The 72,089-nt window shown below is 41.8% G+C and overlaps 5 protein-coding genes across 5 annotated transcripts; all 5 read right to left on the bottom strand.

Annotated features, from left to right (window-relative positions):
• Positions 1–3,060: 3,060 nt before the first annotated feature.
• LOC141647083 (putative glutathione S-transferase) lies at positions 3,061–4,261 on the bottom strand. The gene is made up of 2 exons (XM_074455123.1): positions 3,862–4,261; positions 3,061–3,673 (listed from the first exon to the last, which is right to left on the bottom strand). The coding sequence occupies exons 1-2, from the start codon at positions 4,177–4,179 to the stop codon at positions 3,329–3,331; spliced, it is 663 nt and encodes a 220-aa protein (XP_074311224.1). The 5' UTR covers positions 4,180–4,261; the 3' UTR covers positions 3,061–3,328.
• A 32,997-nt stretch (positions 4,262–37,258) lies between these two features.
• LOC141648618 (uncharacterized) lies at positions 37,259–37,684 on the bottom strand. The gene has a single exon (XM_074457346.1). It carries the CDS (start codon positions 37,682–37,684, stop codon positions 37,259–37,261), a length of 426 nt encoding a protein of 141 aa, XP_074313447.1.
• A 5,389-nt stretch (positions 37,685–43,073) lies between these two features.
• LOC141645887 (glutathione S-transferase U19-like) lies at positions 43,074–44,094 on the bottom strand. The gene is made up of 2 exons (XM_074454053.1): positions 43,694–44,094; positions 43,074–43,520 (listed from the first exon to the last, which is right to left on the bottom strand). The coding sequence occupies exons 1-2, from the start codon at positions 44,006–44,008 to the stop codon at positions 43,191–43,193; spliced, it is 645 nt and encodes a 214-aa protein (XP_074310154.1). The 5' UTR covers positions 44,009–44,094; the 3' UTR covers positions 43,074–43,190.
• Positions 44,095–47,722: 3,628 nt separating this feature from the next.
• On the bottom strand, positions 47,723–48,781 carry LOC141645886 (glutathione S-transferase U19-like). The gene is made up of 2 exons (XM_074454052.1): positions 48,432–48,781; positions 47,723–48,091 (listed from the first exon to the last, which is right to left on the bottom strand). The coding sequence occupies exons 1-2, from the start codon at positions 48,744–48,746 to the stop codon at positions 47,747–47,749; spliced, it is 660 nt and encodes a 219-aa protein (XP_074310153.1). The 5' UTR covers positions 48,747–48,781; the 3' UTR covers positions 47,723–47,746.
• A 2,112-nt stretch (positions 48,782–50,893) lies between these two features.
• LOC141647082 (glutathione S-transferase U19-like) lies at positions 50,894–53,928 on the bottom strand. The gene is made up of 2 exons (XM_074455122.1): positions 53,402–53,928; positions 50,894–51,497 (listed from the first exon to the last, which is right to left on the bottom strand). The coding sequence occupies exons 1-2, from the start codon at positions 53,711–53,713 to the stop codon at positions 51,153–51,155; spliced, it is 657 nt and encodes a 218-aa protein (XP_074311223.1). The 5' UTR covers positions 53,714–53,928; the 3' UTR covers positions 50,894–51,152.
• Positions 53,929–72,089: the final 18,161 nt, after the last annotated feature.

The raw sequence follows: 72,089 nt of genomic DNA, 5'->3' as shown, positions 1-72,089 counted from the left end.
AGGTTTAAAATTTGCAAAGTTTTGACACTTAAAAACATTTGGTCGAAATTCCTCCTCCGTATGATAGTACCAGAAACCACAGTACAGCGTACTGTTGCATGGCTTTGTCATTACTTTACTTAAATGAGAATGTTACACTTACTCTTACATATGTCGACTAAGGTTTGGAAAATATCATTGTCTTGACTTCCTTGATTAGCTTGATCATCTTGAATCATTGTTGAAAGTCCATTTGATTGCTTCAATCACTAATTATTTCAACTAAGAACAAACAATCAAATAACAAAGGGACTTGGCATCATCAATCCAATGTGTTCTAACAGGGGTCAGTTACTGAATAATCAAAGTAAGACAAGTACAAAAGGCAACCAGCTGATCATCATCCTCCCCGGTCTCCCGATCTTACACAGTAACCGACTACACACCAAAGTGTGTAGCCCTGCCAGATTACCCATTGCAACAGGTAATCCTCGCCGCTAGAGGGGGACCGCAGCCAATCCCCACCTAAGCCCCGCTCATCAACGAGCAATATTCCTGTCCCTTTATGTGCACATCCCCTCCCATGACGGGTTTCACGGAGGGCGAACTAGGGTGTGAAGTCACTCCCGCAAGTGACTCCACCACAATCATCACAACACCAACACCACACCAACATCAACACCAACGCTCCCACAAAGATCAGCAGACAATCAATCGTACACAATACAACATAATCTCAAATCAATTAAGTGGGAATTGAGAAGGGAAACCCTACCTTTTCGCAATCCGCTACGCTACAATCAATCATACAAATGCATAACAAATACCACATCATCACCTACAACAATGATAATCAACAATCAACACACATATGATGATCAAACCCTAATAAACCCCCATATTAACCCAAAACAATCATTAGGGCCAAACCCTAAAAGACAATCTATTAGCCGATTACAAAGAACTAGAGACTTACCAAAGAAATCGACGCAAGAGAGAAAATGATAAGGACTCACGGACCATCAACGCTCTTGGGAGAGATTAGAGAGGATTAGAGTTACGTAGAATGTTTTAGGTTTTGTCAAACGTAACAAGTGAAACAGTGAATCTTAATTTATAACTCTACCCGTCTCTAATCAAACCGCGGAAATAATCTCCGTCAGACCGGATACTCGGTCGAGTATAAAGTATACTCGACCGAGTATCCTCTACTCGGTCGAGTATTCCCATACTCGGCCGAGTATTCCTAGACAGTAGTCTGTCCAGAAACCTTCATGATTGACGTTTGTGGAAATCTCTCAAAGGAGGATGATCTCAATTTTGTTAGCTCATTGGATAATTTTTCAGATTCAGATTCAGATTTCCTGTAACTGAAACTAAGGTTGATGGGCGCAGTTACTTTCGACAGTGAGCCTTGCTCGCTTTAGCACATTACAAGGAGGAGAAGGTTTTCTCCTCTCAATTTCTCTTCATTTCAATTATTTTGTTTGGAATAATCATTATTTGTTTCTAATCTTTTTTTGCTTTATCAATATGGTATTAGGTAGGGCAGAGTATGGATCAGGTATTTGATCCAAAGTGCTAGTTCGGATCGGATATCCATATTAAAAATCCTGAAGTTAGATATCCAATATCCAAACCAAATGTTTCGGATATCCAATGTTCGGGTATCCAAAATAATCGGATCGGATGCGGATATCCATACTTTAGAATTTACTTTAAAATTAAGTTTGAAACACGATTTTATTCATTAGTCTTACATGATGATTTTTTTTAGTATTCTTATTCCAATGTTCTCGACATAAAATTTAAGTACCACCTAGATATTTCTCTAATATTTTAAACATTAATTAAGTTGTTGTATCAATAAAATTTTATTTTCTCGAAATTATACTAGAAAACTATAGTTTCGGATCGGATCGGATATCCAAATGTTTTAATTCTAATATCCATATCCAAACCAAAACCAAAGATTTCGGATTAGATATCCAAACCAAACTTAACTTTCGGATCAGATATCCAAACATTCGGATCAGATTCAGATCGGATATCGGATCAGTTTGGATAATCGGATTTTTTTGCTCTGCCCTAGTATTAGGGTTCTGATTATGAATAGGGCAGTGCGCCCGTTTCGGTTTCCAAGTGGATATCTCGATACTCATTTGAACTTTTTTGCTCGCCCAACAGGCTCTGGATCTAAAGTAATGGTTCTTTTTTATGCTGAAATGAACCACACAGAGAATAAAGTTTACAATTGTTGCATCTTACCTAAGGAACATGGTACGTTCATAAGACCGTCTTTATTAATGATTTTTATATTTTATATAATAGTTAACGGATTTACCCACTCAAGTCCTTTACAGAAAAAAATGTGAAAATTCGGGCCCTTATTTATGGTTAACTCGGTATACAAGCCACATTTACACTCGGGAACGGGGTTTTGTTCAATTTGGGTATGCATGCATTCAGGTTACGCTAATTCGGATTATATCAGCTATGTGTTGTAATTGAGTTATTTAGAAATAATAGTAAGTACAGGGCAATAAACATTAAGGTCAGATCATATTTTGTTTGGTCAATTTAGTTTTCGATTCAAATTCAGGCCCTCTATTCTGATGTTCTGCTCAGCTCAGCTCTGATGAGTACGAATTTTTGCCATGTCTAAATTTGTGCCTGGTTTTACAGCTTCTAAGAAATACATGATGATACATCCTTAACATGTGGAGTGCAAGGATTGCGCGAGGGGTTTTCGTGTCTGTGGAGAGAACACTGCTAGTGAATCTTTGCACTCTAAAGATAAACCATCGCACTACCTGTAGAAGTTATTTCATTTATGCTTAGGCTATGTTCTTTTGGACTTAATTTCAACTCATTTCAGTTCAGTTTAGCTCTATTCAGTTCAGCTTTATTCAGTTTGCTGGTTAGGTTCAGTTCAGCTCTTCTCTTCACAAATTAACTAAAGATAATCACGTTACAAAACGTATCTCGACAAGTGTGATAAATCAAGTGTTACCTTTGGTGTGGATTAAAGAGGGTAATAAGATGGAGGACTACCTGACGTCCATACCTCATAAACACTACTTACAAAAGCACAAAAGCCTCTTTATTGGACGAAACAAAAATAATACTCCGTATACACAAAAACATAACACAATGGCTCAAGACAAACACAACCCAAGTCCCAATAAGAGTGATATAACCTCATGCCAACATAAGCAAAAACCTAAATTATTTCGATATGAGATAAAGCCACCCAGTGATAGCAGGAAAGGATATTTCAAAAACTATGTAAAGGTGGTATCAAAACTCGATACTATCCAGTGACATATATACTGCCATTGTTCAATTTTCACTCAACGCCAAGCTTCTTCTTATACTCTTGGACAAAGTCGTTAAGTTTTTTCTGATCTGGGAGAGTTTTAGCGACGCTTTCCCTCTGCATACACCTCTTAGCCCAATCTATGATCTTTGGGTTCGATTCTTCAATCTTGAAGTTTCCCTCGGTTTCCAAAATGTAAAACCAACTGTAAAACGGGATCAATGACACATCAACGTACCCAAATGTGTCGCCACCAAAGTATGGCTTGTCTCCGAGTTGTTCCTCCAATACCTTCAAATGTTCTATGAATTCTTTCTTTGCGACCTCTTGTTCCTCGCCTTTTGACGTCCATATCTTCTTTGTCCCGTCGTATGTCTGTTACATGTCACATTTTCTTAATGTTAGTACCAATTTTATCATTTACCACAATTTTCTTGTTACGTATTCTCTGTACTATTTATTATGAAGTCGTTTTATAAATATAAATTTTAACTTTCATTTTGCATTAACTTATTGTAAAACCGTATTATTTGTACTTTAAAATTTAGAAACAAGCATGATACCTTCTTGTCGATAAAATCAGCCCAAAACCGAGCCTGAGCTCTCTGATACGGGTCAGAAGGCAACAAAGGGCTCTTGTCGGTCCAAACCTCATCAATGTATTGAACAATGATGCTCGATTCACAAACCGGCTTGTTGTTATGAACAAGAACCGGGATTTTCTTGTGAATCGGGTTCATCTTAAGGAGCAACTCACTCTTGTTCCTCAAATCTTCATCTTTGTACTCATATTCCACCCCTTTTTCGGCCAAAGCGATTCTGACCCGCATCCCGAACGAACTAGGCCAAAAATCCAGCAAAATTACTTCATTCTTAGCCATTTTTTAATTTGATATTATAATTACGTAAATTATTTTGGAGTTGTTGTTATACACTAATATGCACAGGGGAGTAGTATTTATTCTTATAATAATATATTTAATTAACTAATTAAATAAAGGATGAGTACGTAGTTAGTGTAGTGTTTGAATACTACTACGAAGTACACAGTCTACATACGACTACTTTGGTCAAAAGAAAAGTGTAGAAAATTGTTGACGACACTAAATTCTAAGAGAGATCGATCTAGAAATGTGGAAACTTCATTTGTAAATGTCATCCATGACGTTTGAGCTAATAAGAAAGGCAAATTCTTGTTTCACGAACATTTTTCGTTTGAAATAAGACTGATAAAAAGGCGATAATTTTACAATAATACTCCGTATGTAAATATTTCTTAATAAAATATTATCATTAATTTTATATTAAAAAATGACAAATTTTATTAATGTTAGAATATACGTACCTTAATAGCGGAATGGTACGAAGATCGACGTGCCGATTTCTGACCACGAAAAACCCGATATCGATGGTTACTAGAGTCACCGGAGGTAGTTCACACCCCAAGTTCCAAAGGCTCAAATGATGGTGGCTTTGTTGCATTGTGATTATGTGTTAGATTAATGTGTTGTTGAATGGATTATGCTTAGATCAATCCACTATTTATACTCTCACAATATGTGAGTTATACAACAAGGAGATTTATGGAGATTTATGAGCATTGAAACATATTCAATTTCTCATTTGTTTTAGTCACAATCTCAGCCATAACGAAGATTACATGACTCTTAGAATTTGTAACATTCACCACATTGATGGCCGTTCAAAATTCAATACTCCCACTCGGCCACACAACCGAGTCAATGCTCCTACTTGGTCACACAACCAAGCTTATCACAATACATCTTAACAAAATTAACAATCACATCTCATACAGGAAAATGGGGCGTGCGACCAATATGTAACAAGTAGTGTTATGTTAAGTCACCATCAAACTAACATAGCACTTTCACAATAACGATTCCCCAGATCATTCAAACAACACCGCAGCATACACTGTCCCTTTATGCTATAACATGTTACGTAGTTATATACACAATATAACCGCCAACCGGGCTTAATATGGTGTAGTTGAATTGAGCATTCCTTAGACACTAATGAAAATCCATCTCAACTCGACTGCTTTTCTAACATGACCCGTTGAACCAACGACTTTATGATTCTCCGAAATCACACTAAAGTAGCTACATCAAATCTCAATTTCATCTCATACCTCCAAGTCAAAGGGCTTCGTACCAAAATAGGACACACAGTCCAAAAGGGCTCACACAGCAACATATTAGGGAATCATCTGACACTCCTAACGGTCGACAAAACACACATAGTATGATATATGTGTCACAACATAGCTCCCACTACGGTGGGCATGCCACTCTTTTATGTCATGCGAATCAAAGTCTAGATACTACACAAGTATCTAACCCGAGTCGCCTGATTGGCATACACAATGCTCAATCCTACACTCAAGATTCGGTTTCAGAAGCTTTATTATGAAAGACATGTATTCCATACTCAACTCTTTTGGAGTCTCATCTTAGACATACTAAGGCGACTATGTAACGAGTCAATAGACCATTTATACTACAGAAGTATAAATTTCGTCATCCATACACACAAAGTGCTAACACAACTCAGTCTCATCTTGATGCTCCACTAGCATCGAGGCGATTACCTGTGTGACTAGGCATCATTTAGCTTGGTGACATCTCTAACGTGCCTTAACCTGCAACATATGCTCATGAACATTTCATAGAAGAAAAACAAATTTTATTCCATAATGCTCAATAGAAGTCCATTATCCAATACATGCCAAAAACATTAAACAAGATTATAAGCGTAAAACTAAAACCTCCGCAAACCTAAGCTCCTGACATGAGCTCGGAACACATCTCTAGGAATAGGCTTAGTTAACGGATCAGCTATCATCTTGTTAGTCGATATATACTTAATGGCTATCTCTTTATTCTTTATGGCGTCTCGAACAAAATGATAACGCCTCTTAATATGTTTGGTCTTTCTATGGAATTTCGGATCTTGGGCAAACTGGATAGCAGCAGTATTGTCACAAAACATTTCAACAGGTTCATCAACTTTAGGAGTAAGTTTCAGATCCTGGAGAAAACACCTTAGCCACATTGCCTCCTGAACGGCAAGGCTAGTAGCGACATACTCTACTTCCATAGTTGACAAAGCAATGCAATCTTGCTTATTACTGCACTAAGATATTGCACCTCTACCAAGGATAAAAGCATATCCCGAGGTCGATTTAGACTCATCTAAATCACCACCTCAATCGACATCTGAATAACCCTTTAGCCTCAAGTCTCCACTTTGAAAGCATAGGACTAGATCACTTGTACCACGAAGATAACGCATGATTATCTTGACTAGCTCCTTGCCAATGCGCAGGTCCTGGGTTGCTTTGGAAACGACTCACCAAGCCAACCGCATAGCAGATGTCTGGCCGTGTACATAACATGACATACATCAAACTACCAATCGCTCTAGCATATGGAACATTGCTCATTTGCTTTTTTTCTGAATCTGTTTTAGGGCATTGAACAATGTTTAGAGTTTTACCCTTTTCAACTGGAGTATCAATGGGTTTGGAATTATGCATCCTAAATCGTTCCAACACTTTTTTTAATATATGACTCTTGAGACAAACTAAGAAGTTTCTTAGAACGATCTCTCACAATTTCCACGCCTAGGACATACCTAGCTTCACCCATATCCTTCATCTCAGAGACAGAGGATAGCCACTGCTTAGCGGCATTAATCATCTCCAAGTTGTCCAGCTTGGACTATATCATCAACATACAACGAGATAAACATAATCCCCTTTGCAGTTTTATTGACATACGCACAATGGTCTTCATCTAATACCATATAGAAGCCAAACTCAGTCATGGCCTCATGGAATCTGAAGTACCATCGCCTAGAAGATTGCTTTAGACCATATATGGATCTTTTAAGACGACACACTTTGCCATCTTCACCTTTTGAGACAAACCCAATAGGTTGATCCATATAGATCTCTTCCTCAAGCGTCCCATTGAGGAAAGCAGTCTTTACGTCCATTTGGATCAACTCCAAGTCCAAATGGGCAAATAGGGCTAGCATGAGGCGAATAGAGGCAAGTCTCACCACAGGAGAAAATGTCTCATCATAGTCTATACCCTCAATTTCGGTAAAGCCTTTCGCCACCAATCGGGCCTTGAACTTATAATCGACCCATCCGCTTTATGTTTAACTTTGAAAACCCATTTGTTCCAAATTGACTTACGTTTAGGCGGAAGGTCAACAAGTTCCCAAACTCCATTCCTTGTCATAGAGTCCAACTCATCCTTCATAGCATTCATCCACTCTTGACTATTTGGTGAATCCATATCTTCCCTAAAAGAAGTAGGCTCATCGATCTCTGTAATAGCGCAAAGGAATACTCGCTCTTCGATATCAAAATATCGTTGAGGAACTCTCCCTATTTCACTCTTACGTTCAATGCCATTAAGTGAAGTATCTCTCCCACTATCTTCTAAAGAAATGGGATCTTGAAATTGAGAACTAATCTCATGTTCTTCACTTGAGGGTTGATAACTTACCTCAATTTCAAGTGGATTTTCACTAATAGGCAAATTTCCATCTTCTTGAATTACGGGACTATTCCCATCATTCACACAATTCGATGGGACTTCACCATCTCTGGTGACTTCGAGAGTTCTAAATTCCCCCTCTTCACCTAGAGATAGTTGTTGTAACTCATACAACTCGAGATCTTTATTAATTTCACCAATACGCGGGAACTCATCCTCAAGAAAAGTGACATTACGAGAATCAATCTCAGTCATGCCACCATTTGGGTGCTCACCATACATCACATATCCCTTGGAATGCTCAGGATATCTAATGAACATCATTTTAGTGGCTCTTGGACCAAGCTTACCATGTTTATGGGTCGGGTTATGCACATAGCCCGCCGAACCCCACAGACGTAAATGATCCAAAGAGGGCTTTCTCTCATGCCACAACTTATATGGCGTGAGGGGTACACTCTTACTTGGTACACGGTTGAGAATGTACGCTGACGTAAGCAACGCATCTCCCCAATAACTAATTGGTAGGTTAGCTTGAGCCATTATCGACCTAACCATGTCAAGTAAGGTATGATTCCTTCTCTCCGCAACACCATTTTGTTGTGGAGTATGAGGGATCGTAAGTTGTCTACGTATACCCTTTTCCTCACAAAACCCTTTGAACATATCAGAAAGGTATTCACGACCACGATCGGTTCGAAGAGTCTTTACTTTCAATCCAATTGATTCTCAACTTCCGCTACAAAACGCTTGAACGTATCAAGTGCTTCGTAACGACGAGACAACAAATACACAAAACCAAAACGTGTATAGTCATCAATAAAAGTGAGAAAATATATAGCACGATGACGAGCCCTTACATTTAAAAGCCCACAAATGTCAGAATGGATTAGCTCTAAAGGACATAGAGCTCTTAAAGCCTTACTAAAAGGATTCTTACTTGCTTTACCAGCTAGACAAGGCTCACATATGGGCAACTTAACCCTACTAAGCCGATCCAAAAGACCATCTTTAGCTAGTCGGTTCATTCTTTCTTGACCAATGTGACCAAGTCTAGCATGCCACTTAACAGATTCTGAATCAACATCAAAATGAGAAACAAAAGCATAAGATGAATTATCATAAATATCATCCAAGTCTAGTACAAAGAAACCATTTTTCAAAATACCATAGCCAAACACATCGCCATGATACAAAATATCCAAATTACTGTCTTTAAAATTTAGAACAAATCCGAATTTCAATAAACTAATTACTGAAACTAAGCAACATCGCACCCCAGGTGCGTAGAGGGCATCATGTAGAAGCATCGTATTGCCTCCGCGAAGCTTTATTTGTTAGGTACAAGTTCCAAGGACATCTTCCTCACTACCGTTCCCAAGCATGACGGTTTGTGAACCCACCGAAAAAAGATGATAGTCCATAAAACCATCGCGATCACGAACTATGTGCTTGCTCGCCCCCGTATCTACAATCCAATTAGGAAGAGAATTAGCAACTAATGCATGGGAACATACAAGCAAATCATGATCATTAGAGGAGATAGGTACCTTCTTTGGCTCAGGACACTCTCGAGTAAAGTGACCTCTCTTCTCACAATTGAAGCACTTCACACGCGCTAAATTGACCTCTTTAGGCTCTTTTGCCTTTTGTTGCTTTTGGATTCCATCTTGTTGTCCAAAAGGCTTTATAGGGCGCTTCCCTTTCTTTCCCCTCTTACCCTTGTTGTTCTTAAACTTATTATGAACAACAAGTGCAGCAGCAGAAGTAGGTGGTTTGAGCGCCCTTTGGCGCTCTACCTCCATTCCACATGTTTGGCAAGTTCAGTGAATGTCTTTATATTTTCACTATGAGACATGAGGAGCTTAAAATTCTTTCATTCCTCAGTATCGGAGGGAAGAGAGTGAAGCACATTCACTACTTGCACCTCATCGAGCACATCTCGCCCGACAGCTTTCAGATCACGTATCATGGCACTCATGACACGTAAGTGTTCAGTCACATTGTGTTTAGGATCAATTGAATAATCCATCCACTTCAGGTTCAAGGCACGGAGCCTCGTTGCCAATGTTTGATCAAACGAGATCTTAAGCTTGTCCCACATGTCCTTAGCAGTAGGGCACATTTCAAACTCACCAATTAAATCATTGTGCATGCATAATAACATAGTAAAGCGTGCAGAACGATCCTTTTTTAACCACTCTTCATGGACTTTCAAGTTTTCATTATACTTAACCATATCCTCAGGTTTAACCTGAGGCTTGGCCACGGTAATTGTCAAGGTTTCAAGTACATCGCGTTCATTAAGAAGATACTGAATCTTCCTACGCCAGATGTCATAGTTCGTAACATCAAGCTTTTCAGTCGTGGACAAATCACCAATCATATTTTTAGCCATCTACAAGTATATATTAACATAATGGACATTAGGCACGCTCAGAAAAAATAAATTACCCCAAGATTTTTATTATTCATATCACATGTTCGAAAATTTCGCTATGCTCATAATCATCACAAAATGACATAAATAATAAAACTCTATAAACTTAATTTTTCCTCATAAAATTATTACGAAACAAATTCGTACAAACGATTTAAGCTAAACACATTAGCATTATAATAATGTCACTTAGACATTTAACTGATATGTAAAACAAATTTACATTTGAACGACTTGAATTACAAAAACTTATTAGGTAAAATTAGTCTTGTTCACAGTTATACAAGTTCAATAGATCTCACTTATGACGGATATATCCGTCACAAGCTTGTGATGGGTCAAGATGGGTCAAGTATCACTCACATGGTAGATAAGACAAAAAGTAAAATGTATAGGGAATCACAAATGACTTGTCTTTATCTTCCTATGTGGGGTTTATTTGACTCGTCATAAACTTGTGACGGATATTAGCCGTCACAAATAAGAATTTGTGTTCAAAGAAAAGGTCGGGAAAGAGTTTGAGTAAAGGGGTAATTTTTTCGGAAAATTCACGTGGTACCTTCGAATTTTGGCGTTTTTCATGTGGTACCCAACTTTTTATGTTTGTGCACATGATATCCTTGAAATTTGATTTTCAAGCACAACATGTCCTTTTTATCGTTTTTAAAATTTTCAAGTGAGCATAAATTATAGACCATAAATCTGAATCGACTAATTTTTTTTCCAAATTGATTAACTCTTCGAGATCTATAAATTGATAAAACGAAATTGGTCATTCAGAAATTTATGATCGAATATATGTTTGATTTGAGATTTTCGTTAAAAAAAACACTATAAAATGTCAGTCGGCAATTTTTTTTTTCTCAAATCGTAGATTATGACGAGATTTCATTTAACGAAAAAAATTGGCCGATTCTAAATTCCGATTTAGGAGTTATGCGCAATTGAGTTTTTTTAGAGCGACAAAAAGGATATGTTGTGCATGAAAATCAAATATGGAGGGTACAATGTACACAAACTTAAAAAGTTGGGTACCATGTGCAAAATGGGAATGTTCGAGGGTACCACGTGAATTTTCCATATTTTTTTTTATTTTATAATAAAAGAGAGATTTGGAATATTTAGAGTTTTAAAACCATGTCAGTGGGCCTTTACCTGGAACATTGTGAAATCAACATGTCAGTGGGTCTTTTTTCTTTCACAAATTCTTGTTTGTGATACAAATATGTTTGTGGGTTTGTGGCCTATTGATTCGAAGTAACTTGTATCACAAATTCTTATTTGTGACGGTCGATATCCGTCACAAGTTTGTGACGGGTTAAATAAAACCCACCTGAAAAGATAAAGCTTTGAAATGGAATAGATAAAGAACCCATCTTTTCTACCACTTATCATCCATTTCTCTGATTTCATACCCAATTAAAAAAAAATGGGTTTATCAGATTCGTTGCCGCCACCACATAGATCGGCGCCGGTCGAGAGTCGACACATCTGAGGCGACTTACACACTCAACGCGTCAAAACCAGTGCCGGTGCGTGACACACACGCCCCTCTTTTCGTTATCAAATAGTGGTTCGTGACACACACGAAGCTTGATCGTCACTTAAGGATATATGCGATAATCTCGAGACCGAAGGCGGAATACGGGTAAGAGTCCAATTTACGAAATAGAGTCAACAACAAAGCGAGGGCTGTAATTATTATTGTAAATTAAAGGGTTTTTGTTAAAAACTACCTTATATTTAGGGGTATTTGTAAAAAAACTACCTTATATTATTTTTCTTGTTTTAGACTACCTTTGTTTTCTCATTTTTTGGTAAAAAACTACCTACACTGAAAATATGGCGAGATTTGGTCGATTTAGCATCATTAACCTATCTCACATGACTTTCTTAACATCAAATAACAATGATCAACTGCGTCCAAACCAAAATTTAACTTCAGATAAGCAAAATTAATGATTTTCACATTTCATTAATAACTACAAACATCTACTAAAGTTTAGCGTAAGTACTTTATGACTTCCCAAAATCGGGCCTTAGTAAGACTAAACATAAAAGAGTCATGTGAGATATGTTAAAGTCGGAAAATAGGGACCAAATATGTCAAGATTCCTAGCTTAGGTAGTTATTGACCAAAAATAAAGAAAACAAAGGTAGTTGAAAACAAAAAAAATAATATAAGGTAGTATTTTCACAAATACACCTAAATATAAGGTAGTTTTTGACAAAAAACCCTAAATTAAACATATAAATTTGTTCCGGGTGTAATTCCAGAGCAAGTATAGTTACCACCCGTGGCTTGTTGAATGATGTCTTGAGTTGGATTCTCCCTTGGTCTTAATCGTTCCTCTCGGCCTCTCCCCGCAACAATGAACGAGGCGAGGGCTTGGCTTTGAGCCAAGCGTACCCACTCCGACGCCCAAGTCAGTAAACTTAGATGTATAAGTTGTATGCTAATTGGCTAGGAATATATTGTAGAGGGATAAGGAAGATTATACCAGATGAATAGTGTACTTAGGTCAAGTTGTGTATTTCTGGATTGGATCCTTTCCTCAATGAAGGTTGAGGAGTATTTATAGACTTCACCTTTTGTCACGTAGTGGCCAAGTGGCCAAGTGGCTAGCGGTGGAAAGATCGATCTACCCCTCGGCCGAGGGACTGTGGGCTGGCCGGCGGGCCCCGGTGACCCGCCGCCGGGGGTCTTGGATATGAGTACGCGGATATGTATCCCGGTGGCGGGTTGTGTCATGCGGGACCCGGTTGGCGAGCCGATGGGCCGCATCGGCTAGGGCTTGTCTAAGTCGTTGACTTCTTTGTGGACATCTTTGACCTTGCTCAATATGTTGACTTGGTCAGCGGTGCAGAATATGCCCCATCAATTTGCCCCCAGCGTAGTCTATGCCGTGGTATGGGCTTCGATGTACGTCTGAGCGTATATTCTGCGCAAGTAGTTTGTAGAAAATTTCCTGCATCGGCTTCTTCTGCGGCGGCTTCTTCTGCTCTGCCTAGTCTTTCTTAGGCCGTACCATATCCCCCCTCCACATGGATGTGTATTGGGCATCCGATGTGGAAAAGAAAGGGACGCTGGCCGAGACCGGGTTGAGACTATGGTTATTTTTGATTGCCCCGGCCGGCGGTGTCTAGCTTGGTTGATCATGTGGCCGGCGGAGAGCAGATACTTGGGAGTTTGTTGAGGAAGGTGAATAGGCGGAGAGATTTGAATAGGCGTGTTGAAGACGTTTGGTCACTGTTGCATTGATTGACACAACTGTTGCAACGATTGACATCCCGTTGTTGCATGTCCGACACGTGTCTGCACGCTGATTGGTTGACGCTTCATGGGCTGTTTGCTGATTGGTCCTGCTTCATGGGCTTTTCCCTATAAATAGGGTAATTGCTCCGAAAAATTGGCCACCAATTTCATTCTCCAAAATTTCCTTCTCTCTAAACTTCCAAGGGTTTCTTTGTCTTCTAATTTCCGAGTTGTTACTCCGTGAGCGTTTTCTTCAAGGTAAACAAACAAACTTTCCAATTTTTAATTTTGTAAGTTCATTGTAAACATGTCTTCTGCCGACGCCGGGCCTAGTAAGCCGGGCCCTAGGTCTCCTTCTCCCGAAGTCGATCCACGGATTCTGGAGGAATGGGAGGATGATTCTGATGTTGATGATGACGCGGACGATTTTGGTGATGATGCTGAGGAGGCTCGTCCTAATACCGTGAGGCGGTACGTTATGGATCACGGCCTCGCCTGTAAGGCACGCGTTGACCGAGTTTGGACCCATAAGTTGGCCAGCTCTTCCGGTGAGAAATTTTTCGAGGGCCACTTCTTCTTCGGCAGGGGATACAAGATTGTTATCCCTGAGGAGGGCCAAGCCGTCTGTTGCCCTCCACCGGGCCACACTGGCGTATATATGCGACATTTGGAGTACGGGCTCCGGTTTCCGCTGAATGGGTATGTTGTGGCCATCCTTAAGGCCATGAACGTTGTCGTTGCCCAATTGCACCCGTTGGCTATGAGGACCATAATCGGGTTTGTCTGGCTTTGTCTCTTCAAGGGGGAGGCCCCAACGGTGAACTTGTTTCGCCGACTTCATTACCTCCAGTAGTCGTCTCTCTACGGCCGCGCCGGTGGTTCAAAGTGTGCACACGGAGAAGGGTTATGTCTCTGCGACAAACTTTCCTCTTGCAAGGGCTGGCGGGGGTCGGTGGGTGTACGTTAAGGTGCTTGGATGACTATCCGCGCCCTGCTCCTTTCGAAGATCAAGTTAACTTGCGGTGTGAGACTAAGGCGGAGCATGACGGATGGGTCTCCGGAAGAAACTCAAAATGGATGCTTTGGCGGGGTTCTTCTCTCGGAGGACGAGAGGTTGGCAATGCGGCTTTTTGAGGTAGACAAGGGTGGGCTGCCGAAAAGATGGATTCCTCCAACGCGATCATTCTTCGGGATGAGCCGCTTTGCCATGTCGGCCTCATACCGGCCCTAGCGCAGGGTGAGTGGGGTCGGTGTGAGGCCCATCACCGTTCTCGTTGTGTCTTTGAATTTTGATTTATTTCTTCTACTTAACTCTTGCTTCGTTTCCTTCGCAGCCATTTTGGACCGGACTGTCGAGGATATTCTCCGGAGAATGGGATCGAACAACAAAGATAAAACCGTTGCTAACTTACATCCCAAAGCTCTCCCCAATGACCGCAGGAGGTCGCCGACGATCTCATAGAGCGGCGGGCTGAAAAGCTTGAGTGCGGTGGAGACCCAGGCGAAGGTTGTTAGTAACGTGCCGCGCCACACGCGAAAAACGAAGTCCTCGGCGGTGGTGGCGTCGACACCGGCTCCGCCTTCCATCCCCCCTGTTCAGAAGGAGACGGTGGAGATCATTTGTATCTCCAACGGGGATGACTCCGACGAAGAGGAGGGCTCGCCCTTGTCCGTAAAAGGAAGCGGACGGCCTATACCGCGACCGTTGATTCTGCTGGCCGACGAGGAGACGCGTTTCGGCCAAGAAGGCCAAGCACGGTATTTTTCTTTTTGTGGCTTCAGATTTAGCTTGGTTCCTTAGGCGCCGCTCTGTGACAGCTCTTCGGCATGTCTGCGTATGTCGATACTTATGCTTGCTTTAAATTTTGTAGATCGGCCGCGATCGTCGCCGCTCTCCCGTTGGGCGACAAGTGGAGGGGAGTTCTGTGCGGGCTGGTGATCAACACGTCACCGTGAACTCTCCATCCCAGAAGGTTCTCCTCCCCCATCTGCAGGCCGGTGATCAAAATGTCACCACTGTCCCTTCATCCCAGAAGGTTTCCCTCTCCCAGCTACAGGCCGGTGATCAAAATGTCACCACTGTTTCCTCATCCCAGAAGGTTTCCTTCTCCCAGCTCATAGATGAAGGCACGGAGCTTATCAAGGAGTCAAGCGAGGTGGAACGGTCTTACCGGTGCTCGTATCGTAGAGCAGGAGAAGGCCTTGGCTCAATCCGCTTTTGAGCTTAATGCCACTAAGAAGGTGGCCGCGAAGGCAAAGCAGGATCTTCTCAATGAGCAGAGGCTTAGGGGGGATGCTGAGAGGGCGCTCTTGGCTGAAAGAAAACTTAGGCAGGACGTTGAAAAGGAGGTCCTTGCTGAGAGAGCCAAGGCCGAGGCTGCGGCAGCCGAAGCTGCTAAGCTGCTGGGGAAGTGTACACTTGTTCAGAGGCACGCCGACCTCTACCTCCAGCAGAGGAATGAATCCAGGGACCTGTTTAAGGCCCAGGCGGAGGTGGTTCGGATCAGAGATGCCGTCATTAGGCAAAAGGAGAAGGACATTGAGATGCTCCAAACCGTCATGCTCCCTAACATGTGTGCTGAATTCCGAGATTTAGCCGAAGGAGCTGCTAGGGAAGTGATTGAGGAGCTCTTCCCTCTTGATGGTTCCTTTCCGTGGGACAGATATGACAAGCTGCTTGATGACAAGCTCGAAGCCAAGGAGAAGGCCGTGGCGGAGAAGGCTAAAGAGGCGGTGAGGGCGAAGGCAGAGAAGGAGGCGGCCGGCGAGAAAGGCGACTCGGCTGAAAAGGCTAAAGAGGCCCAGGAGGAAGCCAAGCGGGCAAAGGCGGTTGAGGCTGCCGAGGCTAAAGCTGAGGCTGCTGAAGCTGAGGCTGCTAAGGGAGCTGCTGGGGTACCCATCGAAGAAAGTGCCGTTGCCGCTGCTGATGGCGAGCAACAACGGACATAGGGAGATAGCATCTGTAACTTTTTGTCTTTTGGCTCATCCTTGTAATTTCTTGTGATTCGTTGAATATATTTAATAAGAGTTTGTTTTTACTTCACTTCTTTTCCTTGCGCTAGTATTCGAGCTTCGACTGTCCTTTTAGCGTCTCCGTCTTTGTCCGGGTTGTCTCCTTCCGTTATTAATTGAGTATCTCTTATGTTCCCGCCTCGGCTTGGCCGAGGCAGTCTAGAGTGCGTGTCTCAATTGTGTTAACGCTTCCAAGGCATCTTGATCGTTTCAGCGAGTATCAACCGCGCTGGTTATAACCGTCGCAGTGTCTGCTTCCTTAGGGTGCATGCCGCTCTTGTCGGTATGACAGTGTGAGCCGTCGTCTGCCGTGGCGTCTACTACTTGGAGTGATGCGACGGTGCACTTTCTTGAAGGAGACTGCCGTGGCGTCTACTACTTGGAGTGACTGCGACGGTGGCTGTTTCTTGAAGGAGACTCCCGTGGCGTCTACTACTTGGAGTGATCGCTATGACAGCGCCACACCTCTTGGGGTGACTCCCGTGGCGTCTACTACTTGGAGTGACTGCGACGGTGGCTGTTTCTTGAAGGAGACTCCCGTGGCGTCTACTACTTGGAGTGATCTGCGACGGCGTCACACCTCTTGGGGTGATCGCCGTGGCGTCTACTACTTGGAGTGATGCGACGGTGCACATTTCTTGAAGGAGACTCCCGTGGCGTCTACTACTTGGAGTGACTGCGACGGCGTCACACCTCTTGGGGTGACTGCCGTGGCGTCTACTACTTGGAGTGACTGCGACGGTGCCTGTTTCTTGAAGGAGACTCCCGTGGCGTCTACTACTTGGAGTGACTGCGACGGCGTCACACCTCTTGGGGTGATCGCCGTGGCGTCTACTACTTGGAGTGACTGCGACGGTGGCTGTTTCTTGAAGGAGACTCCCGTGGCGTCTACTACTTGGAGTGACTGCGACGGCGCCACACCTCTTGGGGTGACTCCCGTGGCGTCTACTACTTGGAGTGACTGCGACGGTGCCTGTTTCTTGAAGGAGACTCCCGTGGCGTCTACTACTTGGAGTGACTGCGACGGTGCCTGTTTCTTGAAGGAGACTGCCGCTCTTGTCGATATGACAGTGTGAGTCGGCGTCTGTTTTTTGATGGAGACTGCCGCTCTTGTCGATATGACAGTGTGAGTCGGCGTCTGTTTGTCCTCTAGCGACCGTGGGGAAAGCGATTTCTTCGACGAAAGACTTGGGCAATTTTTATTCAGATGAAAACATGCGTCGGGGTGCCCACAAATGTTTGGACACCTCCGCCGCTACAAGAATTACATCCGAGATTCCCGGTGTTTTAATGGCTCATCAAGGGCTCACCTTCCCGATCGGCCGCTAGTTGCATCCATGGGGTCGCCCTCCTGTTGTAAGGATGGACTTTTCCCCTTCTCTGATTTCTTTGCCACTTTGAGGGATTGCATGTTGCATCCTCTGGCAGCTATCTGGACGTTGACCACCTCGTCATTCTCGTCTTTGGAGACGAGCTTATGCGCTTCCCCCCGGTCTGAGACATACATCAGTGCCAGTGCCCGGATGGACATCACTGCGTCAGCCTCGCTCAGGGTGACTCGGCCTATGAGGGCGTTGTAGGCGGACGAGCCGTCAATGACCACGAACTCAGCTAGGAGATTTTTAGCCGCATTCCCTCGGCCGAACATCATCGGCGGCTGATTGACCCGAGCGGTACTAGGCCGGCCCCGCAGAAGCCGTACATGGACTGGTGCGGGGCTTAAGTCTTTGACCTTCGGCCGAGGCCGAGGAAGCACTCCCTGAACATGATGTTCGTGTAGGCACCCGTGTCAATCAGGCATCTCTTGACCAGGTGGTTGGATATGTCCAAATTGACTACAAGCGGGTCGCTATGAGGAGAGACGACTCCCTCGTAGTCCTTCCTTCCAATAGTCATATCGGGGATGTTGGAAGCGGGGTCGCTGTGCTTTGGGCACGAAGTTGATGGCCTGGTATAGTTCGTTCAAGTGCCGCTTGTACCCATGAGCGGACCCTCCGTTCTCATTACCCCCGATGACAACGTGGATCACTCCTATCCGTTCGAAGACGGATTTCCTATCTGAACTGCTGGCATCGGTCTTTTGGCCTTTGGCGACGTACTTGCCGAGGCTCCCTTTCCGGATCAGCTCTTCAATGGCATTCTTCAGATGTCGGCAGTCGTTGGTTAAATGGCCGGTGTGGCCGTGGTACTCACAGTACTGGCTCGTGTCACCGTCACTCTTCGGCTTGGGGGGTCTCTCCCACTTCTGGTCCTCGTTTTGCTCGGGCGAAGACTTCAGCGGCTGACACAACGAGAGGGGTCTTATTATCATACCGCCTCTGGTGGTACGTTCCCGAACTCCACCCGGCGCCCGCCGAGTCCTGTTTCCTGGCAGATTTATCAGACCGTGACCTATTATTCTCACGGCGTCGTTCATCGGACCGTGACCCATTGTTGTCACGGCGTCTTTCATCCGGGTTGTCCTCCCGGCGGCTCTTCTTTTCTGAGTGCTCGGCCTCGCTGGGGCCTACCCAGGTCTTGTGGTAGTCCTCCACCTTAATGGCTTGGTCGGCCATCTTCCTGGCGGAGTCTAACCTTTGGCCGCCGCACTTGATGAGCTCATTTTTTAAGTCCCCTCTTGGGAGACCTTTCATCAGCGCGAAGGCGGCCAGCTCGCTGTTCAGATCCCGAACCTGCTGAACCTTGGCGTCGAACCTCTTCACATAGCTTCGGAGAGTCTCGCCTCCCTCCTGCTTGATAGTCAGGAGATCCGATGTTTCGACGGCCCTCCTCTTATTGCAGGAATACTGGGCCAAAAATCTTTCTCTCAGGTCGCCATACCCGTATATCGATCCGTCGGGGAGTCCTTTGTACCAGCTTTGTGCCATCCCATGCAAGGTCGTTGGGAAGACACGGCACCAGACCTCATCAGGCTGTTCCCATACCGACATGTGGGACTCGAAAGCCTCCGCGTGGTCGGACGGGTCGCCTTCTCCTGAGTACGATATGGGTGGCAACTTTAGCTTAGTTGGCACCGGGATTTCTAGGACGTAGTCGCTGAGGGGCTGTCTGACCACGTGTCGAACGGCACGCGGCGATCGGCTCCTCACGTCCCTAGTTCGGCTCCTCTCCTCGTGGCGAGAAGGGCTTCTTCCCTGACTCTGGTGAGTCGGGCTTCTTCTTCTCCGACTCTGGTGAGTCGGACTTCTTTCATTCCTCCGGGCGGGCCTCGTGGGCTCGCTGCGGTGACGCTGTCCTCCCGCGAGCGCGGTCAGGACTTATGTCCACCACTTGCATTCTGGGCTCTTCCGGCGTTTTGACAGGGCCAACTTCTTCTAGTGCTCTATCCAAGTCTCTTGGAGTCACATTCCGGGCCCTGGTCTCTTGTGCGGGTTCCGCCGCTCTTGTCGGTGTGACAGTGTGAGCCGACGTACTACCAATGAGATCCAGAAGTTGCTTCAGTAATGCCACGTCCACCACATGTCCCATGAGGGTGACTTGGTTGGCGAAGCGTGGCGCATCTGGTGTTATTGGCATCCCGAACTCCGGTTGGATTACTCACGGTGGAGGGCCGCATGACCCTGCAATTGTTGAAGGTATCATCTGGGTGGAGGGGCTCGTCGGTTACGAACACCTCTTGCTGTTTCGACATCTTCTCAGCTTTTTGGGTGGGTTTTTGTGTGTTTTTTTTTTTTTTTTTGGGAATGAATGTGACTAGCTTCTAGTGTCTTTCCCCACAGACGGCGCCAATTGTTCCGGGTGTAATTCCAGAGCAAGTATAGTTACCACCCGTGGCTTGTTGAATGATGTCTTGAGTTGGATTCTCCCTTGGTCTTAATCGTTCCTCTCGGCCTCTCCTGCAACAATGAACGAACTGAGGGCTTGGCTTTGAGCCAAGCGTACCCACTCCGACGCCCAAGTCAGTAAACTTAGATGTATAAGTTGTATGCTAATTGGCTAGGAATATATTGTAGAGGGATAAGGAAGATTATACCAGATGAATAGTGTACTTAGGTCAAGTTGTGTATTTCTGGATTGGATCCTTTCCTCAATGAAGGTTGAGGAGTATTTATAGACTTCACCTTTTGTCACGTAGTGGCCAAGTGGCCAAGTGGCTAGCAGGTGGAAAGACTGATCTACCCCTCGGCCGAGGGACCTGTGGCTGGCCGGCGGGCCCTGGTGACCCGCCGCCGAGGGGTCTTGGATATGAGTACGCGGATATGTATCCCGGCTGGCAGGTTGTCATGCCGGGACCCAGTGCGAGCCGATGGGCCGCATCGGCTAGGCTGTCTAAGTCGTTGACTTGTTGTGGACATCTTTGACCTTGCTCAATATGTTGACTTGGTCAGCGGTGCAGAATATGCCCCATCAGAAACATATTCAGTTTCTCATTTGTTTTAGTCACAATCTCAGCCATAACGAAGATTACATGACTCTTAGAATTTGTAACATTCACCACATTAATGATCGTTCAAAATTCAATAATTAATAATGTTTTAATATTGAATAATCAATTTTTACTAAAAATGTTAAGACACCATCTCAATAGAGATATACTCACTAAGAAGAGTATATGCTAGTGACCGGCGTGGAAAATTCGTGATTTTACGTGTTCTAATTAATTCCTCCCCAACTCATTGAAATCTCATATCCACCTTCTCTCTCAAGTTTCTAATAACTCCAATTCTAGAGTAAACAAAACAATAATTAATAGATATGAGATTCTAAATCCATTCCTTCATGGCATCTTATTAAATTCCAATCCATTCCGATATTTTGAACCAAATGCCCCATAACTATTGTCGATAAAGGTTTTTATTCTTGGTCACTAGATGTGGCTATAATTCATTGTTGTGATGGTGAGCTAGGTAGCACCAAAACGGACACGGACACGGACACGGACACGGACACGGACAGACACGACATCCGACGAAATTTAGGATACGGGACACGTTATTTAAATTTAATAAAATATATATTTTATATTTATATACGTGTGATTTTATTTTTGAAAAAGTATCTAATATTAAATTTAAATAAGTGAAGGTAAAATTTGAGGTTAATTATAACTCATTCTCATTTACAAAACCAAAATCCAACTTATAATCACTCTGTTTCGAAATCTCTTTACTCGTTTAAAGAATATCATTTGCCCCCAATTCAACTTATTTTCCCCACCAAATTTAACTATATAACAATCCAAGCTTAACTTAAATTCAACTTGATTTCGTTTGAAGGGGTGTCCAAATACCATGGACACGGCTCAGAATACCATGGACACGTGTGGGACACGTGCCGAAATAAAAGATGAAAGTTAGACACAGCTTTAGAGATGTCCAATACGTTTTGACGGGTGTCGGATACGGGAAGGCCGATTAGGGAGAGTGTCCGTGTTACCTACATGGTGAGTAGGGATGTCAACTTCACCCGCACCCGATCAAAAACCGATCCATCCGATTTTAAAACACGGATGAAAACCCGACTTAAATGGATGATGGATGGATGACGGATGGAACGGATGACGGATGACGGATGGGTTGGATGAACAAATTTCACCCGCCATCCATCCATCACCCGATTTAAATACTTTTTATTTAATTTTTAAAATATTCAAATATTCAAAATTTTCTACTCTCAAAATATATATTTTGTAAAACTACCCATTAGAAAGTTATATTAAAATAATTATCTAACATTTTTTTTGTATAGAAATAAAAAATCATCACTTTTTGTAACTTGAAACCTATAAATACACAACATCCATTTATCACCCGATCCACCCGTTTCATCCATGGATGATGGATGGATGGCGGATGATAGGTTTCACGGATGACGGACGGGTTGGATGAGATTTTAAAAAGACGGACGGATGACGGATGAGGCTCCACCCGACCCGAACCCGATCCATTGACATTCCTAATGGTGAGTCGCTCACAGCCACCCACACATACTTCGTTATAGCTCCATCGTTAGCTCACAAGTTATATACTCAAAGGCGAGTTTATTTTATAATTCCTCATCATATAAGGGGTCGTTTGGTTCGATAATTAGGAATGGAATGGATTGGAATGAGAAACCATAGGAGTATGGGGTTCCAATTCCATACCTTTGAAATTATGTTTGGTTCATTAGAAAAATAAACACAAAGGAATGGAGTTAGAATCCATAGGAATAAGGTGGTTATGGGATTCCAAGGGGTTGGGGTGGAATTAGAATCCTGATGGATTCTAACTCCATTCCAAAATGCCCCAACCAAACACGGGAATGAGTAGAATCCATTCCATTTCATTCCAAACCTTCCAACCAAACACCCCCTTACGAGTGTGGCATTTTCATCGCAAAATACTATTGAGCATTGCGTGTTTACTACGGAGTAGAAGATTCCTCTTGCCGCGTTTAAACTCGGATTTATATTATCATTGTTTAAATACTATTTCATTTTTTTATTCACATTATTCTCATCATTTTTAATTAATTATCACTTAAATGTAATTCTTGAATTATTATTTTTAAAAATGTGTATTGTGATAATAATAACCCATCTTTACTAGCAGAAAGACAAAATCAAAGGCAAAGAATACAAACAAAATATAAATAACCCTTTTAATTGCAACACATTGGCCTTTAATTTTATTTCATCACTATAAAAGTAACATGTACAACAAATTAAACACTCGTTGATGAATAGCGACATATTTTTTCAATCGCTATTTCTCCTGTTCCTTGTAGTGACATAAAACACATCTAGTTGTTCGAGTTATAATGCTACCCGCCTGTTGTAGGTGAGTAGTAACATAAAACAAAAGACGATAAGACACAAATAGGGCGACACACAACTTGAAATAACATAGACAATAACTTGTTGCATATTAATGCAGCTTATTCTGGTGGAACGACGTAAAGGCCAAACGTGAAGCTACCCATTGTCTCTACACAGGCACTGTAGTATCGTTCCCGTCATCCCTCACCTTCATGCATGTAAAAATAAAATTAGCAAATGAAAGTGTTCCGGGTGTAATTCCAGAGCAGATGTTTGTTACCACTCGTAGCTAGTAGAATGATGTCCTTGCTTGAATCCTCCTTGCGGTCTCCTGAAACGATGAACAAACTGAGGGCTCGGCTTTGGCCGAGCGTACTCACTCCGACGCTCAAGTCAGTAAACTTAGAGAGAAGTTGTTGTAACTTGGCTAAGAGTGTATTGTAGAGAGATAAGCAAGATATTACCAGATGAATAGTGGTTATTAGGTCAATTTGTGGATCCTTTCCTCAATGAAGGTTGAGGAGTATTTATAGGCTTTTACCTTTTGTCACGTAGTGGCCAAGTGGCTATCAAGTGAAAAGACTGTTATACCCTCGGCCGATGGACCTGTGGCAGGCTCGCCGAGGGTCTTGGATATGAGTACGCGGATTTGTGTCCCTACTGGCTAGTTGTCGCCGAGACCCGGGTGACAGTAGATGGGCTTCACCGGCTAGACTCCTAAGTCGTTGACTTTCTTGTGAATACCCTTGACCTTGCTCAATGTGTTGACTTGGTCAGCGGTGCAGAATATGCCCCATCAATTTGCCCCCAGCGTAGTCTATGCCGTGGTATGGGCTTCGATGTATGTGAACGTATATTCTGCGTAAGTATTTTTACAAAATTTCTGGTATCGGCTTCTTTTGAAGCGTCGGCGTGGTTCTTGTTAGGCCGTACCATATCCCCCCTCCACATGGATGCGTAAAGGGTATCCGATGTGGAAAAGGAGGTGACGCTGGCCGAGACCAGGGCTGAGAGTGCCGGTTCTTTTTGATTGCCCCCGGCCGGTGCTTATTGGCCTGGTCGATCATGCGGCCGGCGGAGAGCAGGTGCCTAGGAATTTGTTGAGGGAGATGAACAGGCGAAGGGATGTGAATGGGCGTGTTGAATACGCTTGGTAACTGTAGCATTGATTGACATTCAACTGTTGCAACGATTGACATTCCGTGGTTGCATGTCTGACACGTGTCCGCTAGCTGATTGGTTGACGCTTCATGGGCTGTGCCCTGATTGGTCCTTTTTTCATGGGCTTTTCCCTATAAATAGGGTAGTTACTCCGTGATTTTGGCCATTACTTTCATTTCCTCAAATTTTGAAAATTTTCTCCCAAAATCTTCATCTCTCTAAACCTTCAAGGGCTTTCTTTTCTTCCAATCTTCGGTCTTCGATCCGGCGAGTGTATTTCCTCAAGGTAATCAAACAAATTTTCTTTTATTTCGTTAGTAATTTGCGAACATGTCCTCTGTTGATGCCGGGGCTAGTACTTCTGCGCCGGGGGGTTCCCCGTCGCGATTTGACGAGGAGGAGATATTAGAAGTCGTCCCGTTAAGGTTTGGGGGCCCTAGGTCTCCCTCTCCCGCTGTTGGTCTGCCCCTCCTGGAGGAGTTGGAGGATGAGGATGATGACGATGATGAGGGGGCTCCCGTTGATGGTGGAAGGACGACTAATCCGGATCATGGTGAGGCCTGCACGACTGGCCTCGACCGTGTTTTTACAAATAAATTCGCAAGCAGTTCCGGAGAGACTCTTTTCGGAGATCATTTCTCCTTCGGTGAGGGGTATAAGATTGTTATCCCTGAGGAGGGTCAGGCGGTCTGCTGTCCTCCCCCGGGTCATATTGGCGTGTATATTAGGCATCTGGAGTATGGGCTCCGGTTTCCTTTGAATGAGCACGTCATGGCCATTATCAAAGCTATGAACGTTGCCGTGGCCCAACCGCATCCGTTGGCCATGAGGACGATAGTCGACTTTGTATGGATCTGTCTTTTTTAGGGGGAGGTCCCATTAGTTAACTTGTTTCGCCGCCTCCATAGTCTTCGGCCGTCAAAATCCGGCAAAGTGGGGTGGTACGGCGTACGGCGGAGCCGGGCTCGTCTCGTGAACAAACTCACTTCTTGCAAGGATCGCAAGGGCGATGGGTGTACGTCCAAGTGCCGGATGACTACCCATTGCCTCGGTCTTTCCAGAGCCCCGTTCACTTACGGTGTGAGACCCGGGATGAGTATGAGAAACACATCACCCGGGGTAGCAAGGTTAAGATGGACGCTTCGTTTGTCCCCTTATGCGGGATGAGAAGCGGGCGATGCGGTGTTGATGCCAAGGAGGGATGGCGCCCCCGACTCGGATCATTATCCGGGATGAGTGCTATGCCGCGTCGGCCTCATACCGGCCCTCGGTGGGGTGAGTGGGGTCGGTGTGAGGCCCACCTTTGCTTGTTATGTTTCTTTTTCAGAGCGTTGTTTTACTTCCTTTATGTAACTCTTGTTTGATTTCTTGCGGATCGGTTTGGGCGGGATGCATGCGAGAAGGACTTGAAGAGGCTAGGGCTTGACAAGGACGGGAAGGTTGTCAATCTGCGTCCTACGGCTGATTCGAAAGATCGCAGGCTATCCCCCAACGAAATCATGGAAAAGCAGACTAGGGGATTGGATCAGGAGACGGCCCATGCACGGGTTCTTGTGGGCGTGCCGAAAAGATCGAAGAAGGCGGCGTCCAAGTCGGCGGCGGTTTCAACGCCAACTCCCTCTTCGCCCCCGGTGGTCCAAAAGGATCATGTGGAGGTGATCAACATTACTGAGGAGGAGGCGACCGTTGCTAAGGTCCCTTCTCCGAAGAAGAGGAAAGACCCACCGTCTGCTTTCACCGATGCCGGGGAGAAGCCTGCCTCTACCAGCCCTCCAAAAAAGAGGGTCCAAACTGGTACGGATCTAACTTGTGGTTCAGATTTAGCCGGCTCGTTGGGCGTTCCTGATGACAGACTTTCTGATGTGCCAATGCACGGTGACATGGATGCCCTGTGTAAATTTTTTGTAGATACATCATCGGCAGCCGGCGTTCTCACTGAACGGCAAGCAGGGAAGCAGCCTGAAAAGACGATTGAGAAGGCGGGTGACAAGAATGTCACCGTTGACTCCTCACCCCAGAAGGCTACTCCTACCGAGCTCGTGGCGGAGGGTGAGAGAATATATAAGAGGTTGGGGAAATGGAGCCGTCTAGCCGCCTCCCTCATCATGGAGCGAGAAAGGCCGCGGCCCAATCTGGGCCACTGATTGCAAAGCTCAAGCTTGATCTCTCTGCCGCGAGAGGGGAAGCCGGTAAGGCTAAGCTGGATCTTCGTGTTGCCGAGAAGCGTGCGGAGGAGGCTGAGAAGCTGCTGAAGGCCGAGAGGGCCAAGGTTGAGGAGGCTGATGGCGCCACGGCCAAGATGATGGAGGAACTGGAGAGGTATAAGGGTGCCTACGACGCCGTGGTTGCCAAGAGGGACGAGTGGGAGGATCGGTTCCAGAAGCAGGCGGAGGTGCTCAGGAACACACAGGCTATCCTTGCTCAAAAAGAGAAGGATGTTGACATGCTTCAAGATGATCTCCTCCCTAAAATGTGCGTTCAATTCCGGGACCGGGCCGAGGAGGCGGCTAAGGAGGCAATCGAAGGCTCGACCCCGACGCACTTTCCGTGGGATAAATATGACCAGCTCCTGGATGAGATAGCTGAAGCTGCGGAGACGTGAGCTGCCGAGAAGGCGGAGGCGGCGAAAGCGGCTCGGATAAGCGTTGGCCAAGGCGGCCTATGATGCAAAGGAGGCCGAAAAGGAGGCCGAGAGGCAAAAGGTGCTGAAAATGTCGAGCCTTCTCTTGAGCGGCCACCGCAGATGCTGCCTCGATGGAGGGAAGCAACGAGGCATAGGGGACGGGCGGTCGTCTCCCGACTCACCCGGCATCTCGGATAGCCTTAGGCGTTCGGGGCCAACTATTGAGCCTTTCCTCCCTGCCATCTTTTGGCGCTTCAATTGATATGCTTGTAATCTTTTGCTTTTCTTTTCCCTGTTTGTAAAAACTTTCTTGGTAGGTTGTGTTTAGGCTTACCCCTATGGGGACGGCCGTCGTCTGTATTCTTCTTACAACTCTTTTAACAAAGTTTATCCTTTTGGCCTTTGGCTTGGCCGAGGCATTGATCAACCATCTTTGTTTGTCCTTTTTGCGTTATTAATTGAGTGCCTTTGTTTTTTACCTTTGGTATGGCCGAGGCAGTTCGAATGTATATCTCAACTGCGTAACGTCTTTGGTGTACTGACCGGTGCGTCCCCGTCGCTCTCGGCAAGTTTGCGGAGGTAACGGGGGTTACGGCTCGATAGCAATTCTTCTAGCGTACCGGTCATTGTGTCCCCGTCGCTCCCGGCCAATATGGCTCGGTAGCAATTCTTCTAGCGTACCGGTCATTGTGTCCCCGTCGCTCCCGGCCAGTTGCCAAGGTAACGGGGTTATGGCTCGGTAGCAATTCTTCTAGCGTACCGGTCATTGTGTCCCCGTCGCTCCCGGCCATTGCGAAGGTAACGGGGTTATGGCTCGGTAGCAATTCTTCTAGCGTACCGGTCATTGTGTCCCCGCCGCTCCGGCCGGTTGCCAAGGTAACGGGGTTATGGCTCGGTAGCAATTCTTCTAGCGTACCGGTCATTGTGTCCCCGTCGCTCCCGGCCAGTTGCCAAGGTAACGGGGTTATGGCTCGGTAGCAATTCTTCTAGCGTACCGGTCATTGTGTCCCCGTCGCTCCCGGCCAGTTGCCAAGGTAACGGGGTTATGGCTCGGTAGCAATTCTTCTAGCGTACGGTCATTGTGTCCCCGTCGCTCCCGCCGATTGCCAAGGTAACGGGGTTATGGCTCGGTAGCAATTCTTCTAGCGTCCGGTCATTGTGTCCCCGTCGCTCCCGACCATTGCCAAGGTAACGGGTTATGGCTCGGTAGCAATTCTTCTAGCGTCTCTGGTCATTGTGTCCCCGTCGCTCCGACCGATTGCCAAGGTAACGGGGTTATGGCTCGGTAGCAATTCTTCTAGCGTACCGGTCATTGTGTCCCCGTCGCTCCCGACCGATTGCCAAGGTAACGGGGTTATGGCTCGGTAGCAATTCTTCTAGCGTCACGGTCATTGTGTCCCCGTCGCTCCCGACGATTGCGAAGGTAACGGGGTTATGGCTCGGTAGCAATTCTTCTAGCGTCACCGGTCATTGTGTCCCCGTCGCTCCGGCCGATTGCCAAGGTAACGGGGTTATGGCTCGGTAGCAATTCTTCTAGCGTACGGTCATTGTGTCCCCGTCGCTCCCGACCGATTGCCAAGGTAACGGGGTTATGGCTCGGTAGAAATTCTTCTAGCGTCACGGTCATTGTGTCCCCGTCGCTCCGGCCGATTGCCAAGGTAACGGGGTTATGGCTCGGTAGCAATTCTTCTAGCGTATCGGTCATTGTGTCCCCGTCGCTCCCGGCCAGTTGCCAAGGTAACGGGGTTATGGCTCGGTAGCAATTCTTCTAGCGTACCGGTCATTGTGTCCCCGTCGCTCCCGGCCAATTGCCAAGGTAACGGGGTTATGGCTCGGTAGCAATTCTTCTAGCGTACCGGTCATTGTGTCCCCGTCGCTCCCGGCCAGTTGCCAAGGTAACGGGGTTATGGCTCGGTAGCAATTCTTCTAGCGTACCGGTGGCGATTATGGAGGACAGGCACTTGGATGGAAAACTTGGTTGTTTCTTCATTTAAGATCACGCGTTGGGGTGTCCACATTGGGTTTGGACACCTCCGCCGCTATACAAAGTACTTTCTTAAGTTGTCGGTGTTCCAATGGCTCATCAAAGGCACACCCTCCATGTCCGTCAGCCGGTATGTACCCGGTCTCATTTCTTCAATCACCTCATAGGGACCCTCCCAGTTGGCCGTTAGTTTACCGTGAATATTTCCTTTGTTGGTGGCGGCCGACTTTCTTAGGACTAGATCTCCTACTTTTAAGTCCCTCTTGTGGACTCTTCGGTTGTAGGCTCTTCTCATCCGGTTTTGGTATACTGCCAAGTTGAGGCGTGCCGTATCTCGGCTTTCTTCGACTAGATCTAGGGAGGCTTTAAGGCCTTCCTCATTTTCGATTGGATTAAAGGTAGCCGTTCGAATGTCGGCACCGTCGCTTCAATCGGTAGGATCGCTTCGATCCGTAGACTAAATGGAAGGGAGTGTACCCCGTTGCTTCTTTCTCGGTGGTCCGTAGGGACCACGGGACGCCGGTAGTTCATCGGCCCATCTTCCTTTAAGGTCTTCCACTTTGTCTTCTTCAAACCGTTGAGGATTGTCTTATTGGTCGCCCGCACTTTGTCCGTTGCTCGTGGGTGGCGGACGGAGGAATACGCATACTTGATGCCAAGCTCTTCTAACCAGATTCATTATCGAGTCACTCCAAAATTCTCGGCCGTGGTCAAATACCATGACTTGGGGCAATCCAAAACGGGTTATAACATTTTCCCAGATTACCTTTCTGACGGCCGCTGTGGTCTTTGCCGGTACTGCTACAGCTTCAACCCATTTGGTGAAGTAATCAACGGCGACGATCAGGAACTTCCTTCCTCCGGAGGCCGTTGGAAACGGCCCTAGCATATCCATCCCCCACTGTGCGAAAGGGAGGGGGCTAAGCACCGGTTGTAGGTCTCGGGAAGGAGCATGTATCACCGGGCATGCATCGACGTTCGTGCACTTCTTGGTCTTTGTTCTGGAGTCTTGAAGCATGGTGGGCCAGAAGTAGCCGGCTCGGAGAGCTTTGTGGGCTAGTGTTCTTGCCCCCATGTGGTGTCCGCATATGCCCTCGTGAATCTCTGTCAGTATTAGCTCTGCGTCGGTCGGGCCGACACATTTCAAGAGGGGTCTTATTACGGACCTTCCATACGATTCCCCTTCGAATACCAAGTACCTGGCGGAGATCCTTTTGAGCTTAGCCGAGAGATTGCGGTTATCCGGTAACTCGCTTGTGAGTTTGTATTTCATTATCGGAGTCATCCACGTCGTCTCGGTTTCCACGTCCCCTACCATGCCGATGGTCTCGGTGATGCTCTTCGCATTCCCGATGTCTACAAGCACGGTTCGGTGACGTTTTTGACGGTTGGTGGCAAGCTTTGAGAGAGCGTCGGCTCGGTTGTTCTCGGACACAGGGACACATTGGATTTGGAAAGATTTCAATTTTGCTATGTCGGTTTTTACCCTTTCCAAGTATCTCACCATCCCGTCATCCCGAGCCTCAAACTCTCCTCCGATTTGGTTAGTAACCAACCAAAAGTGAGTCATCTTCAACACAATGTGTTCTGCTCCGTGACTCTGGCCATCTCGACTCCGGTTATCACCGCTTCGTATTCGGACTCGTTGTTCGACGCCGAGAAGGTAAATTTCAAAGCGTACTCAAACTCGTCTCCGTTTGGGCTGATGATAAGGATGCCGGCTCCCGAGCCGTTCGTCGTGGAGGAGCCGTCGGTGTAAACCTCCCATACACCTGGTTTGGCTCTTCTTGATATGTGCATTCGGCCAGGAAATCTGCAAGTGCTTGCCCCTTTATCGAAGGCCTTGGTTTGTACTTGAATGCCGAAGCCGAGAGTTTCTACCGCCCATTTGATAAGCCTACCGGATTGTTCGAATTTCTCCAAAGCTTTTTCCAAAGGCTGGTCGGTTAGGACCGTCACGGGATGAGCGTCGAAGTAGGGTTTTAACTTCCTTGCGGCGGCGACGACGCGAAAGGCGAAAGTCGCTTTTTCAATTAGCGGGTAATTTTTCTCGGCGGCCAGCGGTGTATGGGTGACAAAGTAGATTGGGTGTTCTTGTTTGTCTTCTTCCCGATGATCACGACCGACCGTGGCCGAGGTAATCTGCTATGTAAAGGTATAGCGTCTCCCCAAAGATCGGCACTGGGACAGAGTTGGGAGAGTCGAAGATGAGCTTTTAGTCGCTGCTTGAAAGCGTGCTTTGTTCCTCCCCCAGCTGAAGTCTTTATTCCCTTTCAACACTTTGAAGAATGGAGTACTTTTGTCGGCTGACCGAGAGATGAAACGGGCGAGAGCCGCCATTCTCTCCCGGCATCATAACCTCTTTTCGATTCCTTGGTTCCGGCAGATTTAGGATTGCTTGGACTTTAATCGGATTAGCATCAATGCCTCGCACCGACGAGTACACCGAGGAATTTACTGCCGGACACCGGTTGCACTTCATTGGGTTGAGCTTCATCTTGTATTTCCTTAGCGAACAAAACGTTTCCCGTAAATCGGCCAGTGCTGTTGTCGGACTTGCTTTTCACGATAGCGTCGTCGACGTAAGCCTCAACGTTTCGCCCTTTTTGACTTTGGAATACTTTGTCCACCGATCCGGTGTACGTTGCACCGGCGTTTTTCAAACCAAACGGCATCATTTTGTACATGTATGTGCCGTTCGCGGTGATGAATGCGCATTTAGGCATGTCCTCCTCATCCATGAATACCTGGTGATATCCCGAGAAGGCGTCTAGCGAGCTCGGCATGGTGTAGTCTGCCGTGGCGTCGATTAAGCTATCTATCCGAGGCAAAGGGTAACAATCCTTGGGGCATGCTTTATTAAGGTTGGTAAAATCTACGCACATTCTCCATGCCCCCGATGATTTCTTCACCATTACGACGTTGGCTAACCACTCAGGATAAGTACAAGGCATAATAAAGCCTGCTGCTAGTAATTTATCTACCTCGGCTTTGATGGCGTCGTCTTTCTCGGCCGAGGAGTTTCTCATCCTTTGCTTGACAGGGCGAGCGGTGGGGAGTACGTTTAGCTTGTGAATGATTACCTCCCGGCTCACGCCTGGCATCTCGGCCGCTGAGTAGGCGAAGACGTCTTTGTTTTCCTTCAGCAGATCTAGGAGAGCGGCTCTGAACTTTGGCTCCAAGTCGACACCGATAGTCACGGTGCGGCCTGGGTCAATCTCTACCTCCTCGGTCTCCGCTCCCTCTACCATGCCGACAATGGTATTCGTGTGTTTGCCATCCTGTCGTAAGGATGGGCTCTTCCCCTTTTCTGATTTCTTCGCCGCTTTGAAGGATTGCAGGTTGCACCCTCTGGCGGATACTTGGATATTGACCACCTCATCGGTCTCGTTCTTCGAGACGAGCTTATGCGCTTCCCCCCGGTCCGAGACATACATCAATGTCAGAGCCCGGATGGACATCACCGCGTCTACATCACTCAGGGTGTCTCGGCCTATGAGGACGTTGTAGGCGGATGATCCGTCAATGACCATGAATTCCGACATAACGCTCTTGGCTGCACCTCGCTCTCCGAACGTTCTTGCGACTGATTGACCCCGGGGGTACCATGCCGCCCCGGAGAAGGCGTACAACGGGCTGGTGCAGGGGTCAAGTCCTCAACCTTCGCACCGAGGCTAAGAAAGCATTCTCCGTACATAATATTTGTGTAAGCGCCCGTGTCAATTAGGCACCTCTTCACCAAGTGGTTGGCTATGTCCGGTGGACTTTGTCGGTGGATCGGCGTGAGGAGCGACGACTCCTTCGTAGTCCTTCTTCCCGATTGTCATATCGGGGACGTTGGAAGCGGGGGTTGCTAAGTTGGGCACAAAGTTGATGGCTTGATATAGCTCATTCAGGTGCCGTTTGTACCCACGAGTGGACTCGCCGCCCTCGTTGCCCCTGATGACGACATTAATTACTCCTTTCTGTTCTAAGACGGGTTTTTTATTTGATCCGCCGGCATCTGCTCTTCGCCCTCCGGCAATATATTTGCCTAGGCTTCCCTTCCGGATCAGTTCCTCAATGGCATTTTTCAGGTGTCGGCAATCGTTTGTTAAGTGGCCGGTGTAGCCGTGGTACTCGCAATATTGGCTTGTGTCACCGTCGCCCCTTGGCTTAGGGGCCTTTCCCACTTCGACCTTCGCTTTTGCTCGGAGCGAAGACTTGCGCGGATACAACCAGGGGGGTGTGATCATCGTCTTGCTTTCGGTAGTGAGGTGCCGAACTCCCCGGCGCCCGCCGAGTTTACATTTCTGGCGGACTTATCGGACCGTGACCTATTGTCGCCGCGGCGTCTCTCATCCGGGCTATCATCCCGGCGGCTTTTCCTCTCTCGAGGGCTCGGCGTCGCTGGGCCTACCCGGTTTTGTGGTAATCTTCTACCTTGATGGCCTGATCGGTCATCTTCCTGGCGGCGTCCGGCCCAAACCCCGTGCTTGATGAGCTCGTCTTTTAAGTTTCCCTTTGGGAGGCCCTTCATCGGTCGAAAGCCGCAAGTTCGGGGTTGATTTCTCGAATCTGCTGGACCTTGCCGTCGAACCCTTCATATAGCTTCGTAGAGACTCGCCCTCCTCCCCGCTTGATAGTCGGGAGGTCCGACGCGTCTCCACGACCGTCCTTTTGTTGCAAGAGTCTTGGGCTAAGAAGGCGTCTTTTAGGTCGGCGAAACAAGATACCGAACCGTCGGGAAGCCCCTTGTACCGGTTTTGAGCCATCCCATGCGAGTCGTTGGGAAGACTGCGCACTGGACCTCATCAGGCTGCTCCCACACCGACATGTAAGACTCGAAAGCCTCGGCGTGGTCGGTCGGGTCGTTGTCTCCTTTATATGTGAACGCCGGCAACTTGACTTGGTTGGCACGGCGGTGTCTAGGACATAATCACCGAGGGGTGTTTGACCACGTGTCGGATGACACGCGGCGACCGACTCCTCGCGTTCCTAGTCCGGCTTCTCTCCTCGTAGCGGGAAGGACTTCTTCTCCGGCTCGGGCTTCTTCTCCGGCTCTCTGAGTCGGGCCCACTGTTCTCCGGGGTGTGCCTCGTCGGTGTTGCGGCGGCGATGTCCTCTCCCGAATGCGCGAAGGACTTACGTTTACCACGACCACTTTGGGCTCCTCCGGCGTCTTGGTAGGGTCTGCTTCTCCCGGTGCTCCGTTCAAGTTTCTTGGAGTCACGTTACGGGCCCCGGCCTCTGGGACGGCTTCCGCCGCTCGTGTCGGCGTGCCTATGTGAGATGGTGTACTCCCACCAGGTCCAGGAGTGTCTTCGGTTTTGCTACGTCAACCACCTGTCCCATGATGGTGACCTGGTTGGCGGACGGCGGCGTGTCCGTATTATCGGCATTCCGAATTCGGTTGGACTACTCACGGGTGGAGGGTTGCACTACTCCAAAATGGTGAAATGTATCATCTTGGTGTAGCTCGGTTTCGTCGGTCACGACTACTTGTTGTTTCGACATCTTAGCTTTTTGGGTGGGTTTTTTGTGTTTGTGTTTTTGTTGTTTGGGAATGAATGTGACTAGCTTCTAGTTTGCTTTCCCCACAGACGGCGCCAATTGTTCCGGGTGTAATTCCGGAGCGGATGTTTGTTACCACTCGTAGCTAGTAGAATGATGTCCTTGCTTGAATCCTCCTCATGCGGTCTCCTGAAACGATGAACAAATCGAGGGCTCGGCTTTGGCCGAGCGTACTCACTCCGACGCTCAAGTCGGAAACTTAGAGAGAAGTTGTTGTAACTTGGCTAAGAGTGTATTGTAGAGATAAGCAAGATATTACCGGATGAATAGTGGTTATTAGGTCAATTTGTGGATCCTTTCCTCAATGAAGGTTGAGGAGTATTTATAGCTTTTACCTTTTGTCACGTGGTGGCCAAGTGGCTATCAAGTGAAAAGATCATTATACCCTCGGCCGATGGACTGTGGCGAGGCTCGCCGAGGGTCTTGGATATGAGTACGCGGTTGTGTCCCTACTGGCTGGTTGTCCTGCCGAGACCCGGTGACAGTAGATGGGCTTCACCGGCTAGACTGTCTAAGTCGTTGACTTTGCTGTGAATACCCTTGACCTTGCTCAATGTGTTGACTTGGTCAGCGGTGCAGAATATGCCCCATCAGAAAGAAATATACTCTCTCCGTCTCCTTTACAAGATAAAGGAAGTTTAAACATATAGATAGAAAATACATTTATTTAATTAAATATCGCTTCTGAAACCGCGCAAATTAAAATAAAATGATGAAGGGAGAATATTTACCTGGCTAGGGACATCCTTCACAATCGGATAAAGTCTAAAAATTGTGACATTTTCATGAGGAAAAGAGGGAGCCATTCCTTCTTGGAATTGAGATTGAGATTTTACCGTTTTTTTTTTTTATATAATTAATTGTATACTTGAGGTGGGTTTGGTTGCCTCATATGTTATACTGGACAAATTTATTTATAAGACAATTTCTGCTGCCAATGCAATATACATTCTACGTGGCATGCATGCATTTTTAATAACCACATTAATTTTGCATGCAATAACATTTTACGTGGCAGTTTTAATTTCCACGTAGCATTGCACATTTGCACTACATTCTACGTGCATGCAGTTTTGAGGTAAATTATACCATGCACTGAGGAGTCATAGAGTATGGTGCATGGTGCTCTCTCCTTTAAATTTTTCTTATAATAAATAGTTATTAAATTTAATAAATTATAAAATTATAAAAAATATATCATTATTCATAATTTTTATTCCTTTACAAGTAGAGATCATATTTGATATATTTTGTTATTTATTTCAATTTTTCTCATATATTCACATCACGTAATTGACATATTCATATCATATCACATAATTATTTTTATTCCTTTAAATTATTTTGTATTATGCGGTTTTGATATGGAATAAAACGTTCAAGATCGTCATTGTTCAACATATTTGAACAAATAGAGTCATATTCACTAAACTATAATGCCATATTTACTAAATTAAAAGTGAATATAATAGAGACATGAGATGAATATCACACTATATAATACATATTCATCAAACTACACTGTTATATTCACTAAACTAAAAGTGAATATAATAGTGTTATATTGTGAATATCACATTATATCACATTATAAAGCGCATATTCATTATACAACATTGTCATATTCATTAAAATTTATTGGAATATGATAGTGTCATATCGTGAATGCAATACTACAAAACACTTAAATTGAATATGATAGTGGTAACTGCTTCTTAAAAAGGAAGTTGAGAATGAGTGGGGAGTGGGGGAGTGGGAGGGAGTATAGAGTATCCTACACATGGGTGTAGGATATAAGAATTGGTTTTGACTTTCACGTTAATTTTTTTTAAAAAAAAATTCTTGTTTTCTTCGGGAGGATCGTCATCCTTATACTTATAAGCAATCCATTAAATGAAATATTATAAAGGTTTAGGTATGAGGAGTATATACGGTCCTTACAGAGAATACACGAATTTTTTTTAATTTTTCTTTACATTAGACTACATTAGTATATATATTTCTACACATATTTTAGCTAATTGTTTTTTTTTTGGGGAAAGGTAAGTATATATATATATATATATATATATATATATATATATATATATATATATATATATATATATATATATATACAATGTTGTCAGGATCGGGATTCTACTTTGGATCGATGGGGAGGGTAGGATCGAATCGATAGAATCGGATCGTAGAATCGAAAGATTCTACAAACTCACTAAATATAATTTTTTATTTGGTAAAAACATATAATTGAAAATCAAAACACTTATTTATTAATATTTATTCATAAAATATTGGTAATTAATGATTTTAGTATCATTGTATAAACAACTTACACGAAATTTGGGTTTTACGGTATCATTATATAAAAATATATATTAATTTTTTTAGTATGGAATCGAATCGTAGGATCGTAAAATCGTAGGATCCATGATCGGTCTAGCATTTATGGATCGTAAAATCGTAGAATCTTTGGATCGAATCGCGATTCTCGACAACAATGTATATATATATATATATATATATATATATATATATATATATATATATATATATATATATATATATATATATATATATATCATAAAAAATTACATCTCTCCATATAGAATGTACATAAAAAAAAAACGGATCAGCCAAAAAGAACTAAGCTACAAAAATTACAAGTTTTGGAACCATGCTTGATCTCTAGGGAGGAGAGGAGCATTGTTAAGAGCCAAAACTCTAGCTTTGATATCATGAAGAACTTGTAGCACAAGTACTTCAGACCTCCTCACTACTGCATTCATCCTAGCTTCATTTCTAATTCTCCATAACCAATAAATGAGAGCTACATGACACGCGCTAATAAACCTCTTCTGCAGTTTTGTGAGTCTTCTTACAGTAGAAAACCAGTGAACAAGATCCTGCACTCTGAACCGAATGTGCAACCTAGAGTGAAGAAGTTTGAAACATTTTATTGCATAGGCACGCTCATAAATCAGATGAGAGCGAGTCTCAGGTGCTTGGCAACAAGTAGGACAAACTGGATCAATAGAAAAACCCATCCTGATCAGTCTATCTCTTGTAGGCAGACACTTATGCATTTATTCCCAACAGATAAATGAAGACTTTGGCAAATTAAGATGATTCCAGCAAACATAACTCCAATCTACCTTAGGTTGCTGACCTATAAGCCAATCATATCCAGCTTTAACCGAATAGGCTTGCTTGAAAATAGACATAATGAGGACAATCTTCTTCCAAGACCAACTACAATCAGAAGGAGCCATGTAGTCAGTCCAGGATGTACCTTTCATATAAACATGATTCACCCACCGTACCCAAAGATGATCCTTTTTGTTAACAAGCCACCAAACATATTTGCCCAACAATGCCTTATTCTAATTTTTTGCGTCTTTAACACCAAGGCCCCCTTCTTCCTTAGGCATGCAACAGGTATCCCAATTATTGTTGGGAGGATTCTTATAATCAGATGTAGCACCCCATAAGAAATTTCTGCAAATAGAATTAATTCTATTCATGATGCCACTAGGGATCAAAAAAATAGTAGCCCAATATGAATGGAGAGAGGACAAGACAGATTGTACCAAAACCAATCTGCCAACATAGGACAGATGCTTTGCTCCCCACCCCCTAATCCTAGCAACAATCCTATCAGTGATCTTCATCCTCTCATTCTTTGTCAATTTTTTTGAAGAGATAGGGATACCCAAATACCTAAAAGGGAGAGTACCCCTATGAAACCCAAAAACTTGTAAAATTGCATCCACTGTATCAGTCTTAACCCCATTGAAGTAGATCTCAGACTTATTCTTGTTCAAACATAAACCAGATGCAACAGAAAAGGTGGCTGATGGTGTTATCAAATTATACCTCGCAAGTGCACGATTGTCGTTGTACACTATTGAGGGTCGATCCCACGAGGAGCTAGGAAGATTACTGATCGTTTTAATTCTTAAGCTTAGCTAAGTCGACAATAAAAAGGTGAGGGTAATATTCTAACAACTAAACTAAACAAAATAAGATGCAATTTAACAAGAGAGATGAAAAAGAGCAAGATAAGATTAAGGTGTAATTCAAATGATTAAAAAGCCTAGAACTCGGTTATCCCCCGACAATCCGTAACTTCATACAATTAATTTCCTAGGCTAATCATAAGGCTAGAAAGGTGAGGAGGAGATGGCTCTAATTCGCCTAAGACCCCCCTCTCGGGTTCGAAGTAGGACACTAGCCCTACCCACCAACCCCCCTCTCGGGTTCGAAGGTCGGAATCCCAAATTCAACACCCAACAACCCCAAAAACATGCATATTTCCAAGGAGGTCAAGAACTTGGTCAAAGTCATTAAGTACTCATCGTATTCCGGGTCATCCCACTCCTCCTCTCGGAGGTCGATTTCAAACGCTAGTCTAGAGGCACCCTCCCTCGGTTCTCCCTTTCGGTCTCAACCTTGGTTGGTGACAAGATCAAATTCCGGGTATCCAATTTACAACCTAACCAACTCTCGTTGGTGGACAAGGGCTACAAGGTGACACTACACAAAATCAATCCATAAATCATGTCATTCCTCTAAACTACCCTCACCAATTTCCCCAAATAATTAGCCTTTATGAGATTCAATTAGTGAAGTTACTCATCTCGGGTCAAACCGAGTCCTAGTAGAAGACTACTCACTAACCATGGTTCTTAAGACAAAAGAGACAATAAAGATGGATTCTTTAATCATGAACATGATGTGAAAATGGATTCTACAACTAATCATGCAATTACCCAACAAATCTAAGAGGAAATGCTAATTTAACTAAGAAGAGCAAGGATTAAGACAAAAAGACTCAAACTTTAACACAATCACCCAAAGGTTCAACCTTTAGATGAGAAACAACAATGGTGAACATGAATAAGATGAACAAGATAGAGACAATAACAATCTAACAACAAAAGAGAGGCATTCAAGCATAAACAATTAACAAAACTTGAATGAAAGTAAAATGTAAACAAATGAAATTAAGGGAGAGAATTGTACCAACAACATGGAAACTTTGAGCTGATGGAATGAAGAACTTGTATAAACAAGAGAACAATTGTATTAATTTTTGAGTAAAGATTACAACTTGGGTAAGAGAAAAATAAAGGGTTCTACAAAATATTTAGAGGAAAATTATTCTAAACTAAATAATGGGTAGTGTATACTAAGGTAAGGTGGTGTGTCTTAATAATGTGAGTGAGCCTTTTATACTAGTCTAATTATAATACTACTAATAATAATAATAATAATAATAATCTCTCCTATACAAAATCAATCGACACAATACAAATAGAAAAGGACAAAGCATCGACACAATACAAATAGAAAAGGACAAAGCATCGACACAAATGAAAAAAAGTAAAACAAGGCAGAGGGGACCTGCCGGCAGGCCGGCCGCCGGCCATGTCACCGGTAGCGAGACCATTGAAGCAAGGGGCAGAAATTGATGTGATGTGTGTTATGCCGGTAGGCCGACTGCCGGGGCACCGATAGAGGGGACAAAATTGATGCGAGATGTTGAGGAGGGAGCTGCGTGCTGGTATTTCGGCTGCCGGTTGGCTATGCCGATAGCGAGACCATTCAAAAAGGAGGAGAATTGGGTGTGTGGCTGTGCCGATATAGGGGTCGACTGCCGGTTGGCCGGCAGGGGGATTAATTTCCTCTAATTAACTCGGTTTCCATGCGGAGTTCCATATTGATGAATTCAACTGTGACTAATTGTTGTGGATATTGATGGTGATTGATGTCGGTTTATGTGACGGTGCTGCTGGTTGTTTGTTTAATGGAGCTGCTGCTGCTCGTTGGTGTCGGAGGTGAGATGCAGGGGAGGTGTCGGGTTTGTCGAATGGTGAAAGTGGTTGCTGCTGCTGTGGTCACGGAGGAGAAGCAATGGTTGTGCTCGAAAATGGGGATGATGGTGATGACAGGGGACGAATTGGGGGCTGGTATGGTGATTTAATGGAGGTGAAAGTGATGGTGTTGGGTTGTTAATGGTAGTGACGAGCTGGTGATGAAGCTTGGCAATTGTCGGGTTTCGAACCGAGTTCGTATTGGTGAGGATGATGGTGTTTGTCATGGTTGCAGGGGATTGAAAATGGTGATGGAGTGATGCTTGATGACGGCATGCAAGAAAGGTGAGGTTGATGGAGTTTGGTTTGCTAAAGTCAAGAGTTGACTTTGCTTATGTGTTTTTTCCGTCCCCTTCCTTTGACCCTACCTTGACCCGTCTTATTTCCGTCTCAATCCAATTTGTTCCTTAATTTCCGTCTCAAATTAATCTTAACTCGAATCTCCTCTTTATCATTCCACCTCTCCTACAAAATATAAACAATAAAATAATATTAATACTAATATTATAAAAACTCGAGTATTACTAAATATAACTAATACGACTCATCATTATAAGCAATACGAAAATTACAATAAAAATACGATTAATTATTAAACATGACTAGGACGACTAATTATTATAAATTAGTAAATAAATGAGCTATTTAACCGTTTAATCACACAAAATCGAGTCGGAAAATAAGATAAAAGGATGAGTAAAATGACGCTAAATTACTACTTATCAGTGGCAAAGGCTCTAAGCATCCACATAATAGAAGAACCAGTCCCTTTACAGAATAAGAGCAGATCATCTGCAAAGAGGAGGTGATTCAAACGAGTAGGCCACACAAAGGATGAAATCTGAAGTCCTCCTGTTGAGCAACAATGGCAAGAATCCTGGACAAATATTCCATACAAAGAGTAAAAAGGAGGGGAGAGAGTGGATCCCCTTGCCTTAATCCTCTTTTCCCTTTAAAGAAACCAAAATTATTGCCATTGACTGAAAGAGAATAAGTAGGACTGGTCACACATGTCATCACCAGATCAATGAAGTGTCTAGGGAACTTGAGAGCATACAACATTTGATGTAAAAATTCTCATTCCACAGAATCATAAGCTTTTTTGAGGTCTATTTTAATTAAGCACCTTGGTGATGCAGCTTTCCTATTGTAGAGTCTTACAAATCTTGACAAATAAGAACATTTTCTACAATGGTTCTACCCTTAACAAACCCTTCTTGATTCTCACTACTAACTATGTCAGGTAGGACTTTACCAAGTCTATTGCATAAAACCTTAGCCAACACCTTGTAAATTGTGTTACAACAAGCAATAGGACGAAATTCCAATACACTAGTAGGATTGGAAGTTTTAGGAATAGAGTAAGAGTTGTGGTATTCACCTGCTTTAATAGCTGACCAGTTTGAAAAAAAGTTCTTAATTGCAGCAGTGACATCACCCTCAACAGTCTCCCAAGAGTCTTTAAAGAATTGACTTGAATATCCATCAGGTCCTGGAGATTTAGAGGACCCAATATCAAATAAGCATTCTTTAATTTCAATGTCAGTCACAGCAGCAAGCAACAGAGAGTGATGTTCCTCGGTAAATAGCTTCCCTTTCCTAACAGTAGGCACATGGACAGGCTTAGTAGGCATGGAAGATCCAAGGAGGCTTTTATAATAGTCCAAAAAAGCCTCCTCAATCTCAGGGCAGGTGGAGTACAGGCAGCCATCTAAGCCATGATATTTTAGCTAATTGTATTATTAAGAACATTACTTAACGTCTATATTACGCTTTTAGTAAATTTTATAATTAGATTTCAATTGGAGTTAAATACCATCAGTATAATCATTGGTTTATCTAATATGTCTATCTACAAAATCGCACATTCGCGCGGGATTTATATTAGTACTCAGGGATGGCAATGGATCGGTTTGGATCGTGTTCTGCAATATCCAAACCCGATCCACTAACTTAGTGGATCACTTGATCTATATCCAAACCACGCCCGATCCATATCCAATCCATTATAATTTTTTTCGAATCCATACTCGATCCACCATATATTCCAATACCCGATCCAAAACTTGATTTGACTATATAAAAAATTCATTTTATATTACAAAATTGAAATTTCAAGTACAACAAAGCCTAAATTTTGAAAAATACTTGATTGGATCAGGTTCGGAAACGAATGGATGGGGTTTGGATTTGGTTCGGGTTTTCCAATAGTGGATATGGATATGAGTTTTTATATAGTGGATCAGGTATGGATTATTAAGAGTTAGATTTGGGTCGGTTTTTTTTCCTTTGGATCAGTTTGATTTGGACCATAATTGTCATCCCTACTAGTACTATATAACATGATTTATTTGTTAAGAGACTATTTTCTTTAACTTAAGTCCAAGATCGATGATGTTATACTCGAACAAGACCCTTTACATGACTGGACTTTGGGCTTAAATTGTGGATGTAACTGTAGGCCTTCTCATATCTATTGCTAATATTCCACTTTAGAATTGAGATGGGGTGGAATTCGAATCTGTGATCTTTTGATCACATTGGCTCTGATATCATATCAACCAAAAATTTAAGCTCATAATTAATGTCTCAAAATCGATTTTATACTCACACACTTATTTCCTTTTATTTTATTAGAGTGAAATGGATAACAAACGAAACGACAATAAAACACAACACATATACAGTACAATGTAACTCAACGTCATATGTCAAGCTACTTTCTATACTCTTGAATGAACTCGTAAAGCTTATTTTCATCTGGTAGAGTTTTAGCGACACTTTCCCTTTGCACGCACCTCTTAGCCCACTCTATGATCTTCGGGTTCGACTCTTCAAACTTGAAATTTCCGGCGTTTTCCAAGATGTGAAACCAAGTGTAGAACGGGATTAACGACACATCAACGTACCCAAATGTGTCGCCACCAAAGTAAGGTTTGTCTCCAAGTTGTTGCTCCAACACCTTCAAATGCTCTATGAATTCTTTCTTTGCGACCTCTTGTTCCTCGCCTTTTGACTTCCATATCCTCTTTGTCCCGTCATATGTCTGTACAAAATTACGCGTCATATTCAAGCAGTATCATCAGATAGCATTATCTCATTTTTCATAAAATGTTTAACTTATTGTAAAACCATATTTTAAGACTATGACAAATTTTCAACATCTTATTGTTAAAAAAATTCTAGTTTTCTAATGAAAAATGGTAGAAAATAAAATACCTTTTTGTCAACATAATCAGCCCAAAAGCGAGCTTGAGCTCGATCATAAGGATCAGAAGGCAACAACGGGTTCGTGTGGCTCCAAACCTCATCAATGTACTGAACAATGTTAAGGGACTCACAAACCGGCTTGTTGTTATGAACGAGAACCGGGATTTTCTTGTGAACCGGATTCATCTTAAGGAGCAATTCACTCTTGTTATTAAAATCTTCATCTCTATACTCATATTCCACCCCTTTTTCGGCCAAAGCGATCCTGACCCGCATCCCATATCGACTAGGCCAAAAGTCCAACAAAATTACTTCATTAGCCATTTTTATAACTTTACTGTCCAAGTGGTCCTACCTGGCTCCAATTCAATCTAGACAAAACCGGATGGTATATATCAAAAAAAAATTATGTAATTAAGTTGATTATAGTAGATGATTTTAAGTTGTGGGTAAGGGTGAGTGTATTAATAGAGTTAATAAAGAGATTGGTGTAGAAATATGTCACTACATTTGAAAATGTCATCATTGATTACGTTTTGAGACTAAGAATATATGTTGGTCTTTGGTGTGGAATATATGTAAGCTAAATCCACTTTTAGCTAAAATTTTTAAATATTTATAGGGATGTCAGCGGGACGGGTACAAGTGGGTACCGCCCTGCACCCGCGGGGATGAGTAGAGCTTTGGGGGTGGTGAGGCGGGTGCGGGTACGAAAATTGTACCCGCCATGGGTCATGGGGCGGGGATGGATTTCGCATCTTACCCACCAAATACCCGCCAATCATTAAAAAAATTAGTAAGATTATGATAATTTTATAAATCTTATTTAGTTATAATTAAGATATAATGATAATAATAGCTATTTTTATAAAGTTTTTTACTAATTTATTTGGTGAAAAATTAAAATTATAAAGATAAATTAAAAAAATGGAAATTAATAGTTATTAAACCAACTTTTACGAAAAAATTTATCGAATAAAACTATGGTGTAGCGGGTTAATAGGTAAGTGGGGCGGGTACAGTTTTATATTTTTTCCCGTTGGGGCGGGAATGGTTTTGGAAATTTGTACCCGCCACGGGTGGTGGGGCGGGGATGGGTACGAGTTTTTCTTGGTGGGTACGGGTACGGGGGCGCCTATATCCACCACCGCCCCGCCCCAATGACATCCCTAAATATTTACTCTTGTATATCTTATAGCTCCTTCCGTTCTAGTCATTAGTCTACATTTGCTTTATTCCCCCCTCATAAAATAAATTAATGTAAACTATTCACTTAAACAAAGTATTAGGCATGTTCGGGTCAGGTTCCGAGGTGGATCTAATATGGGTCAAGTTATATATATGGATCATGGGTTGGATTATGGTTATATATTTGTATAACTAAAAGGCAGAGTGGTTAGTGACTTAGTGTAGTGTTTGAATATTACTCCATAAGACGACTACTTTGGTAAAAGTAAAAGTGTAGAAATTTGTTGAAAACACTAAATTCTAAGAGAAATCGATCTAGAAATGTGGGATTAAGACTTCACTAGTTTTACACCCGTGCAAAAAAATGCACGGGTCGTAACAATAGATGTTAAGTGTTTAATATCGTAATAATTTAAATTGTCCATAGAGATAGTATTGAATTTAATCGGGCTCTTATTTATTATTGTAACCACATATAATGAATTGAGCTTCCTTATTCAAATGTTAAATTCGAATGACGGTATTGAAATTGTAAATATGATATTGTTGATGCCTGATTACTAAATAACTGTTTTTGTCTCATAATAATGTTTTGTAAGAGTTGTGGTTTTTTTTTTAAATAAAAAAATTAGTGCTGGTAATTTTTTATAATCATTAAAATTTTTACCATGTGTATTTTTTTAAATATTATAATTATATGAATCTTCTTCAAAATTTGCTAAATTTGCTATATTTTTTAACATTATGAATTATAATTATATGAATGTGCTTTAATTTTTATCAAGACTTGCATCTTTTTTTGTATATGAATGTTATTTAGGTACCTATCAATAAGAAAACCAGTACAAATAATTTGTAATTTTATTCATTTTGTAATTTTTTTTAATTGTTTTCATTCACATGTATTCCTAACATTTTAGGAAAATATATATGTATAATATGTAATTATAAAAAAAACTAAAATTAAAATATCGTAAACTCAATAGTTTGAAAAGGAGAAAAAGAAAAGCAAATCAAGTGAAATATAGGAGAGAGAGTAATTAAATGTGTAAGGTGAACATGGGGGGTCCTACCTTATTTTTTTTTTCTTTTTAATCCTTATAAACCATGGACCAATAGGAGAGCTTTATTGGCTTCAGCTTTTATAGATAAGAGATTTCTAATTGTCATCGATGACGTTTATGAGCTAAGAATATGATAAGATTTAGGAGGGAGGAATTCACAAACGATAACTGTATTATTGAAGTTGTGAATCTTATGATAACAATACATGTATTTATAGTACCGAAACCCGAACCCTAATATTGTAAACCCTAGACGATAGCCGACGTAAGCTATCTATAGCCTAATTCCTCTAACAGAATAATATGGTGGTGAATGTGGTGATTGGTGTGGGAAAAGATTCAATGAATCCGCCCTTGTTATACTGTTTCGATACATTTTTTCACATGTTTTAGTACAGTCCATAAACCCAATACTGTCGATTGTGCATTATTGCTCGATTTATCTTCTTAATTGAGTCAAGTTTTTGAGTACATACATTTAACATTATCGAAGGCTCTTGTACTACTGGACCACTTTACTAATTATTTCAAATTCGTATGATAATGGTAAATTTTCCGCGTAACTGTAATTAAGCCTCTTGTATCAGATAAAAAGTAAAATGTTTTAAAAAAGCTCTAATTTTTCTAGTAGAATATGCTTGAAAGATACCTTCTTTTAAACATTATCGGTCCAATTGCGTAACTGTAAGAATAACATAGAACGGTGGATTCAAATATCACGATCCAAAATTTACTCGGTCCAGACTCACATTATACCATTTAGTAAGACAAAATAGAATTGAATTTGTTACACAAGACGTTGTAGGCACAATGTAATACTAATTCTTTGATGAACAATAACCAAGTATATTCAATTGTACAAATGTACAATTGCTAAAAGGAAAATGAGATACCACTCCTGACAAGCCAACACTATTATGGCTCTGTTTGGCAAAGTTAGCTGAAAAGGTAGCTGAAACCTGAAAAAGTACCTAAAATCTCAAAAGATACCTGAAACCTGATAAGGTAGCTGGAAAGGTAGCTGGAAATTAGGAGCTGATAAGCTAGCTGATTTTTATTAAAAGTGTTTGGAAACTAGCTAAAAAGGTAGCTGATATTTGATCAAATGACGTAGAAGGGCATGTTATTATTATTACAGTTTATGTTTTTGCTATTATTCTTGTGTTCTTATCATTGGCGTTGTTAGTAATAAAGTGTAATAAAGTCATAATGTAGTTTTTTCAATGTATTTGCGCAAGTCTCCAACATGTTTCAAAGAGAATGAAACAATAATTAATATATCACGATTAGTTAAAGAAAAAAAAAATTAAACAATATATTAACGAAAAATGTATTCTATGAATACAAAATTAGTTCACTATTAAACTCATACACAAAAAAAAATATTCGATTTTTTCCGATGAAGTGTATTGAAGAATTTTATTTAACGGTTGTCTGTGTTATTTGGGAGAAGGTATTGAATGAGATTTTAATTGACAACATTAAAAAAACAAGGGTAAAATCGTTACACAAAAAGAATCGTCACGACTGATTTCTCAAACGCTACGTGAGGAAGATTTCATTTCGCGATCTTTTTTGGTCAAAAAAGGTAGTTGTCAAACACTCTAAAAAAAATAAGGCACCTGATTTTTTTGACAAAAAAGCTATTTGAGGCAAATCAGGTACCTGAAGTGTACTGCCAAACAGAGCCTATTTGTTACTCGTAACTTATTTCCTTTATTGAATTAAAACTAAGAATAACACACAAAAACAATACGGGTTTACAACTCGACTCAACAACAATCGATCTAAAAAAGCCCTCAAATATATATCACTCAATGCCAAGCGTCTTCTTCAACTCTAAGAGGAACCCATGAATCTTCTTCTCATCAGGGAGCGCTTTCGCTACGCTTTCCCTCTGCATGCATCTCTTAGCCCATTCTATGAGCTTTGGGTTCGACTCTTCAACCTTCAAGTTTCCTTCGGTCTCCAAAGCGTAAAACCAACTGTAGTACGGGATTAGTGTAACATCAACGTACCCAAATGAGTCGCCACCAAAGTATGGTTTGTCCCCGAGTTGTTTCTCCAATACCGTCAAATGTTCTATGAATTCTTTCTTTCCGGCTTCTTGTTCCTCGTCTTTTGATGCCCAGGCCTTCCTTGCGCAGTCATATAACTGTTACAATATACGAGTATATTTTTAGGTACGTCCTTAATACGACCCGATAATACTATTGTTAAGATTATAAAGGAGGAATATTTCATAATAAGGGAATTGTGTTATTGATGGTTGTTTATAGTACCGAAATTCAAACCCTAATACAGTAAACCATAATGGAAGCCGGTCCTAATGGACCTAATATCCTAATAGGCTTAATATCCTAATACCCTCCCGTAATCGTAAAGGCAACACGTCGTACGAACTTTACGATTGGAGAAATACAAAAAAAAATATAAAATGAAAAAATGAAATCTTCCTTACGCAGTCATATAAGGAAATAACTGTTACAATATACCTTTTTTTCGACATAATCAGCCCAAAACCGAGCCTGAGCTCGCTGATACGGGTCGGAAGGCAACAAAGGGTTCTTGTTACTCCAAACCTCATCAATATATTGAACAATGATGAGAGACTCACAGACCGGTTTGTTATTGTGAATAAGAACGGGAATTTTCTTGTGAACCGGGTTCATTTTAAGGAGCAACTCACTTTTGTTCCTCACATTTTCATCTCTATACTCAAATTCCACCCCCTTTTCATGCAAAGCGATCCTGACCCGCATCCCAAACGGGCTGGGCCAAAAATCCAACAAAATTACTTCATTAGCCATGTCTACGTACTCAATGTTGTAGAAATAAAACGTAAAGAAACTGTTATGTTAGAATTAGGTACTAAATTTGATGATATTAGTAGTAGGGGCTAGGGGGTATTTATAAAGTTTAGTGGAGGTTTAGGTACTAAAGAAAGACTAGAAAGGTGAATGAATCGATCAAGAAATGTATTAGTGAGCATACTAGAGTTGGTCAAACATGCGGGCTGCTCTTCGGGTCGACATCAGCCCGGCCCGCCCAACCCTTGTCATCCAACTCGACCCGTCCCCTGCCTCGGGCCGTGTCCGGGTCTAGATCAACCTGGCTTGCCCTAGGGCCACCCCCGGCCCTCAACTCCCCTCGGCCCGGTTTTGGGTTGAGCTTTAATTGGTCCGGCACGTTTAGACCCGTTACCCCTCACGGACCGGTTTTGGGCCGGGATAGCCTTCCCTAGCCCAGCCCAGCCTGAGCCCGTCGACATGGTTGACCAGCCCTAAAGGAAACTACACTAAGAAAATGTTGCATGTCATCGATGACACTAAATTGTAAGAGAGATCGATTTAATTAGAAAGGTAGAAACTTTACTTATAATTGTCATCGATGACGTTCTTGAGCTAAGAATAATATGGTGGTGAATGTGGTGGTTGGTGTTGAAAAAGGCTCAAAGGGTCTACGTTGTTGACTTCTTGTAGTAAATAAATACTCCCTCCATTCCGGTCAATTGTTGTCCTTTTGTTTTGGCACAAAGACCAAGGAATGGGGAAAAGACCAATAATAACTAAATGACAAGTAAAACAAATTGAATGAGAATGATCAAATTACTCATCAAGTTCATTCTTAAAATAGAAAGGACAACAAATGACTGAAACACCCCAAAATAGAAAAGGACAACAAATGACCGGAACAGATGGAGTAGTAAATAGTAATACTAGTAATAAAGAAAATAAGATCGTCTTATCGAAATGTCTCGCTTTAATTTGAGTATCATTTTCTCACATATTTTAACAGAATCCATCATTTTAATGTCTCTACATGATAAACGTAACTCAATAATACTATCGATTTTTAATTGTTTAACGACCAGATTAAAAGATGTATGTTCTTAATTAAGTCAAGTTATACTAGTACATAGATTTAACAATTATCGTTGATCCTTGTATGACTGGACAACTTTTCTGACCATTTTAAATTCGTATTGTTATGATAAATTATTTGCAAAAGTAGTACTCGAATCACTTTTACTTTGTCTAAGTGTAATCGTGTGAGAGTAAGTTCTTTAAATTTCAATTAGAGTGATTAGACCTCTTATAGTAACTGAAATGTGAAATGTTTAAAAAAAGCTCGAGTTTTTCTAGTGATATGATGTTGGAAATATATCTCCCTGTAAACATAATCGCCATCGGCCCAAAATCGACTTATGGTTATGAAAAAGAGAAGAGATTTTGTTGTAAACTAGGATTATCTTAAGGTGTAAGTCACTCTTATTTTTCAAATCTTTATCTTTATTTTCATACCCTTTAAACTTCCTAAGAAACCTGTCTAAATAGCTCATAATTGGAGTATCTGGTCCTGATTATGAAGTTTGTGTTACTATGTATACTCGTATGTAGTTTCATCGAGTCTTAAACCATAGTCCCGAGACACATCATATATTCATATATATGTAGTGTGACACTTAGTTGATGACGCCTATCCGCCCAATCGCGTAGATATTGTCTTGTATGTTAAACCTACATGGCTTCTGATATTTATACAGAGTTTGCCGCGTTGGGTTTGTAAGAGTAACATAGAATGCAAGTATTTTGCTTTGGAAAGAAGACCGGTTTAAGATGAGGTATCAGTAGATTCTCAGAAGCAAGACTACCCAATTCCAGTAAGTTAAATGGCCTGAAATTACTCGATATCATTTATCCCGTATTTAAAATAGAATGAGTTGAAGCTCAAACTTTACATATGTTAACCATACAACGGTCAACGAATGAAGCACAATGTTAATCAAATTTACTCTCAACGCCATTCACCCATCCAGGTGAGGGTTATATAGCAGGAGTTACTCGTTAAACGGTGGAATCAAATAACAAGATGCAAAATTTACTCGGTTCAAACTCGCATTATTATAACGATAAACTAAGCCAAAATATAATTGATTTTGTTACATGAGAGGTGGTAGGCACAATGTAATACTAACTCTTTCATAAACAATAACCAAGTACATTCAATTGTACAGGAGTGTACAATCGCTAAAAAAGGAAAATGAGATAACGTCCCGTGAGTCCGTAACCAACTAGATAGCCAACACTACTATGTGTTAGCTTAGTTTTCCTTTATTGAATTGAAACTAAGAACAAGGCACACAACAATACAACTCAACTCAACTCAACTCAACCCGACTCAAAAACAATCAACCGAAAGAGCCCATAACAATATCACTCAATGCCAAGCATCTTCTTCAACTCTAGGAGGAATCCATGAACCTTCTTCTCATCAGGGAGCGCTTTAGCGACGCTTTCCCTCTGCATGCATCTCTTAGCCCATTCTATGATCTTTGGGTTCGATTCTTCAATCGTGAACTTTCCTTCGGTCTCCAAAGCGTAAAACCAACTGTAGAACGGGATTAGCGTAACATCAACGTATCCAAATGAGTCGCCACCAAAGAATGGTTTGTCCCCAAGTTGTTTCTCCAATATCGTCAAATGTTCTATGAATTCTTTCTTTCCGGCTTCTTGTTCCTCGCCTTTTGTAGTCCAGACTTTCCTTGTGGCGTCATATAACTGTTACAATATAACCGATTAAAGCGATCCGTTCTACGGAGTATATTTTTACTTACGTCTTTAAAACCACACCCCTTCTGCCTCAATTATTTGTTTTACATGTAAACAAATGATTGGACGTGAAAATCAATAATATCCCCCCTACTACTAAGAGAATAAAAACTCTTAGTAGTTTTCCCGCCTAAGAAAATAACTCTCAAAACTATACATGGAAACAATATTACATTTATATTTTACCTTTTTTTGCAAGAAACAATCATTATCCCTAAATTATTGTACAATCATTTCCATAAATGTTATCTTTCATTAGTTACGCAAATCTTTTTTTTATATTATCCTTTATCAGTTAGACTCTAAATATGGTTTTTTAAAGGACGTAACAAATTTTTATGTATTTTTTTAATAAAAATAAAAAATAAAAATATTAGTTACTTATTTTTAAATTGTCGTTTTAAATGTGTAGTATACTGTTATTACATGTCTTCGTTATAAGGTAATACATTTTAATTAGATCTTACATCACTTAATTGTACTTTAATGTCATATCATGTAATGATATAACATTATAGTGTTATTTCTAACAGTAAAGTAAAAATAGTTTAGACACAAATAACTTAACTTAAAGTGTCTTTTGACGGTAGTAAACTTTCGTTTTCTACCTCTTACTAAGATTATATTTAGTATTTCGTACATTATAAACTGCAAGTATAGTTAATTTATGCAATTAATTTAATAAGAAAGTTTCTTTATAAAACAAATCTAAAAATACCGTGCTGTAGTACGGGAACTATACTATTTATAAATTATAAAGATAATAAAAGTGAGCTCCACCATTCAATGATGATAACAAAAGTTTGGATCAATTTTGTACGTTATTGGGACAAATATGATGGGTAGAAAATGTTCCCAAGTATAAACAATCTATTTCCAAAGTATTCCCGGTCCCGATCATCTATTTATCTTCAGCTTTAAGTATTTGACGATAAATGGACCAAATTAAATGTGAAAAAAATTAAATTATTGATTGAAAAATAGAATAGCTAAACAAATGACTGAAATAGAACATAGGAAGTATTTGAGTAGTGTCATGAGCGACGGTCTCACGATAACCATAAGTTTATTATGAGATGATTATCTCATAATTAATTTGTGAGATCTACAATAAAATAATGGAGTGGAGATCCTCTCTATTTCCTAAAAAGAAAGGGAGAGGTCATTTCCTAGCGGTGGCCAGATTGCATCATTGGATTATCGGACGGTTCTAAATTTATGGGTAAAAATAAAAGAATAATGAGATTTAGTGAAAAAATATTATTTTAAGGGTTTAAGAGAGAAAATTGTCTCTCCATTTCTTGCCTCTCCATTTCCTATCCTACAAGAAATGGAGAGAATCTAAATCCAATAAAATAGTTATGTTCATTTTAAAAACATGGATTTTTTGTCCCGATCAATAGTTTACCCTTTTAATTTTAGGTATTTTAGTCAATAGTTTACACTCTTGTTCAGTAACATTACATTTTTTCTTTATTTTAAATTGCTTTTAATTTTTTAATGATTGTAAATTCATGCCTCTGTCATTACTTTAATAATGATCGTAAACTAATGATTACGACGGAGAGAGTACAAGATAAAGGACTAGCCTATTGATATTGTAAAACCTTATTTTCGCAAGATTAAAAGTTGTAACAAAAATTTAATCAAGATGTAAAAAAAGATAATAATAATAATAATAATAATAATAATAATAATAATAATAGAGCGTCGTCAGATAGTATAGAGTGAACCTTATACAACTACATATTGTAGGTGATTTGAGAGGTTAATATCGAGTGTCGATATCATCTGATGACACCATCTCATTATCCGAAAGAAATAATAAACTAGTAAAAGATATAGAAATATACCTTCTTTTCAACATAATCAGCCCAAAACCGAGCCTGAGCTCTCTCATACGGGTCGGAAGGCAACAAAGGGTTGTTGCTCCAAACCTCATCAATATACTGAACAATGATAAGAGACTCACAAACCGGCTTGTCATTATGAACAAGAACCGGAATTTTCTTGTGAACCGGGTTCATCTTAAGAAGCAACTCACTCTTGTTCCTCAAATTCTCATCTTTGTACTCAAATTCCACACCTTTTTCATGTAAAGCGATCCGACACCTCATCCCAAATGGGCTAGGCCAAAAATCCAACAAAATTACTTCAATCGCCATTTCAAATTACTCGATTGCTATAGAATAAAAACGTAAAGAAACTGTTAAGACGAAAATGTTTTAGTTTGATGTTATTGGTTGTAAGAGGGGGAGTGTATTTATAGAGGTAAGATAAGGGGTATGTAGTAGGTAGTAAAGAACGTCTAGAAATGTGTGAAACAAATGGAAAGATCTAGAAATGTGGTGAGGAAAATTTGTAAAGGTTTGTGTATTACTACGTTTAGAAAATGTTGCATGTCATCGATGACGATTAGAGTCGAAGAATGTATGGTGTGGAATGTGCGAGTCGCTATAGTTGAGCCACGAGTCCCACGACTCACAAGATGCGCAATTTATTGTACGTAAATTTCTACTCAATTGCCCGATATTATATGGCTTGATTGATTGACATATGAAAAGGACAATTCGATATCACTAAAGTTAGACACAATATCCAAAATCTCATATCAAATAAAGTCCTCTAGATCCGGACACTAAAGTCATACACACTCCCTACTACACCAAATGTAATATTTACTATAAACGGATATCTCATACTAAAAGTAACATTTCTTATTTGGTCCACGGCATTACCTAATTATCCTTATACTCATTTGATATTTATACAAAATGTCATTATATACCCTATCCACCAACCACAATTACATACCACACGTATTTTTTCTCTCTTTACCCTTACTTTTTCCACCTTTTCTTAAATATTTCATTTTCCCCTACGTTACCTTTGGTGGTACGGAGGGGTATTTTTTTTTTTAGGCAATAAAACTAGATTGATCATCTAAGGTAGAATCAATCTATCTCATCCTTTCGAATGATAGAAGTAAGCCGAAGTCACCGGATTTCGATCTCAGTAAGATTACAATCTGCAGAAACAACATCATCATCATCGTCATTATTTAAGTGCCCGAAAGTTGTCAGTGTATACTCTCGCGAGTCACAAAGCGCCAAGGAAAAATAAGAGTATGAGTGACCATTAGTGCTAATAGTGGCTCGGACTAGCTAGCTTTAAGGAGAGAGGGAGCACTATTGCTAAACCTGGCAAAGCTGGTCTGACCCGCTTGACCGACAAGGTTTACCTGGAACATGAAAGCCGCCGAATCTGACATGAAATTCGAGTTGTCCTCACCCAGACCTAGACCCGACCCGACCCGAAGCTTAATCCCAATGTTGGCAGGGGGCAGTGACTTCTCTGCTTATTGGTTACTCAAACACATCATATGAATTTTGTAAGTCACTTAATAATATTTAATTAAACAGACACAATTAGGAAGGTAAAACATGAATGATGATATTGAGGTAAGCACTATGATGATCTTAAGATAATTCTATGTGTTTGGTCAAAAAGTGTTTTTGAGTCCAAAAACACTTTTACAAACTAGGTCAAACACACACTTAGAGAATTGATTACTGCTTCTGAGATTGAGATTGCTTATGTTTGCTAGAGGTGTGGCAATGTGGCACTTGTTTCCGAAACTGTGTATGTCATCATAAGCACACGATAGAATATGGAAAAACAAAAATATAAGAGAATTAATAGAGATTTAGGTTAAAGGTCTTTGTCTATAATAATATAGAAGTTAGATTTTTGGTAAATACCTTGAGCGGTTTCAGACATAAGAGCTTTTCCTTTACTTCTACTTGTAGATCTACTATTGAGGTGTGTGTCCATGTTGGAAGCGAGTTGTTAATTTGGATATGTTGATGACAAATCTGTTCAGTAGTTATATTATTACCCACGAACATGGTTATTTAATAGCAAATGTCATATAAACCTATCGTTCGTAAATTATTTGTATGAAGAGGGCATATCATGTTGATACATTATTTTAAATTCATATAAACAATCATTTTCATACAAATTAAATAGATAATATAGTCTTTCACCTATCGAGTTAACGGAATTATGAATTTGATTATGACTACTCTGTATACGGTTAGCTATGCCTGCCACAAGTGTGGCAGAACCGCGTATGTTTAATTTCTTGCACCTGTGTAAGTCATATTAAACAAAGATAGTAATATGATAGAACTCATAGATAACCAAACCATATTGATATCAAATCGAATTTGATATGAATATTGATATCAGGATTACCTTGATTGGTTTCTCCTTGAATGTCTTTTCTTTTCTTTTGACCATGATCAGATAAAGGTGGATCCATAATGATAATTTGTGTATATTTTTGTGTAGTTTAATAGAGTGACATAAGGATTATATATAGGTGGCTGTTAGTTTTGAAATGTAAGATGGAGTTTCTTTTTTTTTTGCCGCAAAGAGATTTCGAAATTCAATTTTGGAAGTTTTAAATACTGAACATGTTTAAGTGCCTTTTGGCGCCAAACGATTAAAGTTTGAAATTACGAAAATGAGTTTTTATGGAAATGAGGAGAGTATTTTCAAATTTAATTTCTGTTTTTGAGAGAAAAATATACTCCATGATTTTGAATTTCTGTCCAAGTGCCTTTTGGCGCCAAACGATTAAAGCTTCAATTTAGGAAAATGAGTTTTTATGTATACGAGGAGAGTATTTTCAAATTTAATTTATGTTTTGGAGGGGAAAATATACTCCATCATTTTGAATTTCTGTCCAAGTGCCTTTTGGAGCCAAACGATTAAAGTTTCAAATTCGAAAAAGGAGTTTTTATGGAAATGAGCAGAGTGAGTGGAAAATAAACTTCATACACCATTGTTCAAATTTTGTCTGTCTTTTGGTGCAAAGCGTTTAAAATATCGAATTAGGAAGTGCAAAGAGATTTCTAAATGAGTTATTTTGGATGTTTTAGATACGGCACATGGCCAAGTGCCTTTTGGCGCCAAACGATTAAAGTTTCAAATTAGGAAATGAAATTTTTATGTATATGAGTATTTTCAAATTTAGTTTCTGTTTTGGAGGGCAAAATATACTCCATTATTTTGAATTTTTGTCCTAGTGCATTCTAGCGCCAAACGATTAAAGTTTCAAATTAGGAAAAAGAGTTTTTATGGAGATGAGCTGAGTGAGGGGAAAATAAATTCCATAGTCCATTGTTCAATTTCTGTCTACCTTTCTGTGCAAACTGTTTAAAATTTCGAATTATGTTTGCAAATATGTTTATGTTTATATGCCTTTTGGTGCATTGATCTGCAAATTTTACATAATATTTTGTTGAGTCCTAATCTTCTTAAATTTATGTCTTTTGGCGGAAAGATCTCCAAATTTGAATAATCATAATCATATTTGTTTTGGCAGGGATTTTACTGATCTAGAATGTCCTGTCAGGGGTTTATATGTAGGGTGATCTAACTCAAACAACTCGCCTGATTAGTATAGTTAAGTGCAATAACAACTAATAAATAATGACAAAAAGATTTTATACGTGGAAAAACCCTGGGAATAAGGGAAAAAATCACGGGCACCAAGCCAGGAGTGATTGTTACTATGATTTTAGGTAGCCTGACAGAGTATTGTTATATCAGGCGTGACAGGCGAATATATTGCTTAAGAATACAAAAGTGTAAGTAAGAATGAGGGTATATGCGATGATCCTTCTGATTTTGTCTTCTCTTCTATTTATACTTGATTTCTCCATCTTTCTCTATGCCGTTTAGAGTTTCCTGGTAAATAGGGAATGTGCCCTATTTACCCGGAGGTGGTTGTCATCTCTTCAACCGTTGCCTTTGACTATCTTTCATATCTTTTCTTCTTGAATTGGTCTTCCTTGTTTGTAGGGGACATATGTTAATTGCCTAGTCTTTGCCTGTTATGCCTGTTGTGCCTGAGTTATTTTCCTCCCAGGTTGCTTAGTTGACTATCGCCTGTCTTGTATCAACTCCTGCTTGGTGCCTATCCGTATTGAATAAATGCCTGGTTTCAGATGTCTTTTGCTTGGAACTTGTCTTTGGCTGGTGCCTAGCCTGTATCAGGTCAGGCAGGATAATTTTGGGCCCAACAATTGCCCCTTATCTGCTTATTCCATTATTGGGTCTGGCCAGGAATAAGGAGATAAAAATTTGGGCCAGGCGAGTGATTTGTGCAGGGACTTTTTATCGGATTTAGAATTAGTGTTTGATTCAACTTCTTGTAACGGTTACTTGCCATAAATAGGGTAGGTTCACAAAACCCTAGGAAAGTCATGATTAGTCTCTACCACTTGTTTTTCTAGCCGTTTTGGATTTGCGGCTATAAATATCCTGCCTTTGCCGTGATTATCTTCACATTCCAATCTCCTAATTTTCTTCTTTCTCTTTCTAAAAAATTCTCTCTTTGCAAAAATTCATTTTCCAGAAAAATAATATATGGCTGGTGGTAGGAGAAGGACAGCAGCTTCCAAAGCTCCTGCTGAGGTCGAAAAAGTTCCTGTTGAAGTTGAAATGGTCCCTGCTGAGGTTGAGGAAGTCCCTAATATCATCTCTGAGGATGATGTGGTGGAGGTTGTTGCTGCCCCAGAGATTCTGTCCATGTCTTATAAGGGAGTTGAATATACTCCTATTAGGGTTTTGGCGGCTTCTTTTCATGAAGCTAATCAGCTGAAACCAGCTTTTGAGCATTATATAAAGGGCAGGGGCCTTATTCCTCATGGGGCTGAGGTTTGGATTCCTGAAAGCGGTCCAGTGAGGGCTAACTGGAGTAGTCCAGGCTGGTTCTGTATCTTTGAGTGGGCGTTCAGGGGTGGCTGTCAGCTTCCCCTTTATCCTTTCATGACTGAGGTGATTAGGGCTATCAGGGTTCCCCCATTTCAACTTATGCCGATGGTCTGGAAAATTGTCCATTCTGTTGAGCACTTGTGTTCTAAGCACAAGTTGGTTATTACCTTGGATGACTTCAAGAATGTCTATCACCTGAAGAGTCATTCTACTGGAAGGTTTAATTTTCGAGTCAGGTCGAAGATGGCTCATCTGATTACCAATTTTGATTCAGGGGATGATAAAGGATGGGCTCAAACCTATATGTTTATCAAGGCTGATTCAATTGCCCCTGATCTGGACTATCTTAATTATCCAGCCGTTGAAGGAGGTAACTTTCTTTCCTGCATTATTTTTGGTTTGGCAATAATTTATTTTGGAGAGTTTACTTAATTTGCCCATGCTTTCTTTTAGTGAATGATTGGGTGAATGATCCTGATGCCGAGGGGTCGGCTGACCGGATAGCAGCGTTTATGGCGTTGCCTGAAGAGGAAAGGGCGTGGCCTGCCTGTCTGGGGCAAGCTTCTATGCCTCATTTTAAGAAGGCCAAGTTGAGTACATATAAGCCTCTGAAGAGCACTAAGGTTCCAGGGGTGTCTTCATCAGGAGTAAGTTTGTTGCTTACTTTTGTCATTCTGTCTCTTATATTGAGCATGTGTTTATATTGCTGATTTTAGAATCTCATCGTGCAGCTACCAGGGCTTCTGCCAGGATTGCTAGCTTTGGTCTGTCTCTGGTGAAGGCAGGGGTCTCTCAAATTATAGGGGAGAAGTCAAAGAGCAGTGAGGCTACGGGAAGTGATAGTCTTTGTTCAAATTCGGGAGCTGTGCGGGGGTTCGATTTGGCATCGCCTGAGAAGGTTGTGGATGAGAGTGACCGTCCTGAGAAGAGGAAGAGAGTGGATGAGTCTTCAGGAGGGGTTTATGAGGTCAGGGGGGTCAGGGCTCGTATGGATGAGGTCCAGTTTGCCAAGGAACAAATTCAGGCTCAGGCTTTTGTGGTTGATGATCCCTATTTCAAGTATCAGGCAGAGGATGCTTCTGCCCGAGCTTTGGCTGCTATGTACCGTTCCAGGGACTATGCTGCCAACCTGATTACCATGCTTCAGGAGGTATATATTCTTTGTTTTTTTCTTTTATTATGGATATTTGTGTGTGTTTTCTTTTTTGTGGCTTAGATAGGCATTTTTTTTCTTTGTTAGAATGTTAATGATATGCTGAGGAGCGCCTGTCAACTGGAATCAGTCCACAGCCTAAAAAATACCCTGGACTGGGAGGTACAAATCTTGAAAAAAGATGTTGAGAAGTTTAAGGCTGAGTTGGAGGTGTCTAAGGCTGAGAATCATTCTTTAAAGGAGGATAATGAGGCAGGGAAGGCTCGGTTGCTGGTGGAGTCTTCTAAGATGAAATATGCTCAGAATGCTCTGAAAGCTCTTCAAGCCAAATTTGAAATTGCCCAGGAAGAATTAAAGGCTGAAAAGCAGGCTATGCAGGAGCAGTTGAAGGTGAATGAAGAATTGGTTGTAGAGAGGGATGAGGTTCAGGCCAGGTACAAAGATGCTGCACTGTATTTCTTTGGCAAGGGTCGTGTGGATGCCATGAAGGAGCCTGTTGAAGTCAGACCTTTTTGGAATCCTGATCAGGAGTTGGCTGATCTCAATACCACTTATCCTGAGCTTTGTAAATTACATGCTGACGAAGAAGTGGATTCTCCACCATCCAAAGGGAAGAATAGTGATGCTGAAGGGGAGGGAGATGAAGAAGAGGAGACTGCTGATGAGGGGATTGGCTCTGCTACTGCTTCCAAGGCGGGCTAGTTTATTTTTTTATTTATTTTCTGGAATTTTGTGTTGGGTAAACAGTTGTTCTTCTTGCCTGGGAAGGGTATATTCCTGGGTAGGTATTAATATATATATATCCTTTCTTCTCTTGATTTTCTTGCTGTGCTGGACCAAATTTGTGCATGTACATTCATGTAGCATTTTTCTGTTAGAGTAATGCCTGTCAGGAGGGCTTATGGCCCTCATTCCTGTGTTTATGAGGAATGGTGGCTCTGTTTGCCTGTTAGGAGGGCTTTGAAATGAGGGTGGTTGCCGGTCAGGAGGGCTTATGGCCCTCAGCCTGTCAGTAGGGCTTATTTTGACAAGTACTCTGGTCTATTCCATCATTGTATTTGCCTTTTTATGTACTGAGCTCAGTTTAGTTTTTAGGGCAGGCAGACAGGTGCCAAATTAGAGCATTTTAGAAATGCTATTCAGGTTGGGTGGAGTGGCCCTCAATCCTGAACATTTGTTTAAGCCTAAAATGTAGCAATTACAAGTGAAAAGAAGGTGTAAAACAAGTTTTCAGGATTGGAATAAAGTCTTAGATAAAGCTAAGAAAAACAGGCAAGCAGTTTAGCACATAGCAGGAAGTTCTATTGACATGTATATAGGGTAGGTAGTTTTACCTGTTTCTCAAATATGAAATAGTTTTAAGTGGGAAATGTTCCAGGATCTGGGGATCATTTCTCCTTCCAAAGTTTGTAGCCTGTAAGCTCCTTGTCCTACTATTGAATCAATTAGGTACGGGCCTTCCCATGTAGGGGCTAGTTTGCCTGCGTTCTTTTCTCTGGTGTTGGGGAAGACTTTTCTTAGGACTAGGTCTCCCTCTTTGAATACTCTGATGTTGACATTTTTGTTGTAACTTCTGGCTACTGCCTGTTGGTAGGAGGCTATCCTGACTTTGGCTGCATCCCTTAGTTCTTCTGTTAGGAGCAAATTATCTTGCAATAGGGGCATGTTCTCTTCTATGGTGTTCAAGCTGCTTCTGGTGGTTGGCACATGAATTTCTGCTGGTATTACCGCTTCACAGCCATAGACCAGGGAATATGGTGTCTGGCCTGTGGCTGTTTTGGGTGTGGTCCTATCAGCCCACAAGACTAAGGGGAGCTCTTCTGCCCATCTTCCTTTTCAGCTTTTTCTTCAGGCAGCTAATTACTACTTTGTTGCTTGATTCTGCATGTCCGTTGGCTTTTGGGTAGCCTGGTGTAGATGTAACTAGGTTGATATTCCACTGTGCACAGAAGTTTGCTGTTCTTTTTCCCACAAATTGTGTACCGTTGTCACAGACTATTTCTAAAGGTATTCCATATCTGCATATGATATTCCTTTTGATGAATGATATGACATCCTTTTCTTTGACTTGCCTGTAAGAGTCTGCTTCTATCCATTTGGAGAAGTAGTCAGTCATTGCTAGCATGAAGACTTTTTGTCCAGGTGCCTGAGGTAGCTTGCCTACTATGTCCATGCCCCATTTCATGAATGGCCAGGGAGCTGAGATGGAATGTAGTAGCTCTGATGGTTGATGGATATAAGGGGAGTGGATTTGGCAGGCTTCACATTTTGAGCTATATGCTATGCAGTCAGCTCTCAGGGTTGGCCAGAAATAGCCTGTCCTGAGAATTTTGCTTGTCAGGCTTCTTCCACCTTTGTGATTTCCGCAGTATCCATCATGTATGTCTTCTATGACCTGGCTGGCTTCATTTGGTTCCAGGCAACGTAAGTAAGGTCCAGCCTGAGACTTTTTAAACAAGGTGTTATTTATAATGGTATAAGTGGAGGCTTTGATTTTCAGGGCCCTTGCTTCGTTTTTATTTGTAGGGAGTATTCCCTGTAAGAACCAATCATAGTAGGGTTTAGTCCAGGAGGTTGTGTCTTCCTGGATAGGACAAATTTGTCCAGGCCTTTCTATGGTTGGTTCCAACAGGTGGATGATGGGTATTTTGTCAAACACAGCAGGGCTGAAGTTTGATCCCAGGCTAGCTAGAGCATCCGCCTGGGTATTTGGTCAATGTCAAAGGTTTTGAATTTTTTGCAAAGGTTTTTGACATATTCCAAATAGAGCATCATTTTTGAATCTTTTGCAGCATATACTCCTTTGACTTGGTTGGAAATTAAGAGAGAGTCAGTTTTTACCTTGAGGTTTGCTACACCGAGTTCTATACATACCTTTAGTCCAGCAATCAGGGCTTCATATTCAGCTTCATTATTTCTGGCTTTGAATTCACAACTAATAGCATGTGCAATTAGGTCTCCCTGTGGTGATTTTAGGACTAGTCCTAGGCCAGTGCCTTTCATATTTGTTGCCCCATATACATGGAGAGTCCATTTCTGGTATGTCTTATGGGTGTCAAGGTGATTGACCTCTTTTATGAGGTCTGGCTCTAGGGTAGGACTGAATTCAGCCACGAAGTCTGCTAATGCCTGAGATTTAATTGCCGTCCTGGGTTCAAAGGTTATATCATAGGTGCTAATTTGTACTAACCATTTTGCCATTCTGCCTGACAACTCAGGCTTTCTCAGGACAGATTTGATAGGCAGGTTGGTTCTTACAATGATTGGGTGACTCTCAAAATAAGGTCGAAGTTTAGTGCAGGACATTACTAAAGCAAGTACATATTTTTCAAGTAAGCCATACCTGGTTTCTGCGTCTAGGAGACTCTTACTTACATAGTAAACTGGATGCTGTTGGCCATCAATTTCTTTGGTCAGGACTCCACTTACTTGCTCATTTTCGTGATGATAGGTAGACCGTCTGGGGTTCTCCTTTGTCTGGTTTGGCAAGTAGTGGAGGTGTAGTCAGTATGTTTTGAGCTCTTGGAAGTCTGTCTCATGTTCGAGCAACCATTTGAATGCCTTGTTTTTCCCGAGTAGGTCATAGAATGCCTTGCACCTTACGATGATCCGGAAATGAATCTATTCAGGGTCGCAACTCGTCTGTCGGTTTTGAATATCTTTAACTGACTTGGGAGATTCCAGTTCTAGTATGGCTTTTATTTGTTCTAGGCTGGCTTCTATTCCTCTTTTGGTCACCATGTAACCTAGGAATTTGCCTGAAGAGACTCCAAAATGGCATTTGGATGGATTCAGCTTCATGTTAAATTCTTTCAGGATCTTGAAAGCTGACTCCAAGTCCCTGACGTGATCTTCAGCCTTTTTTTATTTGACCACCATGTCGTCAATATAGACTTCCATCGTGTCTCCTATTTGGTCTTTGAACATTGTATTGACCAGGCGTTGGTATGTTGCCCCTGCATTTTTCAGGCCAAAGGGCATTGCTGTATAGCAGTATATGCCTCTTTCTGTGATGAATGCAGTGTGTTCCTGATCAGATGGGTGCATCTTGATTTGGTTGAATCCACTTGAGGCATCCATGAATGTCAGGAGTTCATGCCCTGCTGTAGCATCCACCATTGCGTCTATGTGTGGTAGTGGAAATGGGTCTTTTGGGCAGGCTTTATTGAGGTCCGTGTAATCTACACAAACCCTCCATTTGCCATTCTTCTTTTGTACCACCACTACGTTGGCTAGCCAGTCAGGGTACATGACTTCTCTTATCATCCCCATGTCCAATAGTTTGTCCACTTCTTCATTAATGATAGCATTTCTTTCAGCGGCAAACTTTCTTCTTTTTTGTTGGACAGGCTTATAAGACTCATCTACATTTAGTTTATGTGTAATAATATTGGCATCTATACCGGTCATGTCAAAATGTGACCAGGCAAAACATGAAGATTTACTTTTAAGAAAACTTACTAATTCTGGCCAGATGTTATCAGGGACATCAGATCCTACCAGTACATGCTTGTCAGGATACTCAGGGTCTAAAATTACTTGATCTGTTTCCATTTTGGTTTCTTCTATATGAGTTGTCCTGACAGGGTACTGTAATTGCTAGGCGAGAGACTTACCTGCCTTGGAAGGCTTCAGTGACTCAGTATAGCATTCCTGGGCAGATTTATGTTCACCTTTTATGGTTGCTACTCCCCATTCTGTTGGTATTTTGATGCATTGGTGATAGGTGGAGGGTATGGTCCTTACGTTGTGGATCCATGGTCTTCCTAATATGGCATTGTAGGATGACAGGCCGTCCAGGACTCTGAATCTTTCATATGAAGATACTCCTTCCACATATGTGGGCAGGTGTATTTCTCCCAATGTGTTCCTTGTTTCTCCACTGAATCCTACCAGGACATTAGACTTCTTTATGATTTGGCTTTCATCAATCTTCATTGCTTTAAGGACATCAAGCATGATCGGGTTTATCAACGCCTTCATCTACCAGGATTCTCATGACACGTGCAGTTCCTATTTGCATGGTGATGACTAGGCTGTCATGGTGGATGTCTGGAATGCCCTGCATATCAGTGTCGTCAAAAGTAATTTGAGGTAAATTGCTAGGTTTAAAAGGAGATTTCATTTTTGACTTCCTGGCAATTTTCTTTGCAGCTGAACTGGTCAGGCCACAAATATCTGATCCTCCATTGATGAACTTGACTTCATAGATGGGTGGTGCAGGGGGTAAGTCACGTTGTTGCCTTTCTGTGTTTCTTCTTGTTCCATCATCTTCCCCGTTCTTTATTGGCATCAAGTCTTTCAGGTATCCTTTCTTTAGCAGGTAAGCCACTTGTCTGCGTAATCCCAGGCATTCTTCTGTTGTGTGCCCTATATCCATGTGAAATTCACACCATTTGGTGGTATCCTTCCTTGGGTTGGGGTTGTCTGACTTCTTTGGCCACTTGACAATGTCTCCCATATGGTCAAGTCTTTTGATCAGTCCTGCAATGTCAACAGAGAAGTTATATTCTTGGATAGGAGGATGAGTATAGGAGTTACCTCGTTGTTCATATATATAGTTGACTTCTGATCTGTCAGATCTTGTGTAAGGAGATGGTCTGGAACTGCTTCCTCTATGGTTAGAACTCTTTCTGTTGACTTTGTCATATCCTCGAGTTCTTTGTCGGCATTGATTGCCTTGCCTTAGCCTTTGTCTTTTTCCAGCCTGATATAGCCTATGGCTAATGCCAGGACATCTTCAAAGGTATGACAGGGTTTCATGGTCATTGCGTCATAGAAGTCATTATCCAGGGGTAACCCTTGCCTGAAAGCTTCCACAGCTGTTCCAACATCACATCTGGGGATTGAAACTTTTTCCTTGTCGAATCTCGTCATGTAGGATCTGATTGATTCTCCAGGCTTTTGTTTAATCCTGTATAGGTCACTGGATCTCTTTTCTAGTTCCCTGCTGTTGGCAAACTGATGATTGAAAGAATTGACCGGGTCGTGAAAAGGACTTGATGCTTCCTTTTGGCAGGTTTATGTACCATTGCAGGGCAGGTCCGTTCAGGGTTGTTCCAAATCCCTTACACATGCAGACTTGACGTAGTTCACAGGGAATTGATGCTGCCAGCATCCTTTGTTTGTAGTAGGCAACATGATTTTGTGGATCTGTGGTCCCATCATAGATTCTCATTGAGGGAATCACAAATTTCTTTGGCAGGTCAATTTTTGCTATTTCATTCACAAAGGGTGAATCAGCATAGCTTTCTGGATTTGCTTCTTCAATTGGGGTAGGAACTCCTGGGATCATCTCAAATCTTTCATGGAGTTTCTGGATTTCTTGGAGCATAGCCATCATAATGGCCGTATTAGTTTGATCTGGAGAGGTTTCTTCGTTTTGGAGTTCTTCGGAGTCTGTTTCCTCTCCTGTCTTGGATTATGGTGGAGTAGGAGTGCCAATATTGGAGAAATCAATATTCCTGATGATTGAGGAGAATGGTGTGCCAGGCTGAACTTTCAGCTTTGATCCTGAAGTTTTCTCTCCCAGCTTTAGTTTTAGGCTGGATTCTGACTCTTTCAATTTTGCAACTTCTGCTTCAGCCTGGGCCATTTTTTGTTTCAATTGTTCCATTTCCAACAACTGTTGTTTGGCGGCAGCCAGTTGTTGTTCAACGCTATCTCCTGCCATTTTTCAAGTTTTTGTGGTGTTAGGTTATGGATTTTGATTGTTTTTGAGCTAGATGCCCCACGGTGGGCGCCAATCGTTTTGGCAGGGATTTTACTGATCTAGAATGTCCTGCCAGGGGTTTATATGTAGGGTGATCTAACTCAAACAACTCGCCTGATTAGTATAGTTAAGTGCAATAACAACTAATAAATAATGACACAAAGATTTTATACGTGGAAAAACCCTGGGAATAAGGGAAAAAACCACGGGCACCAACCCAGGAGTGATTGTTACTATGATTTTAGGTAGCCTGACAGAGTATTGTTATATCAGGCGTGACAGGCGAATATATTGCTTAAGAATACAAAAGTGTAAGTAAGAATGAGGGTATATGCGATGATCCTTCTGATTTTGTCTTCTCTTCTATTTATACTTGATTTCTCCATCTTTCTCTATGCCGTTTAGGGTTTCCTGGTAAATAGGGAATGTGCCCTATTTACCCGGAGGTGGTTGTCATCTCTTCAACCGTTGCCTTTGACTATCTTTCATATCTTTTCTTCTTGAATTGGTCTTCCTTGTTTGTAGGGGACATATGTTAATTGCCTAGTCTTTGCCTGTTATGCCTGTTGTGCCTGAGTTATTTTCCTCCCAGGTTGCTTGGTTGACTATCGCCTGTCTTGTATCAACTCCTGCTTGGTGCCTATCCGTATTGAATAAATGCCTGGTTTCAGATGTCTTTTGCTTGGAACTTGTCTTTGGCTGGTGCTTGACCTGTATCAGGTCAGGCAGGATAATTTTGGGCTCAACAATATTAATATCAATTATCTCAATAGTAGTGCATCAAATGTGAGATTATTACAAACTTACATTCAAGAATAAACTTAGGGTGATGCTCAATCATGTACATGATTTACTCAATCATGTATACAATTGACAATTTTAACCCTTATATTTCAACATATTTACAATTTACTCAATTCCTACAATTTCCTCCTTCCCAACAACCACCACCCACAACCACCGCCTTCCCCCCTTCACTGCTCCACCGACCACTCATCTGCATACCGCCGGTAATACCGGTCGGCCAGACCCGCCAAAAATCCGCCACCCACCCAGCCCTACCGGAAACAGACCCATGTCCCCCGATCCGCCCCACTAAGCTTACTGCCCCTCCCTTGCTACCCTGCACCGCTGACAACCACCCATCCTCCTTCCTTCCTGCATGGTCGAGCACCACAAGCCTGACCTCCGCCGCCTCCACCACCCTAGTCACCTTTTATCACAAACCTAATTTGCATATATAAATTTTTATTAGCCCTAAATTAATTTCAACTCCTTAATTTGTTACATAATTTATGCAATGAATAACTAAGTTAGAATCATTACTTTAATTAATTGACTAATACGAGAAATAAGTTTCATAAGCGAGTAATTTGGTTTTAGTTTGATTAATTTGGAGGGAAAGAGAAGGTGAGAAATTTTTCCATTGTTTTTTAGGAGAAGGGCATGTTAAGGAAAACTAATGAAAAAAGTATCTGAAAGAAGTAAAACTCGTACTTGAAAGAGCAACTACGTAAACTTAAACACACACTGGAACCAAGATCAACCCAAAATAAATGTTACCAATGCCTATTAGCAGAGTATCATCATGCTTTTATTCTTTAAATATAACCTATAACCTATATTAATATAGATATATAGATATAGTAGGATAAATAGATGCTTAATTCTTCTCCATTCTGATTTTTATGATTTTCTTAGTTGTCGATTCTTGGTGAGTCATTGATGGATCATCATCTTCATCTTCGATAACTTCTAGTATCCTTGAGTCCTTTATTTTCAAATAAGCGGTATGATCTAGGACATCGATCAATTGACAGTCACCAGTTTCACCAGTCTGAGAGGATAATTGTATCTGAAAAAATACAAAAATAAATAAATATTTGTAAACCTAAAATTACATTCAATACATAAATATTTTTAAAATATAGATGTGAATAGCAGCAAAGGTTACCATTTCGCTCTTAGCACTATTATTTTCAATCTGGATGATCGGATCAAATTCTATGCTTGTCTGAGGTTTTGGAGGCTTAGAACAATCCTAAGTAATATAAATGATGTGACCATTTTTGTTGTATAATGTAGCATTTGTTGTAATACTACGGTTTTCTGGTTTTAGCTTACTCGGTCTCGTACTCCATACTGGGTCGAATAGGCTGTCAAGTGTTTTTAAACAGGCTACTGGTTTGGGAACACTCGGCCGAGTTGTGAGATACTCGGCCGAGTACCCCAGGCACTCGACCGAGTACCCGGTCTGATGAGAATAATTTCCGTGATTTGATTAAGGTTGTTAGAGATTATATATTTCGTATTTACCGGTTACTAAATCATTTTACCAAAAACCTAAACAATGTTTACCACTCCTCTAATCACCCTAAGCACTCCCAAGGCTAGTTGGTCGATCGTGAGTTTACATCCCGTCTTTCCGTACCGGTTTCGTTGGTAAGTCTCTAGTGTTTTGTTAATCAATTTGTGGTTATCTTTTAGGGTTTGTCCTAATAGATTAGGATGGGGGTAAAGGTTGATTAGTGCGATTTGTGACATAGTATTTGTTTTAGCAGGAATTTCCTGAATGGATCCGGCTTTATTACAGAATAATTTGGGTATCTAGTTCTATAAACTTAGAAAAGTATAATGAGTGAATTCTAGGAAAAGACTAAGTAAGAAGAATATCGCTTGTATTATGTAAATAGGCTGAGTATAAATTTGCGTATATAATTGAATATTCAAGAGATAATAATAGGTAGATTGTAAAATAACTAAGGGATTAAATTATGGATAATAATCCATTTACAAATGCTATTTATAGTTGTACAAATGTTAACGTTGCTTTAATCTCAACGTTCCTCCCTATTGTAGGAGCCGTTTCCAGATTAATAGGACACGCTCCCTATTAATCCGCTTGACCTTTTCTACTCTTAGCTAATCTTCAGTATTTCTTCTTTTTCCATCTACATTCATGGATGATATAGTCTTATAGTTAGACTTGGTCTTCCTTGAGAATAGGACACGATTATTAACTCATACAACTGCACTTCTTGTTTATCTTCTTAATCCAGCTTGTTTGAATGTCCTGCCAGGCTTTTCTGTATTTACTATCAGGCTCTTCTTCCAGGATCTAATAGCCTGCTTATCCTGTAATACTCTTTATCTGCCAAACAGTAATTAGATTTGTCCGGATTCTGGTTGTCTTTATCAGCCTAGTAAGGTCAGGCCAGGTTAGAGTCAGACCAGGCTAAACTGGGCCTAACAATTGCCCCTTGACATTTTACCCGTGCTGGATCAGGCCAGGGGTGAGATGTCAATTTTACCGGGTTAATTAATGAAAAGAATTGTATTTACTCAATGACTCTTAGACTCCTAGTTACCGTTAAACACTGTAACGGCTAAGTGATGTCACGCTGATAGTTTTGTGTTTTCTAGGGTTTTTACACCGTTATTCCCCTTCTATAAATACGGTATTTGGGATGAGATTGTTTTTCACAAAATTTCTTCCACTTTCCTTGCTCAACTTTCTCTAAAATTCTCCCCTATTTCCCAGGAGTCTTACTCTGCCAACTTATAATTTTTCAATAAATAAAATTCATCACAATAATTTAAATAATAAAGGATATGGGAGCCAAAAAGCGTCCCCGCACCCCGAAAGTCTGCTGCTGAACCTGAACCCAAAGACGTCCAGGAGGAGGAGGTGATTGAAGTTGATCCTCCTGCTCGCGCCATAGCTTTTAAATATCAGGATTCTATTTTTTCTGCCCTTCAATCTCTGGATCCTTACTTCCCTGAAGAGAACTTATTGAAAAAAAAACTATGATAGGGTTTTAAGGGAGAAGAAAATAATTCCTGAGTCGACTGAGGTATGGATTCCTGAGTCTTGTCCAGTCAGAGCTAACTGGGTGTCACCTGGTTGGTTCTGTATTTTTGAATGGGCGTTCAAAGCAGGTTGTAAGTTACCTTTTACTCCTTTAATGATTGATACCATTCGTGCTATGGAAGTATCACCTTTTCAGATTATGCCAATGGTTTGGAAACCTGTTCATTCCATTGAAAATTTATGTGCTAAACACAACCTTGTAATTACTATTAATGATATCAAAGCAATATATCATATGAAAAATCTTGTTGACGGTCGTTTTAATTTGAGAATTAAGTCAAAGATGTCTCCATTAATTACTAACCTGGACTCTGGAGACGATAAAAGCTGGGCGAAGACTTTCCTGTTTATCCGGACTGAGAGTCTGGACTCAGGCTTTGACTATTTGATATATCCTCCTTTGGAGAGTGGTACGTTTCCTGTACTCTTAATTTGCAATTTATATTGAATGAAAGTAGGATATATAAATCTTACCTGCATATTTTTGTTTTTGTAATGTTTGTAGCTCCTGATTGGAACCATGATCCTCTTGATGAGGAGGCTGTTGCAAGGATAGACGCTTTCCTTTCTATTCCTGAGGAAGAGAGGACCTGGCCTGCTAGTCTGGGCAGGGATTTATTGCCCCGGTATATGAAGACCAAGCTGAGTGGGGTTAGAGTACCCAAAGGCAAGCCTAGCTCCACTGCTCTTTCTTGTATGTTTTCTATATGTCTTTATGTTAATTGTTGTCTTCTTATCGCTTCTTATCTGATATTTATGTATATTCTTTATATATTCAGTATTCAAGTCTTCTGCCAGGTTGGCCAGCTTTTCTGCAAAAGATTTAAAGGTCAGGGGGTGGCTAGGATTGGCTTTGAAGTCCAAGAGCCAGGAGGCTAGTGGGAGTGACAAGACGCTTGATATTTTGGTTTCGATGTCCAGCCTCCCAAGAACCGCCTGTGCTAGTATCACCGAGGTCGTTCGTGGCTTCTAAAAGGAGAAGGGAAGATGTTATTCCTAAAGAGGAAGGGGGAGAGAAAGAGCTTATTCAGCTCAACCAATCGGGAGTATCGAGGCAAGTGTCTGCTAGGATTGACGATATGGATCTTTGCCCGGAACGGATAAATAAATTTTCTGCAAAAATGGGCGGCCAGCTTTTGTCTGCTAATACCCTTGAGTCTTCTACTAAAGTGGTTTCTATCCCGACTTCTCTTGTGACAAAGGTCACTTGAACTTGCTTCTCAAGCTAAGGAGGTTAGTTGTAAAAGGATGTTTTAATTGTTTATGTGCTCTTTGTGTTGCTTTATATTGGGCTGATTAATTTTGTTTCTTGTAGGGATTGGATGTCGGGTTGGCTACGCGCTTGTCGGCTCGGGGATGCCCAGGCCGGGTTTCTACTCTGAAGAAAAAAAGCGGATAAGGTTAACCGTGAGTCGCACACATCCAGGGGTAATGAAGTAGTACTTCAATCTCACCGGCGACAATGCTAGAGAGGCATCCAGGGTCGCTATAGTTTGTGAGGTGGCTGCAAAAAATGCTTTGAGAAGGTTGTCGGGCAAGAGTTGGAGGTCATCGGGAGAGATGGTCTGAGAAGCGAGCAATGTAGGATCACCGAGGAAGAATGAAGAGCTTGGTGCTTTGAAAAGGAATTAGTGGAGGCGCGGCTTGCGATGCCGCTCGACTTCTTTGGGAAAGGCCGGGTTGATGCTATGAGGAATCCGGAATCGACCGGCTAATGGGATCCGGACCGGGATGAGACAAAGATCGACACTCGGATCCCGATTTGGCCAACATGGGTCAAGAAGAAGAAGTGGATTCTCCTCCTTCCAAGGAAAAATCTGGTGATCAGGAAATGGTGGATGGTTGTGAGTCGGTTACTGGCTCAAAACCTTCTTAGGTTTATGTTTTTCTTCTTTGTTTTAGCCCATCCAGGGGGGATGTTCCTGGAATGGATATTTAGGTATTTTTTTGGCCCATCCAGGGGGGATGTCCCTGGAATGGATAATTATTAGGTATGTGGCAAGGCTGGCTATTTTG

Source organism: Silene latifolia, chromosome 3 (genome assembly GCF_048544455.1).
Source record: "Silene latifolia isolate original U9 population chromosome 3, ASM4854445v1, whole genome shotgun sequence".
NCBI lineage: Eukaryota > Viridiplantae > Streptophyta > Magnoliopsida > Caryophyllales > Caryophyllaceae > Silene > Silene latifolia.
Note: the sequence above shows the minus strand (reverse complement) of the source record. Positions and strands in the feature narration are given on the sequence as shown.

Coding starts and splice junctions, on each gene's coding strand:
- LOC141647083 (XM_074455123.1), bottom strand. CDS start 4,179: ATGGCTAAGAATGAAGTAATTTTGCTGGATTTTTGGCCTAGTTCGTTC. Junction 3,674..3,861: donor CTGATTTTATCGACAAGAAG/GTATCATGCTTG, acceptor GACATGTAACAG/ACATACGACGGGACAAAGAA.
- LOC141648618 (XM_074457346.1), bottom strand. CDS start 37,684: ATGCATAAGTGTCTGCCTACAAGAGATAGACTGATCAGGATGGGTTTT.
- LOC141645887 (XM_074454053.1), bottom strand. CDS start 44,008: ATGGCTAATGAAGTAATTTTGTTGGACTTTTGGCCTAGTCGATATGGG. Junction 43,521..43,693: donor CTGATTATGTTGACAAAAAG/GTATTTTATTTT, acceptor AATTTTGTACAG/ACATATGACGGGACAAAGAG.
- LOC141645886 (XM_074454052.1), bottom strand. CDS start 48,746: ATGGCTAATGAAGTAATTTTGTTGGATTTTTGGCCCAGCCCGTTTGGG. Junction 48,092..48,431: donor CTGATTATGTCGAAAAAAAG/GTATATTGTAAC, acceptor ATATTGTAACAG/TTATATGACTGCGCAAGGAA.
- LOC141647082 (XM_074455122.1), bottom strand. CDS start 53,713: ATGGCGATTGAAGTAATTTTGTTGGATTTTTGGCCTAGCCCATTTGGG. Junction 51,498..53,401: donor CTGATTATGTTGAAAAGAAG/GTATATTTCTAT, acceptor ATATTGTAACAG/TTATATGACGCCACAAGGAA.